General features: G+C 44.0%; 6 protein-coding genes across 7 annotated transcripts in view; 3 read left to right on the top strand and 3 right to left on the bottom strand.

Moving 5' to 3' along the window:
- LOC123185757 (phosphoinositide phosphatase SAC7) overlaps positions 1 to 10744 on the bottom strand; it is an 11237-nt gene extending 493 nt beyond the window's left edge. The window contains exons 1-18 of one of the 2 annotated variants that reach the window (XM_044597586.1): positions 10562 to 10744; positions 9152 to 9519; positions 8974 to 9065; positions 8703 to 8760; positions 8112 to 8168; positions 7974 to 8007; positions 4093 to 4173; positions 3825 to 3931; positions 3521 to 3607; positions 3292 to 3369; positions 2957 to 3027; positions 2780 to 2878; positions 2419 to 2518; positions 1603 to 1711; positions 1438 to 1510; positions 844 to 937; positions 343 to 426; positions 157 to 223 (exon numbers count right to left, since the gene is read on the bottom strand). In XM_044597586.1, the coding sequence (XP_044453521.1) occupies positions 157 to 223; positions 343 to 426; positions 844 to 937; positions 1438 to 1510; positions 1603 to 1711; positions 2419 to 2518; positions 2780 to 2878; positions 2957 to 3027; positions 3292 to 3369; positions 3521 to 3607; positions 3825 to 3931; positions 4093 to 4173; positions 7974 to 8007; positions 8112 to 8168; positions 8703 to 8760; positions 8974 to 9065; positions 9152 to 9508 (1648 nt within the window). In that variant the 5' untranslated portion in view covers positions 9509 to 9519; positions 10562 to 10744. Of the gene's footprint in view, positions 1 to 156; positions 224 to 342; positions 503 to 843; positions 938 to 1437; positions 1511 to 1602; positions 1712 to 2418; positions 2519 to 2779; positions 2879 to 2956; positions 3028 to 3291; positions 3370 to 3520; positions 3608 to 3824; positions 3932 to 4092; positions 4174 to 7973; positions 8008 to 8111; positions 8169 to 8702; positions 8761 to 8973; positions 9066 to 9151; positions 9520 to 10561 lie in introns of those variants that run through there. The other variant, XM_044597592.1, reaches the window with a different exon arrangement.
- Positions 10745 to 12074: 1330 nt separating this feature from the next.
- On the top strand, positions 12075 to 14800 carry LOC123185747 (uncharacterized). Its single transcript, XM_044597577.1, has 6 exons — positions 12075 to 12394; positions 12797 to 12883; positions 13220 to 13313; positions 13866 to 14160; positions 14250 to 14304; positions 14408 to 14800. The coding sequence occupies exons 1-6, from the start codon at positions 12299 to 12301 to the stop codon at positions 14483 to 14485; spliced, it is 705 nt and encodes a 234-aa protein (XP_044453512.1). The 5' UTR covers positions 12075 to 12298; the 3' UTR covers positions 14486 to 14800.
- Positions 14801 to 15187: 387 nt separating this feature from the next.
- On the bottom strand, positions 15188 to 18622 carry LOC123185737 (actin-97). The gene is made up of 5 exons (XM_044597570.1): positions 18201 to 18622; positions 17109 to 17182; positions 16599 to 16992; positions 15692 to 16305; positions 15188 to 15601 (listed from the first exon to the last, which is right to left on the bottom strand). The coding sequence occupies exons 2-5, from the start codon at positions 17166 to 17168 to the stop codon at positions 15536 to 15538; spliced, it is 1134 nt and encodes a 377-aa protein (XP_044453505.1). The 5' UTR covers positions 17169 to 17182; positions 18201 to 18622; the 3' UTR covers positions 15188 to 15535.
- Positions 18623 to 26189: 7567 nt separating this feature from the next.
- LOC123185726 (PH, RCC1 and FYVE domains-containing protein 1) lies at positions 26190 to 32606 on the top strand. Its single transcript, XM_044597560.1, has 5 exons — positions 26190 to 26762; positions 28241 to 30291; positions 30380 to 30526; positions 31017 to 31558; positions 31985 to 32606. Exons 2-5 carry the CDS (start codon positions 28387 to 28389, stop codon positions 32112 to 32114), a joined length of 2724 nt encoding a protein of 907 aa, XP_044453495.1. The 5' UTR covers positions 26190 to 26762; positions 28241 to 28386; the 3' UTR covers positions 32115 to 32606.
- A 1289-nt stretch (positions 32607 to 33895) lies between these two features.
- Positions 33896 to 35698, top strand: LOC123185715 (PH, RCC1 and FYVE domains-containing protein 1). Its single transcript, XM_044597549.1, has 3 exons — positions 33896 to 34102; positions 34482 to 34667; positions 35054 to 35698. The coding sequence occupies exons 2-3, from the start codon at positions 34483 to 34485 to the stop codon at positions 35178 to 35180; spliced, it is 312 nt and encodes a 103-aa protein (XP_044453484.1). The 5' UTR covers positions 33896 to 34102; position 34482; the 3' UTR covers positions 35181 to 35698.
- A 3466-nt stretch (positions 35699 to 39164) lies between these two features.
- LOC123189428 (disease resistance protein PIK6-NP-like) lies at positions 39165 to 45427 on the bottom strand. The gene is made up of 2 exons (XM_044602181.1): positions 45421 to 45427; positions 39165 to 40900 (listed from the first exon to the last, which is right to left on the bottom strand). The coding sequence occupies exons 1-2, from the start codon at positions 45425 to 45427 to the stop codon at positions 39384 to 39386; spliced, it is 1524 nt and encodes a 507-aa protein (XP_044458116.1). The 3' UTR covers positions 39165 to 39383.
- Between the last annotated feature and the right edge of the window lie 25192 nt (positions 45428 to 70619).

Genomic DNA, 70619 nt, shown 5'->3' with positions numbered 1-70619 from the left:
GTTACATGTCAATAAAGCACAACTTCTGGCTGAATACACCAAGGATGACAAAGACTGAATTGAACTTCTCCATATAGGTCCGCTTTGGTTTGTGGGATTTTCGTAATCATTGTCAATTCCAGAAAATATATCAAATTCAGAAGCCAGAAACTTTACCTTGTCGTAGAGACATAAGCATGAACATAGCAGCGCAAAAAATCAATGCAAAAGCAACACGGAAGGACTGCAAAGGAGAAAGCGTGCAAGTAAGATAACATTCGGTGCAAATGTTAGAACCAATCACTGCAAACTTGCAATGTCATACACAAAGAAGTATTGGCCAGTGAAACAGCTAATACCCACCTGCATAACTCCGGGTTTGCTTGGAAGCGCGGCGTCCCGACTAACTGATGATACGTAATGTCCTTGAAGAAGGTCCATGGCATCCTAGAAACAACACAACCGAAACAAACCTCTATCTGAGAAGGGCTGGAAGATGCAGGTCACAGATCGATCCACCTGCCTGATTTGTAATACATATTTTTCAATGTTTTTGTATAATATAAATTATTTTTTACAAGTATAAAAATATGATTATTTCTCACATTTTAACTCAACTATGGATATAGTTACTTGATTTACCATTAGCTAGCCTCTATATATACACCTTTATTATAGATGTAATAATGGTACAATACTTTGTAATTTTAGCTGATGAAAGACTTATACATTATTCTTTGTCAGATCTAAAACCTGCCCTCACTTGCCCAACCATCGATGGTGAACTCCAACCCAACCCCGCCATGTTGTGAACTTATTTTTCTATTCACTTAAGTTGCATGCATGCTAAGACAGCAAAAATACCTGCTTAGTACCATCTGCAAAGTTGTTGAAGTAGTATCTAGCAAGTGCATTCCACAGATCATTAAAAATTCCCTGAGTAGTCCGTTTCCCATACCTAATAGACAAAACCAAATCTATAAATGTGGACAACTTAAGAACAAGAAATAATGAAAACAGACAACATTCTTTTCCTTGTTAGATCAAACATGAAAAAGAGAGATATATGAACGTAAAGCTGAAAGGCCACAAAAGAGTGGGAAAAAAAAGATAATACAATGTCAAGATGCATCAGTATTACTTTCCAAATTAAGTGATCTTTTCAGTTTTACAGATCATTTTTCTCCAGATTGAACTGATGTCGGTTATGTTTAACAGTAGACATTCTGGAGGTGAAACAGGAGAAGAGATTTACTGCACCAGATGTTACAGCATCTTAAAACCTTGAATCGAATAAAAATAGCAGCTCGGTTGTGACTCAAGGTGGCCAGAATTACTAGTGTGCTTGAAATAGTAAACCCATTTGGGGAAATGAAAAGGGAGGAAATAAAGATGCTAACAGTTGTTACAAACACTTCAAAAAACAAGCGAATGCTGCATTCTCTTTATAGAGATTACCGGACAAAGTCTCCCTTCAGAGCAGGAGTGCCAGAGTACTGAGTGCTTATTGCATCTCCATGATTTGCCCACACTGCAAATGGTTACAGCAACATTGGTCAAAGACAAATACAGGGGAAATATAAGTAGGAACCATGGTTAGAGAATATCAAACATAATACTCACAAACTTTGTAATCTGCATCGAAAGCTGGGTAATTGCTGATTGTATCGTTACCACCAAAAACTCCTAGTTGTTGGAGCTGGCTTTCAAGAGTTTTTCTTCCAACCATGCTCTGTTTAAGCATTGTCGATGTTTTCAATGTTCATTATGCAGATCAAGATATAAGATCAGAGAAAATGCAATCTTTAATGATATGTTTAAGCAATGCTGGTGTGATGTAATTTGTTTATTTAATGAAAGAAGTTGGATCGCTTTCTCAAAAAAAATCAGGTCAAGATGGAAGGTAAGAGAAAATGCAATATCTAAAAAATGTCAATCCGATAATGGTTTGTCAGAGAAAGATGAGCTAACACACAAATACTTTGAGACTGATGTGGCCCATAAGATTTGCAATTGGATGCAAGTAAGGCACGTAATCTGGCTGCAACAGTACGATATTTTGTTCTAGCACAGACCATCATCAAACGAAACATATGGCTCAACCTAAACAAGCTAATCGATGTAGCTCATGCTAGTTTAAAATTTGCATATACGAAAAAATATAGTGTTTGTGGTTAGCTTAGATGAGCCCATTGATACATAATTAGACACCCTCTATAAAAATACCTAGAACAAGTTCAGTGTTAACTTCTGTATCTTCTAAAAATGCATCTAGGAGGTAACACTGAAAAAAAAAGGAGAATGAATAGGCCTTCCGCATCTAAATAGAATATCACACTATATAGATTCCAAATGAAGCAGAAACAACAAATGATAGTACAACAAGAGATTTTGTTAAAGAAGAAAAAAAACATGACTGCCTTGTACTAGAGTTTGTACCTGAGTTACATTAGTACGATCTAAGCAATCGACACAATTTGTTCTGACAGTGCCAGTCTGCCCCACCATTTTCTTGCCTTGATCATCCAAAAGGAAGTACCTATACCACAACATTAGTAATACCATGGAGATGGAAGCAATTATAAGAAAAATAAAGAACATAGTACGCTCATCATCATTAGTATTGCTTTCGTGTCAAATACATTGATCAAATATAACACTTTAGTAGCAAGGCAAAGAAATCCAGGTTAAACAACTTGTAAAACTAGAAACAGATAACAGGAGCAGGTGTAGTCGAAGAAAATTAACATCAAGCAGTAAAACATGTAAAAACTTCATTTCTTATCTCTGAGGGACATACTTATGCTTCTTAAGATAATCCTCAATTTGATCATACAACTGTGAAAGGCGCTCAAAATGAATATGACCACATATTTTATGGAAGTCAAAATGTATGAATCTGCAGTAAGTAGACAATGTAGCACAATTAGGAACAGACAACCACAATAGGAGAAATCTAAATTGTGGAAAATGTGACCTTATATCTTCAGTGAGAATAGGCTCAATCGATTTTGCATATCTTTCATACAGGCGGCCTTCACCACCAGTCTGAATATAGGGATACGAAAAGAGAGTAAATGCACATGGAAAACAGAGTAAGCTACTATCAGGACAACAAACACCCATACACTGAAATATAAATATGAAAGGCAAATCTGTAAACAAAGTTACAATGGTGGCGTGCCAAACAAATATGCGAGATTATTCCTAAATGAGGAATTCTGAATCTGCTATTGTAAAAGAGACACCCTTATGCTGGACCACCACCCAAAAAATTCTAGCACTTAGTGAGTCCAAGAGTTCATTACTTACTGTATTGACAAGATCAATACCCACGACAGCTCCATATTTCTTTTGTAAATCATGAAAGTGTCGCTCAAGCACACGAGCCTGCAGAACAGAGACGCAACACAAATTAGGATGAAAAAAAAGGTTTCGCCAAGGCTGCATTATAGTGCAAAAATCAACAATGTTTATTAGAATAATATCAATGCCCTGAAGGGAAGGAAAATAGAATAAAGATAGAATTGACAGAACTCACCGCCTCCTCCACTCTAACAATGTCAAAACTAGGTTTATATGTCAAATCAACTATCTGCTCCCACAAAAAAGGCATAGAACCTCGAACCTGCAATATATAGTAGTTTCATTGAGTTGTCCAAAAACATAAAAATAACACAGTAGTACCATCTGAACATGGTGAAGATCATTGTACCACTTAAGGACTTTTAGCACACAGACTAAAAGAAAGGAAACTAAAAGACCAAAAGAGAAGAGAAATCAAAAACATTTAATCAACTATTAGTCTAGCCAGTGATTTTCATATTGTTTATTTAGAAACCTACTTGTACATAGGATGCTGTATATCCTTTTGTTTGCATTATCTGCTCTGATTCAACAAAATTTGCTGCATAGCCCTCTGGATCAGCACCCCGTCTCCAACATCGTGTACCTTCAGTTAACAACATCCGCTTAATTTTTTAATTAACCAAAAGGTATTCAATTTCTAAAAACGGAAGGCCAAGTACAAATTGTTAAATACTGAAATTAGTTTAACTCAAAAATAGTGAAGAACTCATTATCAAACTTATTTTGATGCTTCAGAACTCTCACCTATCCTTCTTGTGCACCTGCGTGCAATCATGGTTACTACTACTTTATCTGATCCAACTTCTGCATGTATATTCTGAAAACCTGGCATTTAGTTAAGTTACAGTAACTCAAATTGATATAACTAATCCTAATCGAACAGGTAATTTAAGTCTAAACTAGCAATACTCCATCTGTTTTCAAAATAGATGACGTCCTAAAAAGCGTACAGTCTAACCACCAGTTAACAAATAAAATGGGAAATTTTGACCAATGCCACTATTCTCAAACCCAATTCAGCTTATGCCATCGTTTTTGTTTGCAAGCACGAATGCCACTATTCTGTTGGAGGCTATTTTATGTTTGCCACAACATCAGTTTTTTTCCCTGATTAACACAGCCAGCCCCCTTTGACTGGCCCCGCCTTTCAATTCTGTTGGACACATGGTAAATAGTAGCATAAGGCACATAAGTATACATGTGGTCAAGGTTTTAAAACTTTGACCACTAATATATATGCGGAAGTACATGGATTGAGCATGCAATGTTGTATTTGTCTTGCGAAATACTTTTATGTCATATGCCATTTTACTAAGTTTAACTCCGCCTATGTTGTCTCAACATAGCCGGTCCCAAGCCCGGGTAAAGGAGGAGGGTTGTGATAGGCTTGGCGAGCCAACGTAAAAACTCAGCCACTCTTATGGAGATGAAACCCAAAAGATTTTCGTTGGGGCGTAACCCTCTCAGCGACGCGCCACATCGGAACCCGGGTGTGGTGGAAAATGGGCAAGGGCCGGGCCGTCACCCCCCAAGTGGCGCGCCGTATCTTGATCCGGATACGGTGGCAAGTGAGCGAGGATCGGGTCGTCGCATCCTTAGTGGCGCGCTACATCGGCGCCCGGATGTAGTGGAAAATGAGCAAGGGTCTTCGCATTTGACTCGACGAGTGCGAAGGGTAAGGAAGCTAGCCGAGCCTAGGAGGATTCGCTTAGGTAGCTGGAACGTAGGGTCTCTGACAGGGAAGCTTCGGGAGCTAGTTGATGCAGCAGTGAGGAGAGGTGTTGATATCCTTTGCGTCCAAGAAACCAAATGGAGAGGACAAAAGGCGAAGGAGGTGGAGGATACCGGCTTAAAGCTGTGGTACACGGGGACGACTGCAAACAGAAATGGCGTAGGCATCTTGATCAACAAGAGCCTCAAGTATGGAGTGGTAGACGTCAGGAGACGTGGGGACCGGATTATCCTGGTCAAGCTGGTAGCTGAGGACTTGGTTCTCAATGTTATCAGCGCATATGCCCCGCAAGTAGGCCACAATGAAAACACCAAGAGGGAGTTCTGGGAAGGCTTGGAAGACATGGTTAGGAGTGTACCGATTGGTGAGAAGCTCTTCATAGGAGGAGACCTCAATGGCCACGTGGGTACATCTAACACAGGTTTTGAAGGGGCGCATGGGGGCTTTGGCTATGGCATCAGGAATCAAGAAGGAGAAGATGTCTTAAGCTTTGCTCTAGCCTACAACATGATTGTAGCTAACACCCTCTTTAGAAAGAGAGAATCACATCTGGTGACTTTTAGTAGTGGCCAACACTCTAGCCAGATTGATTTCATCCTCTCGAGAAGAGAAGATAGGCGTGCGTGCCTAGACTGTAAGGTGATACCTGGGGAGAGTGTTGTACCCCAGCATAAGCTGGTGGTTGCTGACTTCCGCTTTCGGATTCGTGTCCAGCGGGATAAGCGTGCCAAGGTCGCTAGAACGAAGTGGTGGAAGCTCAAGGGGGAGGTAGCTCAGGTGTTCAAGGAGAGGGTATTTAAGGAGGGCCCTTGGGAGGAAGGAGGGGATGCGGACAATGTGTGGATGAAGATGGCGACTTGCATTCGTAAGGTGGCCTCGGAGGAGTTTGGAGTGTCCAGGGGAAGGAGAAGCGAAGATAAGGATACCTGGTGGTGGAATGATGATGTCCAGAAGGCGCTTAAAGAGAAGAAAGATTGCTTCAGACGCCTATACCTGGATAGGAGTGCAGACAACATAGAGAAGTACAAGATGGCGAAGAAGGCCGCAAAGCGAGCTGTTGGTGAAGCAAGGGGTCGGGCATATGAGGACCTCTACCAACGGTTAGGCACGAAGGAAGGTGAAAGGGACATCTATAAGATGGCTAAGATCGGGGAGAGGAAGACGAGGGATATTGGCCAAGTCAAATGCATCAAGGACGGAGCAGGCCAACTCTTGGTGAAGGACGAAGAGATTAAGCATAGATGGCGGGAGTACTTCGACAAGCTGTTCAATGGGGAGAATGAGAGTTCTACCATTGAATTGAATGACTCCTTTGATGAGACCAGCATGCGTTTTGTGCGGCGCATCCAGGAGTCTGAGGTGAAGGAGGCTTTAAAAAGGATGAAAGGAGGCAAGGCGATGGGCCCTGATTGTATCCCCATTGAGGTGTGGAAAGGTCTCGGGGACATAGCGATAGTATGAGCCATACAATGAAGCTATGGGAGAGAGTCATTGAGCACCGCTTAAGAAGAATGACAAGCGTGACCAAAAATCAGTTTGGTTTCATGCCTGGGAGGTCGACCATGGAAGCCATTTTCTTGGTACGACAACTTATGGAGAGATATAGGGAGCATAAGAAGGACTTGCATATGGTGTTCATTGACTTGGAGAAGGCCTATGATAAGATACCGCGGAATGTCATGTGGTGGGCCTTGGAGAAACACAAAGTCCCAGCAAAGTACATTACCCTCATCAAGGACATGTACAATAATGTTGTGTCAAGTGTTCGAACAAGTGATGTCGACACCGATGACTTCCCGATTAAGATAGGACTGCATCAGGGGTCAGCTTTGAGCCCTTATCTTTTTGCATTGGTGATGGATGAGGTCACAAGGGGTATACAAGGAGATATCCCATGGTGTATGCTCTTTGCGGATGATGTGGTGCTAGTTGACGATAGTCGGACGGGGGTAAATAGGAAGTTAGAGTTATGGAGACAAACCTTGGAATCGAAAGGGTTTAGGCTTAGTAGAACTAAAACCGAGTACATGATGTGCGGTTTCAGTACTACTAGCTGTGAGGAGGAGGAGGTTAGCCTTGATGGCCAGGTGGTACCTCGGAAGGACACCTTTCGGTATTTGGGGTCAATGTTGCAGGAGGATGGGGGTATTGATGAAGATGTGAACCATCGAATCAAAGCCGGATGGATGAAGTGGCGCCAAGCTTCTGGCATTCTCTGTGACAAGAGAGTGCCACAAAAGCTAAAAGGCAAGTTCTACAGGACGGCGGTTCGGCCCGCAATGTTGTATGGCGCGGAGTGTTGGCCGACTAAAAGGCGACATGTTCAACAGTTAGGTGTGGCGGAGATGCGTATGTTGAGATGGATGTGTGGCCACACGAGGAAGGATCGAGTCCGGAATGATGATATACGAGATAGAGTTGGGGTAGCACCAATTGAGGAGAAGCTTGTCCAACATCGTTTGAGATGGTTTGGGCATATTCAGCGCAGGCCTCCAGAAGCTCCAGTGCATAGCGGACGGCTAACGCGTGCGGAGAATGTCAAGAGAGGGCGGGGTCGACCGATTTTGACATGGGAGGAGTCCGTTAAGAGAGACCTGAAGGATTGGAGTATCGACAAAGAGCTAGCTATGGACAGGGGTGCGTGGAAGCTTGCTATCCATGTGCCAGAGCCATGAGTTGGTTGCGAGATCTTATGGGTTTCACCTCTAGCCTACCCCAACTTGTTTGGGACTAAAGGCTTTGTTGTTGTTGTTGTTGTTGTTGTTGTTGCCATTTTACTAAGTTTGTAGGTATTATAAGTACAAAATCATAGTCAAACTCGTGTGTTGGAGATTGTGAGCATGGTATGATATTTTGGGTAGTGAGTTGGAGTATATCAATGAGCAAAGGATACTTCCTTGAATGACCGGTAATAAGTATTGGTCCAGCTGTCAAGGAAGAAAAAAAAAAGGAAATCAAAATACTTTACAAATATTGGATCTGATATTCTTAAAACTGGAAATTACAAAAACAAAACAAAACGTAATCTTACTTTGTTCTCAATGAGAGGCTCCAACAAGTAACCATTCCACATAAATCTACGTTCTGCCTGCAAAGAATGTAGTAAATTGGTCTGTGCAGAAGAGTTTGTATTCACACGTTGAAAGGAACATTTAGTAAAGGAAACCATTCGGAAAAATCGGCTCTGTACTACTACGAGCACACACTTTAGACATATACCATCAAAAGAAACATCATATACCAAAGCCAGCCATAGTTACATGCCACAATTACAGTTCATGTTGTTTTGTGCAAATTTGTATTACAGCTTACGTTTATGGTCATTAGTTTGTTCAGTCATTCAAACTTTTCTGTAGACATTAAAACAATGAATATTCTATACAGCTTAAGTGTAACTTACTGACCAAAGATGCAACAAGGAGAACATAGAAACTCCTACCTAGCATCACATGTACTACCTCCATCTCAAAATATAAGACGTTTTTGTAGGCTAGTTTAACCTACAAAAAAGTCTTACATTTTGAGACTGAGATAGTAGTAGATTACTCTCTACAATGGGAAAAGGATTGGATGTCCCATGTGTAAACAAGCTCCAGCATTACATGAGTAAAAGGCAACAAACCTGTCTCCAAAGTGGAAGTGCTTTGAACGTGTCCCCAAGATCATATACCCTCTGTAAACTGCAACAGAAGGGATAAAGGTAAGTGTCATTCAGACTTGCAATGACAAGTGAACTGAATTAAAATAAGACCATAGGATTAATTCTGGTATAGTTTAACTGGGAGAAAAATTGCCATCCATTTTGCTAGGCCAATTAATGTTTTCTTTGAAACTCCATGTACCATTAAACGACAAAATGCACGTAACAAAAAGGAATCATATACGATACCCACGTAAGTGTCAAGTTGGCCTCATAGGAGAAGTACAGGCCTATACTCCTCTCTGCAGCATCCAAGAGGTCTGAAAATTCGCTCTCCATCTTTTTCTGGTAACATCATTCTACAATCATTACATGCCATACACATGGAAACAGCATAACTGGGAACAAATTGACAATTGTCGGAGTCGGACCTGCTCGGCCGAAGATGCGGTAGTGCAGGGGAGAACTTTTAGTCCTGTAACTTTGAAAACAGCATGTCCCATGTAGGATCCGACGCAATCACGGTCAGTGATGACCAGACAACATGATCCAACTGCAAGCTTGAGCACTCCTACCACACCAAACACTATCCTAACTTTTGGGTTTGCCGAGGGGCCACGCGGTGGCAACTCTTGCACTAGGTTCATAGATCCATTGGTCCGGCTTACTGAGAGGAACAGGTCAGCAAGGCCATCGACCGGTTCAAATACATAACGGTCTGCAAACTCCCAAACCCTCAGCCTCGTGTGCAGTTTCGGTGATGGAGATGCATCCTTTGGCGGATCCATTGCAGGGTACCCTGAAGTATTATTAAGCATGGTGAATCTTTTGAACAGTAGAGATGTCACAGACTAATGCAGCACAGCAGCAGATATGTTCAGCTTAAGAAATGCGATGAGGACAATTATGCTAGAACGACAGTGATGCAAAAAGTGCAGAAAAAAGGAACTTCCTTTTCCACTCAAAGCTTGTCCCGTTCCAGATCCACCATACGATTACTCTTGGTTCAGGTTCAGAGTATGCCACCAAAAAGCTATCCTAGTTTCGCATTTGCTGTTTTGACCAGATTAGTAAGCGAATGCTGTGAAGGCCTACAGAGACGTAGCTACTCCCTATGTAACTTAATATAAGACGTTTTTTGACAGTGTCCTAGACTCTAAAAAAGTCTTATGAAAAGTTAGAGGAAGTACTTTAGTGTTTTAAACGCTCTTATATTTCTTTACAGAGGAAGTACTGTACAAGATAGCTTCCGCAATAACACTGGATTTCGTGTTTTTCCAGATCAGAAATTTCAACGAGTTTAACAGGCAAAAGTTATATCCTCTGCTTCATTACTGCCTCCGTAGTCTGCTAGCAGTAGTACTGTTACATGTTGGAAAGAAGAAGAAAAATCACATTGTGAGAAGATAAAAAGGCAGCAGCATTTATGCCAAACTATCTTCCTCCAGCCAGTGGGGGCGAGCCAAACAAAATGCAGCTCCTCCTCCCAGACTTAATGACTTGAACTAGTAGCGCGAACCCGGAAATGAAAAGGCAGCGGAGCATCCGGGACAACCCAAGAAGAAACCGTGCTGGATTACACGGTCTTCCAAGCGGCGGACGCGGGTCGGGAATTCCGTCGAACAAGTAAGGGGCATGAAAGACGGCCATGTCCCTGGGGTCACCAATGCCGGCCGGCCGGCACAATGTAGGAGTGTATCAATTCAGGAACACCGCAGATGCAGCGAATCGTCGGTCGGAGCGGCCAATCGTCGATGCCGAACGTAGGCGCACGCAGCGTACCGACCAAGGAACCCGGCTACCTTGCCCGACCCGAGAGAGACCTGGCATTGGATCGTTACCTGCGAGAGCCGAGCGAGGCGACGGGGACGATCAGAAGTGCCCGATCCGAGTCGCCGGCGCGCGCGGGGTGGCGGGGGCGGTGGTGGGTGTCTCGGGCGAGCGCTGGGGAGGGGAGGGGAGGGAGGAGAGGAGTCCGTGCGTCCTCGTCGCGGGGGAGGGTGGTGGGGTGGGAGGGGAGGGAGGGGAGTGCTTGGCGGGGGTGGGGGTGGGGGTGGGGGAGGAGTGGAGAGCCCGCCCGCCCGCACGTCGCGGCATGCATGGCCATGGCCATGGCGATCCGTCCATCCACCATCGACGCGCCGCCTGAATCGGCCGCCGGACCTCCGGGCCTCCGGTCTTTTCCGGTTTGCCTTGTCCGCTTTTTTTTCCGGTCTTTCAAAAATAACCGGTCTTTCGTAGTCGACGACCGAAATTATTTGGTTTCCTCGCTTCTCCATTAGCCGCTCTTCGTCTTTGCGGTGTGGTGCTTGCCTGTCTGGTCCTGATTAAATGGGCAAAATTTCATGCGACAGCTCATATTCATGCACATTACAATTCGGGAACAAAACCCACGCACGAAATGAAGGCTTTCGCGGAGCTATGTGACAGCAAAACAATGCTATGGCCCGCCCAAGCTTGGTGAAAACCAGCAAGGAGTGAGAGTAAAATTGACCTATGGAAATAAAAATCTCGGGACTTCTTTAGAATGCCCCGCCCAGATCTTAAATTGTAGCTTCGCCATTGCTCCGAGAGCTTAGGCACTCTCAGACGCCGGATACGCTTCTTCATGCATTTTGGGCCGTCTGATTTCACTTTCGGATGAGATCATCCGTTAACCAAAACACTGTATCAAGGGCACTTTTGTGGCCTTCCAATGTTATCGATGTGGCCACAAGGGGGCCTGGTGTATGCCTTCCGCGGTGAAATTATCATGCCACCGTCTGATATTTTCCTATGCCGCCGAGGTAAAAACTGAGATTTCCATGGATGGCCATGTGCATGTCAGCTGGATGTTGGCTCGGCGGTGGATGATGTGAGGGAGAACCCATGATGTTTCCCCCAATCAATTTCTTTCTCTCTTTCTAGCCTTCTCTCTTCCTTGTCTTCCCTGCACCGCAGCCCAGCGGGATCTAGGGCCAGCTCTCACATCATATCCTCAAGCTTCCCCTTCCCCTAGGCTCCAGCAGCCGGACTCTCTCCTCTCTACGCCATCCGGTCTACCGCCCAAACAAAGAGAAGAAAAAACCCTCGCGTCCCGATCCTCGCCTAGCCCGGGGCAAGACGCCCAACGGAACTTGATCAGAGAAGCGGAGGAGGAGAAGAGATGTTCTCGACGTCGCCGGAGGCATCCAGCGAGAGGGAGATAGCCCTAACTCGAGGGAATCCCTGTTTCTCGGGGGTTGAGCTATGTTGTGGAGAAGAATTAGGAAAAAAAAATCTTTGCATGTTTTTTAGGGGTATAATATAAAGAAAAAAATCTTTGCATGTGGTGTGCAACGTATATTCACTGCAGTAGGCCCACGCGACAGAAGGCCCAGGCTCGAGCGCCCAGAACCAATCCGCCATGCCTCATCAGAAAAAATAAACGCACCAATCCCCTCAGCGCAGAGCACGCCACCGCCTTGATCTACCTCTCCCGGCCATCTCCGGCGACGCCGACGGGATCCTGTCGGCTCACCCTACCCATTTCCCCAACTCACCTGGTCCACCGTCGCCGCCGCCAAATCCCCCACACTCTCCCGTCCTCTTCTCCCGGGATGCAAGCAGCTGCGAGGAGGGGCGTGGCGGCGGCGGCCGCCGCGTCGGCGTCGGCGTCCTTCCACTCCACCGCCGCGGCGCTCTCCAAATCCACGGTGCGCCCACCCTGACTAACCCCATCCATCTCTTCCTCCCACTTTCCTTTTGTCTGATGACGAATCAATTCGATCCACGCATCCCGTTCAGTTCTTGCCTCCTGATTCGAAATCCCATTAGGATTGCTAGATAGGATTGCCTCCTGTAAAAGAGGAATATTTACTGCGCAGGATCATCCTCACAGTCAGCTTAGGGTGTATAGTTTGTAGCAATGGAAGCACTATTGCGCTGTGCATTTTTTTCAGATCCACTTACACATTTCAGGTCTAGCTCAGTTTCTTAATTTCCGTAATCCCCCGGGCACTACATAGTACGTACTTGCTAAGTACAGTAGCATCTGGCGCGTATTCAGTTATTTGTGATGCGAGCTTGACGACGGTCCTGTAATTATTCTTGTGCAGCCTCGTATCCGGTTCAACGTCCGGGAAAAGCGCACCGACGCGAAGAATGCCCTCAAGAACGTTCTACTTAACGGCGGTCCCTCCCAGGTATCTGTAACCATTTTCCTTTGAAAAAAAGAAAATTACTTCCTGAATTATGAGCTCGTATGCGAATGACAGCGCCATACTGATTTATCTACCTGGGGAAAAAAATATAACATCCAATCTTATATACCAAACTATGAGGGTCTCTTTAACTGTGATGACTGGTGACATGTTAGTTCATTGTTTCACCGAGCGAACGGGAAAATCAGATGCGCGACAATGCCTAGAAAACTCAAAGTCATCGCTTCTTTTGTTTAATTTCTTTGAAAGCGTTGCCTTCCTTGTAAAAAACAATAGTAATGGATTAGACTTTGAAACTGGTCTGAAAATTGTCAACAGGAAAGATGTAATAAGCAAACGAGGCAGCAGAAAGCTGGTGGCAAATCGAAAGTCCGCTCCGGTCCTGGAAGTAATCCGTATAGCAAAGGCAGAGGTAGGTTTACTCTCGAGCCCTTTACCTTCCAATTGCTTGTTTTCACTGAAGACCAGTTTGCATCTTCTGTTTCCTAAAAGCATGTGAAAATCACAAATATGAGCCTGCCACTAAACTTCTTGAAGTGTCCATTGGTAGTGTGTGACAGATTGGACCATTGGTACTGTCCATTGGTCTCTTCTGAAATTCATTTTTCAACTCTTAGCCAGATTGTGATTTTCTGCGGTATGTTTGACTTGCTAAGGCCATCCTGTCATAAGCTTCAATTTGTAGTATCATACTCCCTCTGTACCACAATACTTGTCGCTGGGGGAAACCGGTACAAGTTCCCCCAGCAAAGTTTCCCCAGCGACAAGTATTGTGGTACAGAGAGAGTAGCATTTACTTTGATGCACATGAACTATTTAATATTCCTAATCCTAGCATGTTCAGTCTGTAACTCTTTTTGGACCATAACTTATATACCTTTAAATGTGTACACACCATTTGCTTTACGACCGTTTTCAGTATATTTGGTGGACGATAACAAGTGCACCATGATGTTTTCTATAGGTGGGATAGACTGGAGGAACTTTGATGGTGATGATTCTAGTGATAGCCCTTACGGGAGCTTTGGCGGCAAGACATCTTTTACGTGGTACTGGCCCGGGGAGGAGGATGATGATGACCTTCCTAATGGGTTCCAATGGAGGGAGGAGCCTCGACCGAACAAATCAAGGGAAAAAGTTTGGAACGAGAGTGATGTGGATGAGGAAGAGGCCCCTCGTCGTGACGATCTAAAAAGCCATAGAATATCCCTTGGCTTGCCAGTTTTGGGTCCCTTAAAGCTTGATCATATCAAGTCCGCGTAAGTCTTTGAGCATCTACATAGCATTTGCAAGAATTCTGGTAATCGGGCTCCTGATTGTCTTTTCTTTCTCGGTGTTATGTTTGCAGTTTTCGCGCGTCAGCTCTCAAGTGGCACCCGGACAAGCACCAAGGATCTTCACAGGTCAGTAGTGGCTTTCTTTGCAACCTCTGGCGCACTGGGTGCGAATGCTGAGCTAGAACCTGTGTAGGGGTGTTGATTCTCAAAAAAAGTGTGCATTTTTCAGGCTGAAGCAGAGGATAAGTTCAGGCGCTGCGTCGAAGCTTACAACGCCTTGTCTGGTGCTTTCAAACGGAGTAGCTAAGTAGCCGCCGGTCTGGTTCTTGACAAGCATGCAGGAATAAAGGGGAATTTTCCTTTCCGGGAACTAGGCAGCGTCGATGAAACTAGGGTTTCAAAACCAACGGAACAAGTATTTGGTGCTCAGATTCATCAGGGGTTTGAAGATGAGCCCCTAGCAGAAGAATAGGAAATGAGATAAACGCACACATAGTGGAGGGTTTGTTGCTTTGAACTAGGGAGCATTCATGTAATATATACAAAATTTGAACCAGAACTCAAATCATTTCAAAGCATCAGCTAATGCATGATGTTCCTAATAAAGGCAATGTTTTTCGTCCATAACATGTAATTCTTTGATGAAGTACATTTGTAATGCACATGTCCTGCTTTTGGCTTACTATTCAAATACTCCATCCATCCCTAAATATAAGTCTTTTTAGAGATTCCAATATAAACTACATACGGAGCAAATGAATGTAGACTCTAGAATATGTCTACATACATCTTTATGTAGTCTATATTGAAATCTCTAAAAAAGACTTATATTTAGGTACAGAGGGAGTAATATTTGCTTTTCACTTTGTCCATAGCATCAGGCAGCTGAACCTGAACATCAAAGTAATTGAAGCACTTTCAGATTAAAGGCCTTATGAACCAGTGATGAACGGTTGATAATCACATGGAAAATGGTCCATGGATGACCACTGTATAACACTTTGAGATCTTTAAAAAAATCCATAATTTACCATGATTCTTCCCTTAAGAGCAATAATAATAAGATAAAAAAATACATAGCAAAAACCATGAGCTATTACAGACAACTCCAACAACAAATCAAGCCAACCCAAGTTTGACAACTGATCTCACAAACACACTGACAATACACAAACATAGATATAGTGTACTTGCACTTGCACCATGGAGCCGCCACGTATATAGGTGGCATATCCCAAGAGTACTCACGTCACGTCTGGAAAAAAACATAGCTTGCAAATACGCAATACATTTCTAGAAGAATGAACCAAACATAACCCGAGACTAGATGATAACGGCGGCGGAGTGCTCCCGGAGATCAGAAGCACTTCCTGTGGACGATAGCCGGGCCAGACTCGTCGTACTCATCCTTGGATATCCACATCTGGTACAAACATAGCCAAATAGAACATATTTCAGATGTTGGTTCCGGTTCAGATGGGTTATAGAAGGTAGGGCTGAACAAGAAACGTACCTGTTGGAAAGTGCTGAGTGAGGCTAGGATGGACCCTCCGATCCAGACACTGTACTTCCTCTCAGGTGGGGCGACAACCTTGATCTTCATGCTGCTCGGAGCAAGCGCGGTGATCTCCTTGCTCATACGGTCAGCGATACCTGGGAACATAGTTGTGCCACCACTGAGCACAATGTTGCCGTACAGGTCCTTCCTGATATCCACGTCACACTTCATGATGGAGTTGTAGGTCGTCTCATGGATTCCAGAAGACTCCATGCCGATCATGGATGGCTGGAAGAGGACCTCAGGGCACCTGAACCTCTCTGCGCCAATCGTGATGACCTGACCATCAGGAAGCTCGTAGCTCTTCTCAACTGAGGAGCTGTTCTTGGCAGTCTCCAGCTCCTGTTCATAATCAAGGGCAACATACGCAAGCTTCTCCTTGATGTCCCTTACAATTTCCCGCTCGGCTGAGGTTGTGAAGGAGTAACCTCTCTCGGTGAGGATCTTCATGAGGGAGTCCGTGAGATCCCGACCAGCGAGATCCAAACGAAGAATGGCATGAGGAAGCGCGTATCCTTCGTAAATGGGCACGGTGTGGCTGACACCATCACCAGAGTCGAGAACGATACCTGCAAACAGAGAAAATTTTCAGCCACAACAAAGTAATCCTCTACATTATACTTCTCGATATACTACTTGCAATTGTTTTCCCTAATGCAATAGAGCAGTAAGAAATAAGAAGCAATCAATACTGCAGTATATCAAAATTATGCAAGCCACAGTAAGCATAATCATGGCTGAACAATTGAAGGTTCAAAATAATTCAATTAATCAGAAGGGTGCAGCATAATGTAACAGAATCATAAAGGCAAATTACTGTGCAAAGCATCACTGAACTATAAAAGTTGGAAACAGTCCATACCAGTAGTACGACCACTTGCATAGAGGGAAAGCACGGCCTGAATTGCGACGTACATGGCAGGAACATTGAAAGTCTCAAACATAATCTGGGTCATCTTCTCTCTGTTGGCTTTTGGGTTCAAAGGAGCCTCAGTGAGCAACACAGGGTGCTCCTCAGGTGCCACACGGAGCTCATTGTAGAAAGTGTGATGCCAGATTTTCTCCATGTCATCCCAGTTGCTTACGATACCGTGCTCAATCGGGTACTTGAGTGTGAGGATACCTCTCTTGGACTGCGCCTCATCACCAACATAAGCATCCTTCTGCCCCATCCCTACCATGACACCAGTGTGCCGTGGGCGACCAACTATGCTAGGGAAAACAGCCCTTGGTGCATCATCTCCAGCGAAACCAGCCTAGACGATAATAAACCACAAGAAAATGACGTGTTAACAGATGCAGGAGATGACATGTTAAAAGATGCAGGAGATGACATATCACATATGTAACAGTTTAGGGGAGAGTTTCTGACCTTGACCATTCCGGTTCCATTGTCGCAAACAAGGGGCTGGATGTCCTCACCGTCAGCCATTTCCTACAGAATATCTGCAAGAAGCACAAGAATGCTAAATAATTAATGACAAGCAATATTGTCACCCTAATACAGAGAAACACATGGCTTGCTGGAACTTTTATTTTTGATGGAACAGCTACAGGTGTGCTAAGTGTTACGAAAGAAAGACAGAAAGTTTATAAAGCTGACACTGAAAATAAAATAGACAAGAGCTTGGAAAGACACTTTTTTAATGCATTTTACACATTATTACTACTCCAGCACCAAAGAGGGCTAAGCTACAGTTTGCAGGCAATGCTAGTTTTTAATAATAAGAAAACATGTGATGGTTGGTGGTGTGACTTGAACCACGGCGTAAAACTAGGATTTCACACAAAGGCTACCTAACGATCAATCAGCACTGAGACCATGGCGTAAGCAGCACATGAGGTCAGGCCAAGTTGACGAATTTGAAATGAAAATACTTGAAAGCATACTTTGGCTGCACTTTCCTCTCTGCTGGTTTTTCTCACAGCCTCACAGGGGATCCTCAATGGACCGACAAGAAATTACTGAGAAAGGTGCTGGATAACCCTCGGATACATGCAGATTTATCAAAAATGGCATAGCCCTGATGAGGAGTACCCAAATCACAGGATGGTATCCGACGAGCGACCACGGGAGCAACGGGACAAACAGGGGAATGGACGAGCAACCGCGTACGGGAACCGGGAGCTGTCGCGGAGCAGCAAGGAACGAACGCACCCGCCGCGGATCTACGCTGGGGCGCGGGAACTGGTCGAGCTCCAGTCAAGAAGCGGCAGCCCGCCAACCCGGAGGCGGATCGCAGCGTCCACCAACGCGCGCACGCACGGAGACAAGAACCGGACGCAAGAAGACAGTGAAGTCCCCGAGTTTCCGCCGGATCTCCGCCCGGGACGCCCAGATCCGGCGCCGCGGGGCCGGATCTCGGGCCGGCCGGAGGCGCGCGCAAAGCAAGATCTAGCAAGGCTGCTACCAAGAGAGAGATACCGGCAGAGAGGGGGAGCGAGAGCGAGAGAGGTTGGTCACCGTGGAGAGCGAGCGAGCTCGGTCGGAGGAGGCCGAGGCGGGCGACGGGAGGAGGGGAGATGCGATCGGAGGAGGAGGGGGGAGGTGGTGGGGGAGGCGGTGGCTATAACTGCTGCCGCTCTGGACTGTCCTCCCTCCCTCCCTCCCTCTGCCGGTCTGGAAGTCTGGATCTCGCTCGCGCGCACACACACTGCTGTCGGCCTGCCTGCTGACGCGACGAGACAGCCAGCGGAGCCACAGGAAGAAAGCGTCTCCTCCTTTTCTTTTTCCTTCCCTTCTTTCTTCCTTCCTTCTTCTTTGAAATCTCAATGCAATGGAACTGGATTCGGCCTGTGTGTGTTCGGGACAGGATAGCCCAGCAGGTAAAAAAAGGAAAGCAATAGGAGGATTCCTTTGTGTCAAAAAAAAAACAATAGAAGGGTTTTCTGGGGTCGGAATTTTGAGAGAAGCGGAGTGTCTTATGCCTGCTCGGCGTATGGGATGCCTGTGCCCACCAAGCAGAGATTGGGGCCCGGCTAGAGGGCGCCGCCGCTTCTTCAATCACTGACGGCGAGGGGAAGCCGTGGAAGGTGCTTTTGGGAACACACGAGTTGCTGCAAAGAATAGGATGTTCCTTGTGGCCGCGGCCGTCCAAGCGCTCTATCCCCATGGAAGACGTGATAGCTCATCGGCATGTGTCAAACTCCAGATCGCACAGGCTATGCGTTGCACGGCACTCATGCATGGAGGCAATCGTTTTTACATTGTGTACTTAGGCTCTTGTGGATGGTGAGGTGGCGCAGCATCCGACTGCCACAACGGGGCCCCGGCGCAAAAGCGCTAGCTACTCTCGATGACGGATTCCTTACCACACATGCAGTTCATTAGAGTAGCGGCCACGTTAAGGGCTAGCTGGTCATCCAGGAGAAGAGCCATCCGTGAAGGAATATTTGAAAGTCCACAAGTTGCTCAGATGTTCATAGACAGATATATTTCAGAGAGCTGGAGACCCTTAGAGTCGAAGCCGACGCATAGCATTTTAGAAATGTTCTTTAGAAATGTTTATCATGTATTTCAAAGAGCTGGAGATCCTTAGAGATGTTGATCATGTATTTTAGAAATGTTTTTCAAGTATTTGAAAAAGGCCAATCAAGCACTTTAAAAAAATGTTAAATCTACATGGAAAAATGTTTCTCGTGTAGATGAAAAATATGTACAAAACATATAATATGTATATGGAAAAAAATGTTGATCATGTATTTAAGTTTTCTTAAACCTGTACAAAAATGTTCCTAATGTATACGAATAATGTACAACATACATCTATATCTATATCAATATAAAAAGACCCAAAAGGGCAGATCCAATTAATCTCAGCCATCAAACCATATCAATCCAATGATCTAAATTGCTCCAATGGTGAGCTCTCAACATGTTGAGTGTGCAATTGAAAATCAAGGCATAATGAAGAAGAAAAAGAAAACCGGTGAATAAATAGAAACAAAATAAAAAACGTAAGAACATACAAAGGAGAAAAAGAAGAAGAAAGCAAAGAAAAACCAACAAATAAAACTAGTGAGGAAACAAAGAAAAACCAAAAAATAAGAAAAAAAACAGAGAAAGCCTAATGAAGGAAATATGCCCTAGAGGCAATAATAAAGTTATTATTTATTTCCTTATTTCATGATAAATGTTTATTGTTCATGCTAGAATTGTATTAACCGGAAACATAATACATGTGTGAATACATAGACAAACAGAGTGTCACTAGTATGCCTCTACTTGACTAGCTCGTTAATCAAAGATGGTTATGTTTCCTAACCATGGACAAATAGTTGTTATTTGATTAACGGGATCACATCATTAGATGAATGATCTGATTGACATGACCCATTCCATTAGCTTAGCACCCGATCATTTAGTATGTTGCTATTGCTTTCTTCATGACTTATATATGTTCCTATGACTATGAGATTATGCAACTCCCGTTTGCCGGAGGAACACTTTGTGTGCTACCAAACGTCACAACGTAACTGGGTGATTATAAAGGAGCTCTACAGGTGTCTCCAAAGGTACATGTTGGGTTGGCGTATTTCGAGATCAAGATTTGTCACTTCGATTGTCGGAGAGGTATCTCTGGGCCCTCTCGGTAATGCACATCACTTAAGCCTTGCAAGCATTGCAGCTAATGAGTTAGTTGCGAGATGATGTATTACGGAACGAGTAAAGAGACTTGCTGGTAACGAGATTGAACTAGGTATTGGATACCGATGATCGAATCTCGGGCAAGTAACATACCAATGACAAAGGGAACAACGTATGTTGTTATGCGGTCTGACCGATAAAGATCTTCGTAGAATATGTAGGAGCCAATATGAGCATCTAGGTTCCGCTATTGGTTATTGACCGGAGACGTGTCTCGGTCATGTCTACATTGTTCTCGAACCCGTAGGGTCCGCACGCTTAAGGTTTCGATGACAGTTATATTATGAGTTTATGAGTTTTGATGTACCGAAGGAGCTCGGAGTCCCAGATGTGATCACGGACATGACGAGGAGTCTCGAAATGGTCGAGACATAAAGATTGATATATTGGACGGCTCTATTCGGACACCGGAAGTGTTCCGGATGATTTCGGAGAAAACCGGAGAGCCGGAGGGTGGTTACCGGACCCCCCCCCCCCCCGGGAGAAGTAATGGGCCATATGGGCCTTAGTGGTGAGAGAGAGGGGCAGCCAAAGGTGGGCCGCGCGCCTCCTCCCCCCTGGTCCGAATTGGACTAGGAGAGGGGGGGGGGGCGGCGCCCCCCTTTCCTTCTCCCTCCCCACTTCTTTCCCCCTCCTAGTAGGAGTCCTACTCCTACTAGGAGGAGGACTCCTCCTTGGCGCGCCATAGGGGCCGGCCGGCCTCCTCCTCTCTTGAACCTTTATATACGGAGGCAGGGGCACCCCGGAAACAACACAAGTTGATCCACGTGATCATATTTTTAGCCGTGTGCGGCGCCCCCTGCCACCATAGTCCTCGATAATATTGTAGCGGTGCTTAGGCGAAGCCCTGCGACAGTAGTACATCAAGATCGTCACCACACCGTCGTGCTGACGGAACTCTTCCCCGACACTTTGCTGGATCGAAGTCCGAGGATCGTCATCGAGCTGAACGTGTGCTAAAACTCGGAGGTGCCGTAGTTTCGGTGCTTGATCGGTCGGGCCGTGAAGACGTACGACTACATCAACCGCGTTGTCATAACGCTTCCGCTGTCGATCTACAAGGGTACGTAGATCACACTCTCCCCTCTCGTTGCTATGCATCACCATGATCTTGCGTGTGCGTAGGAAATTTTTTGAAATTACTATGTTCCCCAACATTGCTCAGCGGCTTCTCTTGTTTCTTTTTGTGTGCTCATTGTCGTCTTCCTTGATAGAATGGTCATGAGGTGGTGATTTGGTAGCTTGCCTAGTATGTGTCCCCAGCCAAGTGCATTCATCGGTCTTAATTATCTATTGAGGTGGGAGTGGACAGCTCATGCGGGTTTTCTTGACCTACGGCGAGCTTACAACTTGTGCAAGTTCGATCTTTTGGAGTTTTTCACTATTGTCTTCAAAACAGACAAGGTGCAAAAGATGGAGATGGAGACAAGCAATTTTGAAGGATTTTGATTGGTTTTGTTGAAGATTTTGTTTGCTTCTCTGTGTTTCAATTTCTTCGCTCAAACTCAATTTGTTTGATTAATGAAAAGTTTTTTTTGCCTCGGAAGCTTCTTAATATCAAGATAATTAACACAATTTTTATTTCTTACTTTGTTGTTTGTCTACCTGCCTGCTAACACAACTAGAAGAAGAAAGTGTTTCCTCCCTCCCTGTTTCTTTCCCAAATCATTATTCTTTGAGATATCAACGTGCATTCCCTCCCTCTAGTGGATTGGGCCGGAGAAAGAACAACCCATGTATATGTTCTAGTGTGGATACAAAACGACACGTCGATGGACTGCACCTACATGTTGGTCTTGGATAGATAGTCTTTTGTGCGCATCCAACATGGCCCAATGATGGGTTGCTTATAGGACAGGCTTCTCTCTCTCTCTGTGTGTGTGTGTGTGTGTGTATCTCTGAAGTGAGAGCTACAACAATAACAACAAAATCAAGTGAAATAACGAGAAAAACTCTACCGCTAGCGAGGTAGGTTCTCATTCGTCGAGTTTTCCATGTTGTTCCATGCCGATTTCCTCGCATACGGCGAACCTTAACCCACTTCTTGGCGTGTTGGGTGCGGTTCGAGTGTATAGACCGTCCTCTTGCCTGCGGAGGCGATGTTGTATAATGGAATAAGAGCCTCACCACACCATCCTGCCCTGCTGTGGCCGTCGATAGGAGAGCCCATGGCACTCTCATCCTGTAGATTGTCGGTTTTACATATGACAGATTGTTGTTTTGATGCTTCAATGTGTTGTGCCGGTGGTGGCAAAACTACTGGTGCAAAGATAGTTATTGTAGCCATGCTTGCCAACACAATTGTATGACTCTCCACTTAATCTTCCATGAAAAAGATTGTTGTGTTGTGCAATGCCCTCAACCCCCAGAGGAGAGGGCAAATGGTATGCATTACAAGATATTCATCCTTATAAACTTCTTGCGGTATGCTTATAAATTGTCAAGGTGCTGGCCAATGTGTGGTGATGGCACTCGCGTCTGATGGTTGTGGATGGTGCGTGGTTGCTCTTCAGGACGGTGGCTGGTATGCTTTCGGCTTTGTACTATATGTGTGCTCGTTTATCGAGCCTAAACCTATGCTTTCTTATAAAGCAGGGTCTTCAATGTCCTTTCCGCTAAAAAATGAAACAGAAAGCATACTAGTCATCTCAGTTTGCTCGCCCGGTTACTCTTAGTCAGTGAGGGTGCCTCAAGATACATGAAACGAGTAGGAGATAATGACGACAACATGTATATCGATGTAAAATGTATCGATATTCATTGTGACATCACTATCGGTGATAGAAACACATGTGGCACTAGGGGGTCACATGTGACGAATTAGGGGACACACGGCCTTGGTGAGGGCGACTAATATGTCCCATATTTTGGGTATTATTATCGTGGTGATTGTGTCATTGTTGAGATGTGTTGCAACCACACAAGACATTTGTGATTACGAAAAAAGTGAGAAAAATAACGAAAATCTGCTAATTGCGTACGTGGTAAGTAATTTTCACGACTCACAAACAATTTGAGTTGGAAACTTTATTTTTGGCGACTTTCTTTTTCTACTAGTTGGATGGTATGCGACAACTAAGATTATCTTGATCTTTTCCAACCTAAAAATCAAGCCCCATACCCCAACACCACATGCATGATTGATACTACACAACAAAGGCATGAAGCCACGCACGCACCAAATCTGGCATCACCATCACACCGCCATCCATCTGCATCGCACCTTCGGTTGAGCGACATGTCTACCCCTGTCCTCTTGCTGCTTGGAGGCTTCAAGGACGTACATGATGTGATGATCCGCCTACTTGCCAAGAATGATACATGGCCATCACATGCATGGGAGGCTACACATACATAGGCTCTTGGACCATGACGCAGCATCGAGTTTTTCAGCCCTTCTCTTGGCATTTCATGGCGGTGGAATCACATGCTTGCGTTGCGTGCATGGAAGCATGGGCCTCATGGGATTATTGCCCCCCTTGATTAGCTACACAAAGTAAGAGATAACCTGGCAGCTGATCTCTCTATCTTGTCGTCAATTGTGGATCACATGCGGCCTAACCAAGGAGATGCCAATTGCATGAATTGTCGTCAAGGAACACAAGGTAGTACTGAATGTGATCCACTTGTTCATCCGTCGAATTGATCGATCATAAGTATAGTAGTTAATCCGGGTGAAGAAAACTAGCGAATTTATATGGCCAAGAAAAGACACATTTCCTTCATACTTTTTAAATGGAAACACACAATCTTAGGATGCGCACGGCAGCTAAAATTTGACCGCTAATGTGTCCAAATGCTATTACTAACAAGGCTAGATTTGTCCAGTACAAAAGTTCTTAGTGAATTAGATTTTGAACATTTTATACTAAAGCACAATTAGAAAGTAATGGTCATTCGGAGAGAATTCCAAAATAAAAGGTTAACGAAATTCATAATAATGAACAGAAATATACGCCTTCCTCTATCTTAATCTTGTTGGCTATTTACTCCATTTCTCTTGCTTTCCAAATCAACATTAATTCCTTCGTATGCGTGCGGGCCTTTTTTTCCCGTGCTTCCAGAATCTTTCTGCATTAAATAAAAAATAATTATTAATCCTCTGCTTTCTCGCTTTTGTCTTGGTACCAGTGTTTCCAAGACGGGCCTTGTAAACCCGGATGGAGGGAGGATTTATTTGAGGGTCGATTGGAGGGAGAAGTATCATATCAGAAAATGCTCGGTTTCTTTTTCTCAAACCTCAAAAAACTTTTCCCTTCTCAAACCTAAAAACCGACCTCTTTTTGAAAGGAAGAAAAAAAAACATCAAATTCAAGATGATGGTGTTCCATACACATTTCAGACAAATTCAAGACATGTGTTCCATACATGTCCACACATGTTACACAGTGCACACCACTCCTCTTCAAATTCAAACTTATGGTGAGTCATGCCTCATATGTGAGCTCCACTCCAACACACTACCACACGTACCAGCAGCAGCACATTCAATGTTCACTGGCCACACATGAAGTTAGTGACAATTCAAGATGGTGGTGTTCCATACATATTTTCAGACAGATCTTGTGCCCCCTCTTGGATCATCCATCTTAAATGCATCGATCCAGGACAGCACACCCACACATGGATGCACAGCAAAGTGTTAATCCCCATTGATTGATTACATTTGCAGCAAATCTTATCTAATCTCAATTTTTAATTTGTTTTGTGTTAGTAGCAGTATATATTGTTTCATCGTTGCAGACATTCTCTTGCATCTATACGGGGGGGACAGGACAGGTGGTGCTTGCTGCCTCCAAGAAAAAGGCTTCTTATGGAAGCAGGGCCCTCCTGATCTCCTTGCTGGTTTTGGTACAACAATCTAGATTCCCATCTAGATGTTCATACCAATATACATATATATGGAGTACTAGCAAGTTGCTATGAGATTTTATACTGGTTTTTGCCCTGCATTTTCCAACCTAGATTCTAATAATTTAGTGTGAACATGTTCCCCATCCTGATCTTCTCAAAAGCAGCACCACCCATTCATTAATCCTGCCCAACCAAATGACCAAATCACCCCACTAACGCCAAAACACATGTATTGTAGCATTATCATCACATTCTGTTAAGTACTGTGGTATATTTCTCTTTGGATAAGTATATGAGATATTGTACATGAAAAAAGAAGAAACGGATAAATTAGGATTCGGCTAAAGTATGACAAAAACACAACCCACCAGATCCTCTATCAAGGCGCATTTTTATGCTACCTCCGATCAATAATAAGTGTCGCAGTTTTGAATTGGGGTTAGTTTAAGGCTGCGACACTTATTTTGGATCACAGGGAGTATGAATTATGATACTCATGTTTATCTATTTTCTTGCGCAGTTAATCTTTTTTTTTGTCTATTTCTACACATACTTTCAGACAATAGTCTACATAGTATATCGAAAAAGGCTTTCGTCCCGCTTTATATATAAAGCAACGATCAACGACAAACCAGGCCTGATAAAAACAACCAAATGACCAAATCACACACCTAAACCACTTTATCAACACATCAAATTTTCTGCAGAGATATGCGAGATAAAAAAAAAATTCTCTCGAGACAAAAGAAAACCACATTATCAACACACCGATCTTTTTTGGCGGCGATACTCATATGCGAAATAATTGATTTCTCTCTAGACAAAAAAGAGCACATAACCAGATGAGAAGAATGGTGGCAAGAACAAGGCCATCCATCCAGATCCCAATAGCAGCTAAACACATACCAGCACAGCAGTGGTGATTGTGATTAAAGAAAGCCACAAGGAACCAGCCAAAGCAGACCCAGCTGGTTGAGTTACTTTTCCACTGGCAATGGTGGCAGCATTGAGGAAGCATTGAGGTGGTTAACTACTAAGCAAGAAGAGAGGGGCTGGCTGGCTTAGAAAACAAGCGAGCTGAGGCAGAGTTAGTGGAGTGAGTGAAGAGTCCAAAGCAACAACACAAGAGGCGCATGTGCGCGCGTGTCTGCGTGGGTGGGGTGATGATGATGACGGCGACTAACTAGGCAGGCCACCGCCGCCGCCGCACCACCGCCGGGGGATCCGGAGCAGAGCGCCCACCCGAAAGGAGAAAGAAAGGGTCGGGACGAGGAGTGTGAGGGCGGTCACCCGTGTGTTTCAGTACTTCTTGTACTGGTCAGAGAGAGAGAGAGAGAGAGAGGGGAGAAAAGAGGGAGTGTGGTGGTAGCGCATCGACTCTCCAGTCGGCGTCGGCGTAGGGCGGCCGGCGAATCTGTTCCGTGTACGGCGGCGCTCCGGCTGGGCGGATCTAGGCGGAGGAGGGCGGCGGTTTCTTCTGCGGCGCGCAGGGCGAGGTTGCTTCGTCTTCCCCGCGGGGCTCCGGTGAGCAAATCTTTCGCCTTCTTGCACGAATTTGTGCTCTGTATGCGGATTTGAGGTTGGTTCTGGACCTTTGCTCTGCCGCAGCAAAGGTGGCTGTTTTCCCCCCGTTGGTAGTTCTTGAGAGTTTTCTGGTTGCTGATTCTTGGGATTCAGGTAGCCTGTGCCCCCTGATGCCGATTCGGTGTGGTAATGTAGGAGCAAATGATTTTGTTGGGTATAATGTTGGAGCAAAGATGTCCAATTGAGGATACAATCTGTCAGAAAATTAGGGGCACGGTTATTCCCAAGCCTGTGGGGGAGGCAGAGAACAGATACTTATGAAACTATATGGCTATGTAGGGGATTAGTTAGTGTTTAGCAATGATTCATGATACAGTATAAAATTTGATTTTATCCTGGAGGGAAAAAAGATTTGATTTTATCCTGTTTTGTTCTGATGTAGAATTGGGGTTCTCCCTCCTATTTTCAGAAAAAAAATGTTACTGTACCTGAAGTTATTGTCCTTTCCCCCCTGAAGGATCACAAAATACACTGAATACAGCAAACTTGTTCCCACATCGGGCGAAATACTAGTTCGGTTTTCTCAATATAGAACTTATCAGACCTGCCCTGCTTTTCTGTAATTTGGTATGGTACCATAGGAGCAAAAGATTTTGTTTTCTAGTGTAGGCTCCAATTGAGGATGCAACTTGAGGATTTTGTCAGAAATGTAGGGGTGATGTTACTCCCAAGCCTGTGGGGAAGGCAGAGAACAGATATTTGTGAAATTATGGTTCATGATGCAGTACAGATTTCGATTTTTATCCTGGAAAAGAAACGTGTGAACTATTCTATTCTGTTGTACAGTGGGGGTTCACCTAATTTTACAAAATGTCGCCTGAAGTTATTGTCCTTTTTCTCCTGAAGGATCAAAATTATACTGTATACCGCAAACTTATTCTGACATCCTGAGAATGTGAAATACTAGTTCGTTCTTCTCAATATAAGACTTAGGAAAGCTGCCCTGCTTTTCTGTAACACTAGTTCTGCTTTTCTGTAACACTGTGCATAAAGTTACCAGCAGAACTATTCTGTTCTGATGTACAATTGGGATTCTCCTAATTTTAGAAAATGTTACCTGAAGTTGTTGTCCTTTTTTTTCCATAAAGGATCACAATTACACTGAATACAGCGAACTTTTTCTGACATCCGGTGAAATACTAGTTCATTCCTTTCAGTAAAGGACTTTGCGAACCTGCCCTGCTTTTTGGTCCTTCCTGCCATCATGGTTACTATTATTTGCACGAGACGTAGTCTTGAATTCGTTACCTCCACTGGATATACATTGTACTGTCTGCTTTCCATGCCACTGTTATGTGGCATCACATAACCTGCTATCTGCACATACTTTGCTTCTTTCACTCTTTCATGAAGTTTTATTTTTGTTTTTAGTCGGCTTCCCTACAACGACTTCACAATTATCTGTTATTTACGTGCAGGTGTTTGAGATATCCACCTTATTCTAGCTTATAACTCCAGCAGCACTGTAATTCTAAACAATACTATCATGGCAGTTGTGAGCGTATGTGTACATTGATAGTATCCTCATCGCTTTGTAGTTACTTGGACATCAGATGTGACAAATATGTACACAAAGGGGCCACCATTGGATGTTCTTAGAGCAAGCATTTCTAGTGCCCCTAGCACATCTAGCCATGGTTCTGCACAAGATGACTGTGACTCCTTAGGTGATGTCTATGTGTGGGGTGAAGTTGTTTGTGACAACTCTGCACGAACCAGTTCCGACACTGTAATCAGATCAACTGGGAAGACTGATTTCCTCCTCCCAAAGCCGTTGGAGTCCAATTTAGTCCTTGATGTGTACCATGTGGATTGTGGGGTCAGGCATGCCTCATTGGTGACAAGAAATGGAGAAGTTTTTACATGGGGTGAAGATTCTGGAGGCCGCCTTGGCCATGGAACACGGGAAGATTCTGTGCACCCTCGTCTCGTCGAGTCTTTAGCAGCTTGCAACATAGATTTTGTTGCCTGTGGGGAGTTTCATACCTGTGCTGTGACGACAACCGGTGAGCTTTATACCTGGGGAGATGGAACTCACAATGTTGGACTTCTAGGACATGGCACTGATGTAGGACACTGGATACCCAGGAGGATTTCTGGACCACTGGAAGGTCTCCAAATTGCCTATGTTTCTTGTGGGACCTGGCATACAGCCTTGATCACATCAATGGGCCAACTGTTCACCTTTGGAGACGGTTCATTTGGGGTGTTAGGCCATGGAGATCTGAAGAGCATTTCGTGTCCAAGGGAGGTAGAGTCACTGTCAGGGCTGAAGACAATCGCAGTTGCATGCGGTGTGTGGCACACTGCAGCCATTGTAGAGGTTATTGTCACTCAGTCCAGCGCGACCGTGTCTGCTGGGAAGCTATTCACATGGGGAGACGGCGACAAGCACCGACTCGGTCACGGTGATAAGGAGGCACGGCTTAAGCCTACCTGTGTGGCTTCCCTTATTGATTATGATTTTTACAGGGTAGCATGTGGCCACAGTCTTACTGTAGGCTTGACAACTTCTGGCAAAGTGTGGACCATGGGCAATTCTGTTTATGGCCAGCTCGGGAATCTGAATTCAGATGGGAGGCCATGTTTGGTTGAAGATAAGATTGCAAGTGAACATGTTCTCCAGATCGCTTGTGGGTCCTACCATGTTGCGGTTTTGACAAGTAGAAGTGAAGTTTTTACGTGGGGCAAAGGAGCTAATGGGAGATTGGGCCATGGAGATATAGAGGACCGGAAGGTACCCACAACGGTCGAGGCATTGAGAGACAGAGCTGTTAGGCACATAGCCTGTGGTGCAAACTTCACTGCTGCCATATGCCTGCACAAATGGGTCTCTGGAGCCGATCAGTCCCAGTGCTCCTCGTGTCGGCAGCCATTCGGGTTTACTCGAAAGAGGCATAACTGCTACAACTGTGGACTTGTCCACTGTAATGCATGCACCTCACGGAAGGCGTTGAGAGCGGCATTGGCTCCGAGTCCCGGGAAGCTTCACCGCGTTTGTGATTCCTGCTACTCCAAGTTAAAGAATGCCTCTAGTTCAGCTAATAAGAAAGACCTTGCACCAGGTGAAAGCAATGGAGAAGCTAGAGTAGGAAAATCCATCCTTTCTAGTAATATGGACATGATTAGAAGTTTGGACAGTAAGGCAGCAAAACAGGGGAAGAAGACTGATGCACTGTCATTTCTCCGGAATCCTCAAGTTAGTTCGCTGCTGCAGCTGAGAGATATCGCTTTCTCCGGTGGCGCGGATCCCAACAGACCAGCGGTTCCGAGAGCAGCGCGAACACCAGCGGCCCGGTCAGTAACCAGTTCAAGAGCCGTTTCCCCTTTCTCTCGCAGGTCTAGCCCGCCACGTTCTACAACACCAGTTCCAACAACTCATGGTCTTTCTCTTTCCAAAAGTGCCACCGATAATCTGGTGAAAGCAAATGAGCTCTTAAGCCAGGAAGTTGAGAGGCTGCGTGCACAGGTATGTACTTCTTTTTCTTCAGCAGAAATTTGCTTGGGTGTTGATTACTGTGTGTCGCAAGAAATTTAGAGTACTCCTATATGTGTAGGTTGACAGCCTGAGAAATCGTTGTGACCATCATGAACTTGAACTGCATAAGTCAGCCAAGAAAGTACAAGAGGCCATGACACTGGTCGCAGAGGAGTCTGCGAAATCCAAAGCTGCAAAGGAAGTTATAAAATCTCTAACAGCACAGGTAATTTTCAATGCTGTAACCCTCTTGGTTTGTATCATGCTCTATTGGACCAACTGATCGTCGCAAACCATAATGCATTCCAATAGATGGTCATTTTTTATATAACTGTGCTTCTCCTACAATATGAAATCTTCCATCGCCGAGAAAAGTAGAGATGCATGATAGGCTTTTCACAGTATAGTTTTTGCATGAGTATTGGAGGTTCTTTTCAGCCGAATGCATCATCAAATTGGCCTTGTGATAGCTCATTGTAAGAAAAGAGAGTAAAATGATGCATTGTGATCAAATTCATTTCTTTCTTAAAAACTGCATGTGCGAACATAAACATAAAAGAAAGGAGATAAGCACCCCATCCAAATGTGCGCTTCCTGCTGTTTCTACATCTCAGATCTATCATCTGGGTTTCTTTCAAACAGAACAGGGTACCTCTTTTCACCAGAAATGTTTGTTAAATATGCATTATTGAGTGTTTTTTTTTCAAAATTTGTAGCTGAAGGACATGGCTGAGAGGTTACCACCAGAACATGGAGCTTATGATTTCAATGAAGCAAAGCTAGTACATGTTCCAAACGGGGTCGAGCCACATGTCGCTACCTACTCTAGCATGAATGGAAAAGTTCACCAAGCAAGGAATGAGTTGCTCAATGCACCTAGTCCAAACTCTGGACGGTCGCCGCATTCAAATGGAGGAATCTCAAATCAACACAAATTACTAGGCAATATTAGTGAAAATAGTGAAGGCAGCACTCACAGCCTTAGAATTACCAGTCCTCACGGATCGGATCGCCCTCACCGAAGAGCCCACAGCAATAGTGATGAGATGCTGTCTGCAAGTAGCAGAGGTGATGATAATGTCAGCATAGATGCTAGGTCCCTTCAAAATGGTGACGACAGCTACAAACCTCGAGGAACAATATCAATATCCAGCAACCAAGTACAGGCTGAGTGGATCGAGCAGTATGAACCAGGTGTTTACATAACTCTCACGACCCTCCGTGACGGGACTCGGGATCTGAAGAGGGTTCGCTTCAGGTATTTAAATTATTTCCTGTTATGTTTGCTTTCTTCTACCAAATTTGCTTTTCTTTTTTTTACACACAAACAACTCATGGAATATTGATGATTGCAATGCTAGTGGACACGATCTTACCGTCCAGACAGGAGAGAGCCTATAGTAAATGGCATTGGCCACACGTTCATATGTGACCAAATTGTAATTCTTATCAATATTCTAGAGCACATTTTTTCCCCACCATTTAACACTATCAGTAAATGAGAACTTCAGTTATCTTGTTCAGCAGGCCAATTATTACTTTTGCTTCAGTGCGTAGCTGTGAGTTGTGTTATACATTCTGCACTATGCTTCTGCTACACTGACTGACATGCCCACATTTCCTTGCAAAATCTTACTACTTACATTGACATCTTGTGCATCTCTGAAACATTTCTTGTTTGCAGCCGAAGGCGCTTTGGGGAGCATCAGGCTGAAAATTGGTGGAACGAAAACCGCGAGAAAGTGTACGAGAAGTACAACGTGAGGAGCTCTGAACGGGTCTCGTCAGCAGCCTCGACCCGGTCGGCCTATTAGCTTACCTGTGGATGACCTGTTGCACGCCGACACCTGTTTCTTCACACACAAACTGCAAGACCAATCAACATCAGCAAATTATTAGCAAAACTGTGGTCATACAAACTGGGCTGGAGACCGCCAAATTGCGATGGCCACTGCAATTTTTATCGTCTTTTCATGCTGTAATACCGATAGGATGATAAGTCAAGTTTTTGGTTGGTGTTGAATCCGCCTGAGGGTGTAGCATGGGCCCTGTCCCAGTGTAATGTACATACATGGACATGATCAAACAGGGCATGGTACCTTCACCATGTTATAGATCACACTAGCCATTGTAGCTAGGTGAAGTTTTTTTTTTCTCTTCCAGTTTTTTTACCTTTTCCTCAGTATGATTATTTTTTACAAAAGAACTTGTGTCCTGCAATTGTACTTGGATATATATCTTCCACAAATTAGGCCTCATTTGAATGGTTGCAAGTGGCCACACTAATTTTAAAGTCATTCTAGACAGTCTCTTAAGGTGCTACACACAATCAGTTGCCAAGATAGTCTCTCAATGTTATCTTTAGCATTCCATATGATTAGAGGTGGTAATAGAAATGAGAACATACATTCTGCTCTTAGGCTATAGCGAGTCTGGTATTTGTAAATAAATAAGACGTCTTATTTATATTTCAAACATTATAAAAAGTTGAGGTTAAATATAGTATCTCTTTTTTAGAAAGAGGCCAGCTTAACCTTTCTTTCTTTCTTAGAAAAAAGGGGGAGGGGAAAATCCGATAATTTGTTTTGGAGCTCAAGCTACATGGAGCTCCTTTTTTTTTGAAAAATTCGAAATTAATGTTTCAATGCTTAAACTTTTAGGAAAAAAATCCACAGTATAATACGGATGTACTCCCTCTGTACCGAAATACATGTCGCTGGAGTAGCAGTAAGTCAACTACTCCAGTGACATGTATTTCGGTACAGAGGGAGTATACTGCAGCTTACAGTTTTTCAGGGTCAAGTCTCTGACAAAAGACAAATCTCTGACATTGAAAATAGTGAACAGTGCATGTACTATTCATAAAACCAATGATTTTCACTTTTTAGCGTAGCTCATGAATCAATGTATTTTCTCATGAAACCTTACACAGGTGTAGTACACATCCATATGTCCATGTGCATTTTGTTTCGCATTTTTTGAAGCTTTGAAACATGTATTTTGAATGTTTCAAATAAAGGGTTCCATGAAGCCTGAGCATCAAAAGGCTGCATTCGAAAAAGATAAAATCATACAATACAATTCTAAGAAGGCTCACAATGGAAAGTTGATAATTAATTACCAACCGGAGAACTAAACTGAATAAAAAGGCTTAAAAGCGTCGTCTGAAACTCCAAATGTCCAACTAATAAAAAAAAGGAAGTTTTGGTTGCACGGGTCGAAAGTTGTGAAAACATGCTAACTCGTAAATTAAAGTTACGCATAGTTAAAAAAAGGCGCGCCTAAGCGAGCGCTTAAATGCGCCTAGGCTTTAGGCGATAGCAAAACGCCAAGCGCATAACCGCGCTTAATCTGCGCATAAGCATGCGTTTTGATAAAAAAAAAGCGCAAGGCGGTGGCAAAACGCATAATTAACGTCTAGCGCTCTTTTGAACTAGGGTGTTATGTATTACTCCCTCGATAGTGATCATATAAATCTTATACTCCTATTTCTTTACATAGGGAATACAATACTCTTCCGAAGTGATGGTTTTGGTAAAAAACGATAAGTTTGGTGGTTTTTGTAAAAAATGACAACCTAGCAAATGTGGTGGCTTTCTGTAAATTCCCCCCAAACCCTCACCCCCACTCGCTCGATCCCCTCTTTGCTCCACCCGTCGGCGGCGCCACCCCCACCTCCGATCCGGCGCCGCCACCCCCATCTTCTCCCAGATCCGGCGCCGCCGCGCCCTCTCCTCTCCTCCTTCTCCCAGATCCGGAGCAGCAGAGGTCGCCGGAGGAGCAGCAGCAGCGACGTCTCGAGGTACTCGACGAATCACCATTTCTGTCTGGTTCGCTTGGACCGCGCAATCTTTCTGAGTTGAACTGTCTGAAGTCCATCGGGACAATGGATTCCGCACATGTTTACATTGGGCCAAGATAAATGTTCTAGAGATGGTACAGATAGGCTCATGCAGATCAAAGATAGGCAAAGGCGCCTTCTTTCTGATGAGGTTCTCATCTCTTGCGTGAGGCAGGAGAAATTAGTTGAGCAGTATTGTATCGTGCACTGTGATGTGATGCCCTGCTTAGTTTCAGTGTTATTTTCCATGCCCAGCAAATTAACCTTCCTACAGTAGCGATGATGAGCCCTTGTGGCATGGTTTTCACCCAGTTTTCATCGTCATCGGCGGTACATGCAGAATGGATGGAACAGTGCATGCTCCAAGCGGCGCCGAGCCACGTGTTGCTGCCCACCCTAGCGTGAACGGCAACGGCACTGCCAGGCACTTGCATGATGAATGGCTGGAAGAGTATGAAGCAGGTGTTTTCATGAAGCTGAAGGATCTCGGCGACGGGACCCGGGAATTGACAAGGGTTCGGTTCAGGTGATTAAGCTATTTCCTGTCATGCTTCCCACTCCCAAGTTAGCTTTGTTATTTGCACATGCAAACAGCTCACTGAGTATTCATGATTGCAATATGGTAGTTGCTTGATTAGTTAGTGGTCTATAATTTACCGTCCCGCGAGTTCATATGCAGCAAGGGGTCTGACAGTTCATGTAGTTTCTAATCATATTTAGAGCACTTTCTTTTTCCACATTAGACACTATCGGAAAAGGAGAACTCCAGGTTATCTTGTTCACATTAAACACAGTTCCGTTTCAGTCTGTAGCTGAGCTTCTGCTCTACTGACAAGTGACAAGCCTATATTTCATTGCAAAATATTAATAGCGTTGACATCCTCCCTTCTTTGAAATATTTCTAATTTGCAGCAAAAGGCGGTTTGGGGAGCATCAGGCTGAGAATTGGTGGAAAGAGAACCGCGAGAAAGTTTATGACCGATATAATATAAGGACCTCCCAACGAGCGTCGTCAGCAGCTCTAACCCACTCGGCCTAATAACGTACCTTCCTGTTTCTTCACGCACAAACTGCAAGGCCAGCCATCAATGAGCAGCAGCAAATCGTGAACGAAACTAAGGGTTATGTCATATGTGTACTGGGGTGTAGACCCGCCATATGTGATCTTTATCGTCTCTTGATACTGTGATATTGAGACTGGTAAGTAAGGTTCGGTTGGTGCTTAATCACTATAGGCCGTAGCATGGGTCCTATCCTAGTGTAATGTACATAATGTAGTAGAACTGAACCCATTAGTTGTGAGGTTTATGTAGTCTATTTAACTGGTCAATTGGTCTTGTCAAAACCCAGCCCATTGATAATCTTGTTATGTGAAGCAAAAAGTACATCTATTGTCTTAAGCAGAGCCTAGTGGTGGAACCTGTCCACCCGGCAGAGCTTGACATGGGTAGGCTATTTGTCCAGCTGTAGATTACGTACCTGTTGACTGAGGTGCATGTGTGCATGTGGTGACTTTGTCAATCTCATGATCATGTATGAATGTGGTGATTTTCCGAATCTTTAGATTTGTCGCTTCAGTTGATAAGGCCCTGAAAACCCACTTGGTAGCTGGTGTGGCAATGCAGCCTAACATTTTGGGCTATGGGTTTCGACAGGGATAAATTGGGGCTAAACTAACAACCTGACTTGATTCGTAGCCTAACTAGCATGGTATGAAAATGACTTTCTTTCAAAAAAATTATGGAGGTGTACAGAAGCAAATCTCACAAGGATTTGATCTGACAGAGAGCTGTGCTGCTGTCCATGCTACCTTTAGTCCTTTACCATGCTATGTATCACACTAGCAATTGCTCTTGGGTGATGTTTTTCGGTTTACATTATTTTTATCCTTCTTTTAAGCGTGTTTCAGTGACCTCAGTCCTGTGGTGGTACCGGATATATATGCTCAACTTTTGATCAAACATGCAGAAATTTGACTTAAGATTTCAAGCAAATTTGTAACAGAGTACATAGAAAGATGAAACATGGAGCTGTATCTCAAGGCATGGTACCCTCTACCCTGTTTATGTATGGATCACAGTAGCCAGTGTAGGTCGTCTTTTCCATATAAGGTCACGCCCTCATTGTTTTTAGTTTTTGTCGCCGATTTCTACACATACTTTCTTTAGATGGATTTCTACACATACTGATGTTGAAGAAACAACATTCTTCTGTCACAATACAAGTTGTTTTGGACATTGACATGGCTTTCAAGGTTACACATTGGTCATTTACTTCTCTAAAGATACCTTTCTTTGAATGAAAAAAGGTGTATCTTGTTATTTGAAGCAACAATTATATCTATTGTCTTTAGCGGAGCTTAGTGGATAAGTTCCTTGTGGTGGAACCTGTACACCCGGCGGAGCTTGACGCAGGTAAGCTATTTGTCCAGCTGTAGACGACGCACCTGCTGACTATGAGGTGCATGTGTGTATGTGGTGACTGTCAATCTCAAGACCACGTATGAATGCGGTGAGTTTCTAAAACTTAGGATTTGTTGACTCAGTCGATAAGATCCTGAAAATTCACTTGGTAGCTGGTGTAAAAATGCAACCTAACATTTTGGGCTATGGGTTTCAACAGGGATAAAATTGGGGCTAATTAACAACCTAGACTTGATTTGTAGCATAATTAGCATGGTACGGAAATAGCTTTCTTTTTATCTTTGTATGGAGGTGTACCGAAGCAAATACTACAAGGATTTGATCAGACAAAGAGCTGTGCCGCAGGCCATGGTACCTTTATCATGTTGTATACATTAGCCATTGTAGTTGGGTGATATTTTTCTGTTTACATTATTGTTTATTCTTCTTCTTTTAAGCGTGTTTCGGTGACCTCAGTCCTGCAGCGGTACCTGGATATATATGCTCAACTTTTGATCAAACATGAATAAATTTGACTTGGGACTTCAAGTAGTCTGGAACCGAGGGGGTACATTTTAAGATGAACCATGGAGCTGTATCTCAAAGCATGTTACCATCTATCCTGTGTATGTATGGATCACAGTAGCTAGTGTAGGTCAATTTAGAAGGTCCAGGTGTTGTGATTTGCTATTTTCATATGAGATCAGACCCTCATTGTTTTCAGTTTGTGTCGCCGATTTCTACACATGCCGCTGTTGAAGAAACAACACTTCTTCTCTGTCGCAATACAAGTTGTTCTAAACATTGACATTGACATGACTTCCAAGGTTACACATTAGCCATTTATTTCTCTTAAGAACATATTTTCTTTGAATCAAAAGGGGTATACTCCGTGAATGGTGTATCAAGTCATAGTATTGTCAGTTTGATGTGTAGCTGATGGTGATTTCTCTCTGTAAATGATCATACCTTAATATGTTTGGCTGGCAAAGATTTCTAAGGTGGGTCATGAGCTAATTAATCAAGAGCCTATTGCTCTGATGATCATGTTATCTGAAGATTGAGATGTAATAATTGGAAGATATCACTACGATCTGGTTTCGTTGCTCAGTGGCATGACAAATAGATCCTGGAGTAGTTGAAAGTTAAGGTTAGGTAGCAGCAATAAAAAGAAAGAAAGAAACCTAGTATCAGCTAGAGAATAATTCTTACAGTTCCATCTTGTACAAGAGAATAACATACTTAGTTTGGTTCAGTGTATCAAGGATCAACACAGCTTCTTTCCTGGCAAAAACATTGGAATCAGTAATCTGCTACAAAAATAAGTATGGTTTATTCAAGGAGTACACTTGGCTGAACTCAACAGTGCACTTAACATTGCAATTTCAGGGGAAGCACAACCAATTAAACTGTACACATGTGCCATCCAATACAACACTGATCAAGGTTTTAAATTTACTTCTCTAAAGGTACATTTCTTTGAATGAAAAAAGGTCAGGCCCTCATTGTTTTCAGTTTTTGTCGCCGATTTGTACACATACTGATGTTGAAGAAACAACGTTCTTCTGTGACAATACAAGTCGTTTTAGACATTGACATGGCTTTCAAGGTGACACATTGCTCATTTACTTCTTTAAAGATACGTTTCTTTGAATGAGAAAAGGTGTATCAAGTGATAGACAGAGTATTGTCAGTTTGATATGTAAATGATGATGATTTTTCTCTATAAACGGTCAAACCTTAAGATATTTGGCTGACAAGATATCTATGGTGGGTCATTAGCTAATAAAGTCAGGAGCCTCTTGCTCCACTGCTTATGTTATCTGCAGATTGAGATGTAATAATTGGAAGATATTGCTACAATCTGGTTTTTGTTGCTCAGTTGGCATGGCAAATAAATCATGGAGTAGCTGAAAGTCAGTTATGCAGCAGTAACAATGAAAGAAAGAAAACTATCGGCTACACTGTACTTCTTAGAAGTTCAACACAGCTTCTTTACTGGTAAAAACATTGGATCAGTAATCTGCTACACAAATAAGCATGATTTATTCAAGGAGTACACTTGACTGAACTCAGCAGTACACTTTACATCGCAATTTCAGGACAAAGCACAACCAATTAAACTGTACAAGTGTGCCATCTAACACAACACTGAACAAGGATGTATATTAACAACCAGGCCTTAACCCGTCATTATTTAAACAGAAGAATAGCAAGAAGAAATTATGCAAGAATTATTCTCCAGTATCATGATCATCATGGTCATCCCTAGGACAATAAGAGAAGAAACCTATAAGATACAATATATGTTTCTATGAGTTCATTCCATCTTCAGAAAGATCATCAGGTCATAGTTCATTCCATCTTCAGAAAGAAGATCATCGTGTCATACTTTTCCATCTTCAGAAAGAAACCTATCAGCTAGAAAAATATTTTTCTGTGATCATCAGGTCAAAAGTTCATTCCATATTCAGAAAGAAGCATAACCAATTACATTTTACACATGTTCCATCCAACGGAACACATTGCAAGGTTGTAGATTAACATCCAGGCCTTAACCATTATTATTTTACAGCAACAAACTGCAAGATGAAAGGAAGAAATATTGTCCAGTAGCATCATAACTCGGGCATGGTCGAATGCGGACTTCATAGCTCATTGCATCTTCATGGGTTTCTTCAGGCTCCTAGTTACATGAATAATTAAACACATGTAAATTAATATCCATGCCTTAACCCATCCTTATTTTTTACAGGAAAAGTTGGAAGAGGAAACAAAGCAGGAAATATCTCCAGTAGCATGATTACCGAGTCACTCGCTGACAGTTCAGGCTTCATAGCTCATTCCATCTTTAGAATGGGTTTCTTTGGATTTCTAGCAAGCTGGGTCCGGAACTGCTCCTTGAGCCGTGCTTCCCTCTCTAACTCCGTTCCAGCACGGTCCATCTTGAAATGAACACTAAGCAAGACTTCCTTGATGCTCACGAGGATATCCAGCCCAAAGAACCCAATTCCACCTCTTTTACAAGCATCAGTTACCTTGAGCTGCTCGAGTTCGGGCATTGCTCCTTGGTCAAAGTTCACCGACTTGATCCCCCCTAAGCCTTCGACATCAAATGCCACAATGCTTCTGAAAGCATCCTTTTGGAAATGAAGCTCTCCACCCTTGAATGAACACCCCGACAATCGGAGAATGGATAGATTTGGTAGATGTCCCAGGACTTCCATAGCAACATCCTGCTCAACCTGGCTGGATGTTGTGAAGCTCAGCTTTAACTTCACAAGATTCTGAAGCTTCTTGATCCACACTGGCAATACGCCCAGGCGGCCCTCCAGTTTGAGGCTCCGGAGATTCTTCGGAGGCGAAGAAATGTCATCTAGGCATCCCTTGTCTGACTGCACTGACAATGACTCCAGGCGGCTAAGATTGGAAATGGCTGAACAAAACTTTACATTATTTTTCTCATTGATTCCCATCACTCCTAACTTGCGTAGCCCAGTGAGTCTTCCAATCTCCTGTATAACAACATCTCCACATGAAACATGTACACCCCTCACTGTGTGCAGGGATTTCAGTTTCCTGGTCCCTCCTGGCAACACAACACCACCATAATCTTTGTCCATCATGACACAAGGAGTTGCGGCGCGACAGCATAAAGAAGTGCATGCATCAAGCTGGTTAAAGCCATAAGTGTGCAACACATGCCTTGTACATAAATAATTTCCTTTTGTTGGAAATCCAGCATGGAGATGTTGTAGCTTCTGAAGCTTGATGATCGTTTGTGGTAGCATCACAATGGAGGTACCTCTGATATCTAGTGTCTCCAGTTGCCTCAAGTTACCTAATGTATCTGGCAGGTGACAGATAGATTCACATCCTCTTAGCGAAAGGTATCTTAGGTGAAGAAATTTCCCGATATGCTCAAGGTGATGATTAACTAGACCTGTCGTGTCTTCCAAGTCCAGCACTCGCAGAAGCCGCATCTTGTCAGAAAGGAAAAATGGCGCCCATTCTCCAAACACCGTTATTGAACGTACACGGGACATGTCCACTATGCTCTCGAATGCACTCTGATCTCTCTCCCAGTTGCTGCTTATAGAAAGGTGGCGTGCTGTGCCCTGGGTGTTTAAGCTGCAACCTTCCTCCAATCTAAGAACAAGATTTCCTTCCATCGACTTTGAGATGCCGATTTCACGTTTGAGATCATGGACTTGGCAGGAGCCAATCCTTTTTCCATCACAAATTGATCTTTGGGATGGCAAAAGCATGCTCCTGCTTATGAGGTCCATGAAGTAGCTCTCTGCTACTTCCTCTGTAGACTTGTTACGCACTACACCTCCTTCTGCGAAGGGCCTATCTTTTAATTTTATCTTCTACCTTATGTAAGAGTCATGGTGATCTTCACCTTTCCTTTTTACATTTTATCCTTTGGCAAGCACATTGTGTTGGAAAGATCCTGATATATATATATATATATATATATATATATATATATATATATATATATATATATATATATATATCCAATTGGATGTAAGTTATCATGAACTATTATTGTTGACATTACCCTTGAGGTAAAAGGTTGGGAGGCGAATCTATAAGCCCCTATCTTTCTCTGTGTCTGATTAAAACTTTGAACCCATAAATATCACGTGAGTGTTAGCAATTGTGAAAGATTAAATGATAGTTGAGTATGTGAAGTTTGCTAAACCAAAGCTCTGACATAGACCCTTCCTGAAAATAAGATGAATTGCAATTGTTTGATGACTGAGAATATAATTTGTTAGTTTCAAAAAAGTTTATGATCTATACTTTAACATGTGAATAGCTTGTTACTTGATCATGAAAAGTTTTACTGTTATGATATATAATGATGTTATAAAAAGTGATTGAAACTATCATTGATGAAACTTATGCACTTGCTAGCATTCACACTTCATAAATTATTTCTTTTATCATTTACCTACTCGAGGATGAGTGGGAATTAAGCTTGGGGATGCTGATACGTCTCCAACGTATCTATAATTTATGAAGTATTCATGCTATTATATTATCAATCTTGGATGTTTTATATGCATTTATATGATTTTTGGGACTAACCTATTAACCTAGTGCCCAGTGCCAGTTTCTGTTTTTTTCCTTGTTTTTGAGTTTTACAGAAAAGAAATATCAAACGGAGTCCAATTGACGTGCCAATTTTTGACGATTTTTTATGGACCAAACGAAGACCCTGGAGTAAAAGAGTTGGACCAGGAGAGTCCCGGGGTGTCCACGAGGGTGCCCCCCCCCAGGCGTGTGGTCCTGCCTCGTGGACGCCTCGGGCACCTCCTTGACGTGAGACCGACGCCAAAAATTCCTATAAATACAGAAACCTCGGAAAATTAACCTAGATCGGGAGTTCCGCCGCCAGAAGCCTCCGTAGCCACCGAAAACCAATCTAGGCCCTCTCTGGCACCCTGCCGGAGGGGGCCGTCATCACCGGAGGGCATGGAGGAGGATCCCGGAGGGGCCATCATCACCATGAAGGCCAAGGACCAGAGGGAGAACCTCTCCCCATCTAGGGGGGAGGCCATGGAGGAGGAAGCACAAGGGGGAGAACCTCTCCTCCTCTCTCTTGGTGGCACCGGAGTGCCAACGGGAGGGGAATCACCGCCGCGGTGATCGTCTTCATCATCATCACCCTCATCTCTTTTACGCGGTCCACTGTCCCGCACCCCGCAGTAATCCCTACTTGAACATGGTGCTTTATGCCACATATTATGATCCAATGATGTGTTTCCATCATATTATGTTTTGAGTAGATATCTTTTGTCTTTGGGTTGATTAATGATCTAGATTGGTATGAGTTGTATGTTTTACTTTGATGCTGTCCTATGGTGCCCTCCGTGTCGTGCAAGCGTGAGGGGTTCCCGCTGTAGGGTGTTGCAATACTTTCATGATTCGCTTATAGTGGGTTGGTGAGTGACTGAAACACAAACCCGAGTAAGGGGGTTGTTGCGTATGGAATAAAGAGGACTTGATGCTTTAATGCTATGGTTGAGTTTTACCTTAATGATCTTTAGTAGTTGCGGATGCTTGCTAGAGTTCCAATCATAATTGCATATGATCCAAGTAGAGAAAGTATGTTAGCTTATGCCTCTCCCTCATATGAAACTGCAATAGTGATTACCGGTCTTGTTAACGATTGCCTAGGATAATTCCGCACACCGATCCACCATTATTCCACACTCGCTATTTATAATATTTAGTAATATATTCTAACTTCATGATAACAACACCTACTTTTGTATTTTAGCTCTCCGATATCATGCAAAGTTATCCACTTCATACCCACAACATAGTTTTATTTCTCATTGCTAGTTGGAAGCAAACGTTCAGTGTACGTAGAGTCGTATCAGTGGCAGATAGGGCTTGAGAGAATATTGATCTTACCTTTAGCTCCTTGTGGGTTCGACACTCCATACTTAGCACTTCCACCTTTGGGAATTGCTACGATGATTCCTTGCACTTGGGGATTATCAATATGTGGGTGGGCCGATGCTAGGGTGATGTTATTACTTGAACAAGCAACCCTCTTATGATTACCCCCTCTCGCAAGCATCCGCAACTACGAAATAAGAATTAAGATAAGACTAACCATATTATGAAACATATGGATCCAAATCAGCCACTTATGAAATGACTCATAAATTAGGGTTTAATCTTCTATCACTCTCGCAACCCATCATGTACTAATTACACCCCAATGCCTTCCCCTAGGCCCAAACATGGTGAAGTGTCATGAGGAAGAATTCAACATACATATCATCAAAATATTGAGCAAATACGAACTTCACATGATTACTTATAACAAAACTTCTCCCATGTACTCAAGAACAACAGTAACCACTCACAAATCATATTCATGTTCAAGATCAGAGGGGTATTGTACACGATTCAGGATCTAAACATATAATCTTCCACCAAGTAAACCAACTAGCATCAACTACAAGATGTAATCAACACTACTAGCAACACACAGGTACCAATCTGAGGTTTTGAGACAAATGTTGAATACAAGAGATGAACTAGGGTTTGAGGTGAGATGGTGTTGGTGAAGATGTTGATGAAGATTGGTACTCCCATGATGAGAGGGTCATTGATGAAAGAACATGCGGTGCCCCCATGTTTGGTTTTGGTAATTGATGACAATCTCTATGGACTAATGGTTGCCTTGAGTTATATTTGAATGTTTTTGTCTATAGGCTTTTCTTGGAGTACATGTGTTGGTTTCAAGGAGAGTTTGTGTCGACCAAGGTTCTATTCAAGGAATTACCTAAAGAGTGGTCTTATGAGAGGTTGATCAAGACTAAGTCAAAGAGTGAATCAAGTTGACCAACCCACAAAGCGTAGAAGATGTACCGAGAGGGATCAAGTGATCCCATGGTATGGTAAGCATTGTCAATTATGCTTTGTGTACTAACCCATGGTCTTCGTGAGGGTTCTTTGTGGGGTTAGGTTGCGGTGTGCAAGTTCAAGTGGAGCATCACAAAGAGATCAAATGCTTGAAGCTTGCCGTCCTTTGTGGTGACAATGGACTTGTGAAGATGTGCGGAAGAGTGGCTCACCCATAGTTGGAGTATGGGGGAGCAATCAACTAGTCTTCATCAAGTCAACACAATCAAGAAAGGTTGCGGCGTGCAAGTTCAAGTGGAGCATCACGAAGAGATCAAATGCTTGAAGCTTGCCGTCCTTTGTGGTGACAATGGATTTGTGAAGATGTGCGGAAGAGTGGCTCACCCATAGTGGAGTATGGGGGAGCAATCAACTAGTCTTCATCGAGTCAACCCAATCAAGAAAGGTGGTCCAACTTGAGGGAGTCAAGATCGTCATCATCTAGCTCAAGTGGACCATGTACAAGGCAAAGGTTTGCCCTTGATAGGTTTTCTATTTTACCGGTCTCATGATGGTAGTTGGGAGACCGGGTTATAGGATCGATTGCCGTACTATCAAGGGGGGCTCTCGATGAGTAGCTTGATCGTATCGTTTGCTGAGAGCTCAAACCATTGCATCATTGCATCATCTTTCTTGGTTCTTGTTTGGTTCTCTTTGAGAGTCTTAGAGCTTATGGTCATGTTGATGACAAGCTCGAGTTCATCGAAAACGGAGTTCACATGCTTCTTCTATGATGTTTTCGATGTTGGAGGTTTTGCCGGTTCTTCTCGATTGGAGGTTTCACTCCTCTATTTGTTGGCATACCTCCCCTGCCTCTTCTTACTATAACCAGTCGCTGTTTTGATGCTACTCGTCGTCTTGTTTCCAACAAGCTTGAGTTTGCTCGATTCGGAGCTCATATGCAGAAGTTATGGCAGTTCTGGTTTTCTTGAGTGTGGTTTTTGTCGGGGTCCCAGCGGTAGGACCGTGGTACCCAGCGGTAGTACCGCTGAGGAGTCACAAGCGGTAGTACCGCTCCACAGCGGTAGTACCGCTGTGGCTCCACAGCAGTAGTACCGCTGGGGGCCCGGCACCTCCGCCTGGTCCTCAGCTCTTGCCCCAGCGGTAGTACTGCACCCCCTGCGGTACTACGGCTGAAGGGTCACAAGCGGTAGTACCGCTCCACAGCAGTACTACCGCCCTTGACCCCCCTGCCGTAGTACCGCTGGGCAGTCTGGCTCCTACCGCCTCGATTCGAGAGGTCTTTTTCTCGTGTCGGGTTTTGCGGCACTAGTCACGGTTGTAGTGGCGGTAGTACCGTTCCTGGAGCGGTAGTACCGCCCTACCACCGTGGTAGTACCGCTTAACCCAGCGGTAGTACCGCTGTCTCCTGCAGTACTACCGCCCCAAGGTTCATGTTTTTCTCTCTCGTTGGGGTGTTTTGACCATGCTAAGCGGTAGTACCGCTCATGTGCGGGCTGAGAACATAACGGTTGGATTCGGGAGGCCCTATAAAAGGGGGTCTTCTTCCCCATTGAACCTTATCCTTTGAGCTCGTGTTCTTCCCCCATTGTTGACCTTCTTCGAGCTTGTTAACTCTCAATCCCTCCATGGATTCTTGCTAGTTTTTGAGGGAAAAGAGAGAGGAGATTTAGATCCACATTTCCACCAATCACTTTCTCCTCTATGTGAGGGGAACCCCTTGGATCTAGATCTTGGAGTTCTTGGTGTTCTCTTTCTTGTTCTTCCTCTCATTTTCCTCCCTAGCATTAGTTGCTTCGGTGGGATTTGAGAGAGAAGGACTTGGGCACTCCGTGTGCCCTTGCCATTGCATTTGGTGCATCGGTTTGAGTTCTCCACGTGATACGTGGAAGTTACAAGTTGAGAAGCTTATTACTCTTGGGTGCTTGGTACCCTTGAGCTTGTTCCTCTTGGGTGCTTGGGTGCCCTAGACGGTTGTTGGTGTTCGGAGCTAAATCATTGTGGTGCAAAGCTCCGGGCAAGCAACGGGGTCTCCAATTAGGTTGTGGAGATCGCCCCGAGCAATTTGACGGGTACCGGTGACCGCCCCCAAGGGTTGCCAAAGTGTACGGGTTCGGTGACCGCCCCCAAGGGTTGCCATTTGTACGGGTTCGGTGACCGCCCTCAAGGGTCCCTTAGTGGAATCACGGCATCTTGCATTGTGCGAGAGCGTGAGGAGATTACGGTGGCCCCAGTGGCTTCTTGGGGAGCATTGTGCCTCCACACTGCTCCAAATGGAGATTAGCATCCGCAAGGGTGTGAACTTCGGGATACATCGTCGTCTCCTCGTGCCTCGGTTATCTCTTACCCGAGCCCTTTACTTATGCACTTTACTTTGTGATAGCCATATTGTTCCTTGTCATATATCTTGCTATCTCATAGTTGCTTATCTTGCTTAGCATAAGTTGTTGGTGCACATAGGTGAGCCTAGTTGTTTTAGGTTTTATGCTTGGCAAATTAACTGCTAGGTTTATTCCGCATTTGTTCAAGCCTAAACCATAATTATTTTAAAGCGCCTATTCACCCCCCTCTAGGCGACATCCACGATCTTTCAATTGATGATGTAGATGGCTTCGATTTCCCCCTCCCGGAGGGAAGTATCCCCGGTGGAATCGCTCCGCCGGAGAGCAAAAGTGCTCCTGCCCAGGTTCCGCCTCAAGGCAGTGGCGCTTCGTCCCAGCAGTCATCTTCTAATTTTTTTCTAGGGAAAATAGCTTCATATGTGAGAATGGGGGCCGCGGAGGCCTGCTGGTTGAGCCACAAGCTCACATGGCGTGCCCCGAGGGGGGCCACCTAAGCTTGTGACTCACTGGTAGGGCCCCTCCTGGTATTTCTTCCGCAACTATTTTTTTATTAGTTCCAAAATAATTCTCCTTAGATTTCCAGGCCCATTGGAACTCTGGAGAATAGCTATCTCTGTTGTAGCTTTTTAGGTCTAGAATTCTAGTTGCCGGCAATCCGTCTTCATATAGATCTTGCATATTAAGAGAGAAAGGGCATTAGAATTGCATCATAAAGTGAAATAATACTAAAAACATTATAAATAACAGTAGGAAAACATAATGAAAAATGTACGTATCATAGCACTGGGCCCGTCCACACGCTGCTACTAGTTAACAGTAGCATGGCCTCTCTACCTCGCGCTACTACTAAGCATATGCCTATAGGCTTTTCCCTAGTAGTGTGCATCAATAACTTGTTCATCTTGGGTGTTCGGGCACCCTTGACGGAAAAGGTCACCGCGGACCCACATTCCATTGTGGTGATGCTTCGTGGTGCTGTTGGTGAAGGAAATATGCCCTAGAGGCAATAATAAAGTTATTATTTATTTCCTTATATCATGATAAATGTCTATTATTCATGCTAGAATTGTATTAACCGGAAACATAATACATGTGTGAATACATAGACCAACAGAGTGTCACTAGTATGCCTCTACTTGACTAGCTCGTTAATCAAAGATGGTTATGTTTCCTAACCATGAACAAAGAGTTGTTATTTGATTAACGAGGTCACATCATTAGTTGAATGATCTGATTGACATGACCCATCCCATTAGCTTAGCACCCGATCGTTTAGTATGTTGCTATTGCTTTCTTCATGACTTATACATGTTCCTATAACTATGAGATTATGCAACTCCCGTTTACCGGAGGAACACTTTGGGTACTACCAAACGTCACAACGTAACTGGGTGATTATAAAGGAGTACTACAGGTGTCTCCAATGGTAGATGTTGGGTTGGCGTATTTCGAGATTAGGGTTTGTCACTCCGATTGTCGGAGAGGTATCTCTGGGCCCTCTCGGTAATGCACATCACATAAGCCTTGCAAGCACTGCAACTAATATGTTAGTTGTGAGATGATGTATTACGGAACGAGTAAAGAGACTTGCCGGTAACGAGATTGAACTAGGTATTGGATACCGACGATCGAATCTCGGGCAAGTAACATACCGATGACAAAGGGAACAACGTATGTTGTTATGCGGTCTGACCGATAAAGATCTTCGTAGAATATGTAGGAGCCAATATGGGCATCCAGGTCCCGCTATTGGTTATTGACCGGAGACGTGTCTCGGTCATGTCTACATTGTTCTCGAACCGTAGGGTCCGCACGCTTAACGTTACGATGACAGTTATTATGAGTTTATGCATTTTGATGTACCGAAGGTTGTTCGGAGTCCCGGATGAGATCACGGACATGACGAGGAGTCTCGAAATGGTCGAGACGTAAAGATTGATATATTGGAAGCCTATGTTTGGACATAGGAAGTGTTCCGGGTGAAATCGGGATTTTACCGGAATACCGGGAGGGTTACCGGAACCCCCCGGGAGACTAATGGGCCTATTGGGCCTTAGTGGAAAAAGAGAAAAGGGACAAGCCCAAGCTGGCCGGCGCCCCCCTTTCCCAAGTCCTAGTAGGACTAGGAAGGGGCCGGCCCCCCCTCTCTCTCCTTTCCCCCCGGGAGTCCTAATTGGATTAGGATTGGAGGGAGGAGTCCTACTCCCGGTGGGAGTAGGACTCCCCTGCGCCTCCTCTCCCTGGCCGGCCGGCTCCCCTCCTCCAACCTTTATATACGGGGGCAGGGGGCACCCCAAGACACACAAGTTGATCCTTGAGATCGTTCCTTAGCCGTGTGCGGTGCCCCCTGCCACCAAATTCCACCTCGATCATACCGTTGTAGTGCTTAGGCGAAGCCCTGCGTCGGTAGTACATCAAGATCGTCATCACGCCGTCGTGCTGACGGAACTCTTCCTCGACGCTTTGCTGGATCGGAGCCCGAGGATCGTCATCGAGCTGAACGTGTGCTAAGAACTCGGAGGTGCCGGAGTAACGGTGCTTGGATCGGTCGGATCGGGAAGAAGACGTACGACTACTTCCTCTACGTTGTGTGATCGCTTCCGCAGTCGGTCTGCGTTGGTACGTAGACAACACTCTCCCCTCTCGTTGCTGTGCATCACCATGATCTTGCGTGTGCGTAGGAAATTTTTTGAAATTACTGCGTTCCCCAACAGTGGCATCCGAGCCTAGGTTTTATGGTTTGATGTTATATGCACGAGTAGAACACAAGTGAGTTGTGGGCGATACAAGTCATACTGCCTACCAGCATGTCATACTTTGGTTCGGCGGTATTGTTGGGTGAGACGATCCGGACCAACCTTACGCGTACTCTTACGCGAGACCGGTTCCCTCGACGTGCTTTGCACATAGATGGCTTGCGGAAGACTGTCTCTCCAACTTTAGTTGAACCAAGTGTGACTACGCCCGGTCCTTGAGAAGGTTAAAACGGAGTCTATTTGACGAACTATCGTTGTGGTTTTGATGCGTAGGTGAGATGTGTTCTTACTTAAGCCCGTAGCAGCCACGTAAAACTTGCAACAACAAAGTAGAGGACGTCTAACTTGTTTTTGCAGGGCATGTTGTGATGTGATATGGTCAAGGCATGATGCTGATTTTATTGTATGAGATGATCATGTTTTGTAACCGAGTTATCGGCAACTGGCAGGAGCCATATGGTTGTCGCTTTATTGTATGCAATGCAATCGCGATGTAATGCTTTACTTTATTACTAAGCGGTAGTGATAGTCGTGGAAGCATAAGATTGGCGAGACGACAACGATGCTACGATGGAGATCAAGGTGTCGCGCCGGTGACGATGGTGATCATGACGGTGCTTCGGAGATGGAGATCACAAGCACAAGATGATGATGGCCATATCATATCACTTATATTGATTGCATGTGATGTTTATCCTTTTATGCATCTTATCTTGCTTTGATTGACGGTAGCATTATAAGATGATCTCTCACTAAATTATCAAGAAGTGTTCTCCCTGAGTATGCACCGTTGCCAAAGTTCGTCGTGCCCAGACACCACGTGATGATCGGGTGTGATAAGCTCTACGTCCAAATACAACGGGTGCAAAACCAGTTTGCACACGCAGAATACTCAGGTTATACTTGACGAGCCAAGCATATACAGATATGGCCTCGGAACACGGAGACCGAAAGGTCGAGCGTGAATCATATAGTAGATATGATCAACATAACGATGTTCACCATTGAAAACTACTCCATCTCACGTGATGATCGGTTATGGTTTAGTTGATTTGGATCACGTGATCACTTAGAGGATTAGAGGGATGTCTATCTAAGTGGGAGTTCCTAAGTAATTTGATTAACTGAACTTAAACTTATCATGAACTTAGTACCTGATAGTATCTTGCTTGTTTATGTTGATTGTAGATAGATGGCTCGTGCTGTTGTTCCGTTGAATTTTAATGCGTTCCTTGAGAAAGCAAAGTTGAAAGATGATGGTAGCAATTACACGGACTGGGTCCGTAACCTGAGGATTATCCTCATTGCTGCACAGAAGAATTACGTCCTGGAAGCACCGCTGGGTGACAGGCCTGCTGCTGGAGCAACGCCAGATGTTATGAACGTCTGGCAGAGCAAAGCTGATGACTACTCGATAGTTCAGTGTGCCATGCTTTACGGCTTAGAATCGGGACTTCAACGACGTTTTGAACGTCATGGAGCATATGAGATGTTCCAGGAGTTGAAGTTAATATTTCAAGCAAATGCCCGAATTGAGAGATATGAAGTCTCCAATAAGTTCTATAGCTGCAAGATGGAGGAGAACAGTTCTGTCAGTGAGCATATACTCAAAATGTCTGGGTATAATAATCACTTGATTCAGATGGGAGTTAATCTTCCAGATGATTGCGTCATTGACAGAATTCTCCAATCACTGCCACCAAGCTACAAGAGCTTCGTGATGAACTATAATATGCAAGGGATGAACAAGACTATTCCCGAGCTCTTCGCAATGCTGAAAGCTGCGGAGGTAGAAATCAAGAAGGAGCATCAAGTGTTGATGGTTAGCAAGACCACTAGTTTCAAGAAAAAGGGCAAAGGGAAGAAGAAGGGGAAACTTCAAGAAGAACAGCAAGCAAGTTGCTGCTCAGGAGAAGAAACCCAAGTCTGGACCTAAGCCTGAAACTGAGTGCTTCTACTGCAAGCAGACTGGTCACTGGAAGCGGAACTGCCCCAAGTATTTGGCGGATAAGAAGGATGGCAAAGTGAGCAAAGGTATATGTGATATACATGTTATTGATGTGTACCTTACTAGAGCTCGCAGTAGCACCTGGGTATTTGATACTGGTTCTGTTGCTAATATTTGCAACTCGAAACAGGGACTACGGAATAAGCGGACACTAGCAAAGGACGAGGTGACGATGCGCGTGGGAAACGGTTCCAAAGTCGATGTGATCGCGGTCGGCACGCTACCTCTACATCTACCTTCGGGATTAATATTAGACCTAAATAATTGTTATTTGGTGCCAGCGTTGAGCATGAACATTATATCTGGATCTTGTTTAATGCGAGACGGTTATTCATTTAAATCAGAGAATAATGGTTGTTCTATTTATATGAGTAATATCTTTTATGGTCATGCACCTTTGAAGAGTGGTCTATTCTTGTTGAATCTCGAAGATAGTGATACACATATTCATAATGTAGAAGCCAAAAGATGCAAAGTTAATAATGATAGTGCAACTTATTTGTGGCACTGCCGTTTAGGTCATATCGGTGTAAAGCGCATGAAGAAACTCCATACTGATGGGCTTTTGGAACCACTTGATTATGAATCACTTGGTACTTGCGAACCGTGCCTCATAGGCAAGATGACTAAAACACCGTTCTCCGGTACTATGGAGAGAGCAACAGATTTATTGGAAATCATACATACCGATGTATGTGGTCCGATGAATATTGAGGCTCGTGGCGGATATCGTTATTTTCTCACCTTCACAGATGATTTAAGCAGATATGGGTATATCTACTTAATGAAACATAAGTCTGAAACATTTGAAAAGTTCAAAGAATTTCAGAGTGAAGTTGAAAATCATCGTAACAAAAAAAATAAAGTTTCTATGATCTGATCGAGGAGGAGAATATTTGAGTTAGGAGTTTGGTGTACATTTGAAAAATTGTGGAATAGTTTCGCAACTCACGCCACCCGGAACACCACAGCGTAATGGTGTGTCCGAACGTCGTAATCGTACTTTACTAGATATGGTGCGATCTATGATGTCTCTTACTGATTTACCGCTATCGTTTTGGGGTTATGCTTTAGAGACGGCCGCATTCATGTTAAAATAGGGCACCATCAAAATCCGTTGAGACGACACCTTATGAACTATGGTTAGGCAAGAAACCAAAGTTGTCGTTTCTTAAAGTTTGGGGCTGCGATGCTTATGTGAAAAAGCTTCAACCTGATAAGCTCGAACCCAAATCGGAGAAATGTGTCTTCATAGGATATCCAAAGGAAACTATTGGATACACCTTCTATCACAGATCCGAAGGCAAGACTTTTGTTGCTAAATTCGGAAACTTTCTAGAGAAGGAGTTTCTCTCGAAAGAAGTGAGTGGGAGGAAAGTAGAACTTGACGAGGTAACTGTACCTGCTCCCTTATTGGAAAATAGTACATCACAGAAAACTGTTTCTGCGACACCTATACCAATCAGTGAGGAAGCTAATGATGATGATCATGAAGCTTCAGAACAAGATACTACTGAACCACGTAGATCAACCAGAGTGAGATCCGCACCAGAGTGGTACGGTAATCCAGTTCTGGAAGTCATGATGCTAGATCATGATGAACCTACGAACTATGAAGAAGCGATGGTGAGCCCAGATTCCGCAAAGTGGCTTGAGGCCATGAAATCTGAGATGGGATCCATGTATGAAAACAAAGTATGGACTTTGGTTGACTTGCCCGATGATCGGCAAGCAATTGAGAATAAATGGATCTTCAAGAAAAAGACTGACGCTGACGGTAATATTACTGTCTATAAAGCTCGACTTGTCGCGAAAGGTTTTCGACAAGTTCAAGGGGTTGACTACGATGAGACCTTCTCACCCGTAGCGATGCTTAAGTCCGTCAGAATTATGTTAGCAATTGCCGCATTTTATGATTATAAAATATGGCAGATGGATGTCAAAACTGCATTCCTGAATGGATTTCTGGAAGAAGAGTTGTATATGATACAACCAGAAGGTTTTGTCGATCCAAAAGGAGCTAACAAAGTATGCAAACTCCAGCGATCCATTTATGGACTGGTGCAAGCATCTCGGAGTTGGAATAAACGCTTTGATAGTGTGATCAAAGCATTTGGCTTTATACAGACTTTTGGAGAAGCCTGTATTTACAAGAAAGTGAGTGGGAGCTCTGTAGCATTTCTGATATTATATGTGGATGACATATTGCTAATTGGAAATGATATAGAATTTCTGGATAGCATAAAGGGATACTTGAATAAAAGTTTTTCGATGAAAGACCTCGGGGAAGCTGCATACATATTAGGCATAAAATCTATAGAGATAGATCAAGACGCTTAATTGGACTTTCACAAAGCACATACCTGGACAAGATTTTGAAGAAATTCAAAATGGATCAAGCAAAGAAAGGGTTCTTGCCTGTGTTACAAGGTATGAAATTGAGTAAGACTCAATGCCCGACCACTGCAGAAGATAGAGAGAAAATGAAAGATGTTCCCTATGAAGGAAATATGCCCTAGAGGCAATAATAAAGTTATTATTTATTTCCTTATATCATGATAAATGTTTATTATTCATGCTAGAATTGTATTAACCGGAAACATAATACATGTGTGAATATATAGACCAACAGATTGTCACTAGTATGCCTCTACTTGACTAGCTCGTTAATCAAAGATGGTTATGTTTCCTAACCATGAACAAGGAGTTGTTATTTGATTAACGAGGTCACATCATTAGTTGAATGATCTGATTGACATGACCCATTCCATTAGCTTAGCACCCGATCGTTTAGTATGTTGCTATTGCTTTCTTCATGACTTATACATGTTCCTATAACTATGAGATTATGCAACTCCCGTTTACCGGAGGAACACTTTGGGTACTACCAAACGTCACAACGTAACTGGGTGATTATAAAGGAGTACTACAGGTGTCTCCAATGGTAGATGTTGGGTTGGCGTATTTCGAGATTAGGGTTTGTCACTCCGATTGTCGGAGAGGTATCTCTGGGCCCTCTCGGTAATGCACATCACATAAGCCTTGCAAGCACTGCAACTAATATGTTAGTTGTGAGATGATGTATTACGGAACGAGTAAAGAGACTTGCCGGTAACGAGATTGAACTAGGTATTGGATACCGACGATCGAATCTCGGGCAAGTAACATACCGATGACAAAGGGAACAACGTATGTTGTTATGCGGTCTGACCGATAAAGATCTTCGTAGAATATGTAGGAGCCAATATGGGCATCCAGGTCCCGCTATTGGTTATTGACCGGAGACGTGTCTCGGTCATGTCTACATTGTTCTCGAACCGTAGGGTCCGCACGCTTAACGTTACGATGACAGTTATTATGAGTTTATGCATTTTGATGTACCGAAGGTTGTTCGGAGTCCCGGATGAGATCACGGACATGACGAGGAGTCTCGAAATGGTCGAGACGTAAAGATTGATATATTGGAAGCCTATGTTTGGACATCGGAAGTGTTCCGGGTGAAATCGGGATTTTACCGGAATACCGGGAGGGTTACCGGAACCCCCCGGGAGACTAATGGGCCTATTGGGCCTTAGTGGAAAAGAGAAAAGGGAAGCCCACAGCTGGCCGGCGCCCCCCCCTTCCCCAAGTCCTAGTAGGACTAGGAAAGGGGCCGGCCCCCCTCTCTCTCCTTTCCCCCCTGGGAGTCCTAGTTGGATAGGATTGGGGGGAGGAGTCCTACTCCCGGTGGGAGTAGGACTCCCCTGCGCCTCCTCTCCCTTGGCCGGCCAGCCCCCCTCCTCCAACCTTTATATACGGGGGCAGGGGGCACCCCAAGACACACAACTTGATCCTTGAGATCGTTCCTTAGCCGTGTGCGGTGCCCCCTGCCACCAAATTCCACCTCGATCATACCGTTGTAGTGCTTAGGCGAAGCCCTGCGTCGGTAGTACATCAAGATCGTCACCACGCCGTCGTGCTGACGGAACTCTTCCTCGACGCTTTGCTGGATCGGAGCCCGAGGATCGTCATCGAGCTGAACGTGTGCTAAGAACTCGGAGGTGCCGGAGTAACGGTGCTTGGATCGGTCGGATCGGGAAGAAGACGTACGACTACTTCCTCTACGTTGTGTGATCGCTTCCGCAGTCGGTCTGCGTTGGTACGTAGACAACACTCTCCCCTCTCGTTGCTGTGCATCACCATGATCTTGCGTGTGCGTAGGAAAATTTTCGAAATTACTACGTTCCCCAACAGTGGCATCCGAGCCTAGGTTTTATGGTTTGATGTTATATGCACGAGTAGAACACAAGTGAGTTGTGGGCGATACAAGTCATACTGCCTACCAGCATGTCATACTTTGGTTCGGCGGTATTGTTGGTTGAGACGATCCGGACCAACCTTACGCGTACTCTTACGCGAGACCGGTTCCCTCGACGTGCTTTGCACATAGATGGCTTGCGGAAGACTGTCTCTCCAACTTTAGTTGAACCAAGTGTGACTACGCCCGGTCCTTGAGAAGGTTAAAACGGAGTCTATTTGACGAACTATCGTTGTGGTTTTGATGCGTAGGTGAGATGAGTTCTTACTTAAGCCCGTAGCAGCCACGTAAAACTTGCAACAACAAAGTAGAGGACGTCTAACTTGTTTTTGCAGGGTATGTTGTGATGTGATATGGTCAAGGCATGATGCTGATTTTATTGTATGAGATGATCATGTTTTGTAACCGAGTTATCGGCAACTGGCAGGAGCCATATGGTTGTCGCTTTATTGTATGCAATGCAATCGCGATGTAATGCTTTACTTATTACTAAGCGGTAGTGATAGTCGTGGAAGCATAAGATTGGCGAGACGACAACGATGCTACGATGGAGATCAAGGTGTCGCGCCGGTGACGATGGTGATCATGACGGTGCTTCGGAGATGGAGATCACAAGCACAAGATGATGATGGCCATATCATATCACTTATATTGATTGCATGTGATGTTTATCCTTTTATGCATCTTATCTTGCTTTGATTGACGGTAGCATTATAAGATGATCTCTCACTAAATTATCAAGAAGTGTTCTCCCTGAGTATGCACCGTTGCCAAAGTTCGTCGTGCCCAGACACCACGTGATGATCGGGTGTGATAAGCTCTACGTCCATCTACAACGGGTGCAAGCCAGTTTTGCACACGCAGAATACTCAGGTTATACTTGACGAGCCTAGCATATGCAGATATGGCCTCGGAACACAGAGACCGAAAGGTCGAGCGTGAATCATATAGTAGATATGATCAACATGACGATGTTCACCATTGAAAACTACTCCATCTCACGTGATGATCGGTTATGGTTTAGTTGATTTGGATCACGTGATCACTTAGAGGATTAGAGGGATGTCTATCTAAGTGGGAGTTCCTAAGTAATTTGATTAACTGAACTTAAACTTATCATGAACTTAGTACCTGATAGTATCTTGCTTGTTTATGTTGCTTGTAGATAGATGGCTCGTGCTATTGTTCCGTTGAATTTTAATGCGTTCCTTGAGAAAGCAAAGTTGAAAGATGATGGTAGCAATTACACGGACTGGGTCCGTAACCTGAGGATTATCCTCATTGCTGCACAGAAGAATTACGTCCTTGATGCACCGCTAGGTGACAGACCTGCTGCTGGAGCAGACGCCAGATGTTATGAACGTCTGGCTAGCTCAAAGCTGATGACTACTCGATAGTTCAGTGTGCCATGCTTTACGGCTTAGAATCGGGACTTCAACGACGTTTTGAACGTCATGGAGCATATGAGATGTTCCAGGAGTTGAAGTTAATATTTCAAGCAAATACCCGAGTTGAGAGACATGAAGTCTCCAACAAGTTCTATAGCTAAAAGATGGAGGAGAATCGCTCAACTAGTGAGCATGTGCTCAGATTGTCTGGGTACTACAATCGCTTGAATCAAGTGGGAGTTAATCTTCCAGATAAGATAGTGATTGACAGAATTCTCTAGTCACCATCACCAAGTTAGTAGAACTTCGTGATGAACTATAATATGCAAGGGATAACGGAAACAACTCCCAAGCTCTTCGTGATGCTGAAATCAACGAAGGTAGAAATCAAGAAAAACATCAAGTGTTGATGGTTGACAAGACCACTAGTTTCAAGAAAAGGGCAAAGGGAAGAAGGGGAACTTCAAGAAGAACGGCAAGCAAGTTGCTGCTCAAGTGAAGAAGCCCAAGTCTGATCCTAAGCCTGAGACTAAGTGCTTCTACTGCAAAGGGACTGGTCACTGGAAGCGGAACTACCCCAAGTGATTGGCGGATAAGAAGGATGGCAAAGTGAACATAAGTATATTTGATATACATGTTATTGATGTGTACTTTACTAGTGTTTATAGCAAACCCTCAGTATTTGATACTAGTTCAGTTGCTAAGAGTAGTAACTCGAAACGGGAGTTGCAGAATAAACAGAGACTAGTTAAGGGTGAAGTGACGATGTGTGTTGGAAGTGGTTCCAAGATTGATATGATCATCATCGCACACTCCCTATAATTTCGGGATTAGTGTTGAACCTAAATAAGTGTTATTTGGTGTTTGCGTTGAACATGAATATGATTTGATCATGTTTATTGTAATACGGTTATTCATTTAAGTAAGAGAATAAATTGTTGTTCTGTTTACATGAATAAAACCTATATGGTTACACACCCAATGAAAATAGTTCATTGGATCTCGATCTTAATAATACACATATTCATAATATTGAAACCAAAAGATGCAAAGTTAATAATGATAGTGCAACTTATTTGTGGCACTGCTGTTTAGGTCATATTGGTATAAAGCACATGAAGAAACTCCATGCTGATGGGCTTTTTGAATCACTTGATTATGAATCACTTGATGCTTGCGAACCATGCCTTTTGGGCAAGATGACTAAAACACCATTCTCCGGAACAATGGAGCGAGAAAAGATTTGTTGAAAATCATACATACTGATGTATGTGGTCCGATGAATATTGAGGCTCGCGACAGGTATCATTATATTCTGATCTTCACAAATGATTTGAGAAGATATGAGTATATCTACTTGATGAAACATAAGTATGAAACATTTGAAAAGTTCAAAGAATTTCAGAGTGAAGTGAAAAACATCGTGACAAGAAAATAAAAGTTTCTACGATCTGATCGCAGAGACAAATATTTGAGTTACGAGTTTGGTCTTCAGTTAAAACAATGTGAAATAGTTTCACTACTCACGCCACCTGGAACACCACATCATAATGGTGTGTCCGAACGTCATAACCGTACTTTATTGGATATAGTGCAATCTATGATGTCTCTTACCGATTTACCACTATTGTTTTTGGGGTCATGCATTAGAGACAGCTGCATTCACGTTAAAAAGGGGCACCATCTATATCCGTCGAGACGACGCCTTATGAACTATGGTTTGGCAAGAAACCAAAGTTGTCGTTTCTTAAAGTTTGGGGTTGCGAGGCTTATATGAAAAGTTTCATCCTGATAAGCTCAAAACTCAAATCGGAGAAGTGCATCTTCATAGAAACTATTGGATACACCTTCTATCACAGATCCGAAGGCAAGACTTTTGTTGCTAAATTCGGAAACTTTCTGGAGAAGGAGTTTCTCTCGAAAGAAGTGAGTGGGAGGAAAGTAGAACTTGACGAGGTAACTGTACCTGCTCCCATATTGGAAAGTAGTACATCACAGAAAAATGTTTCTGTGACACCTACACCAATTAGTGAGGAAGCTAATGATGATGATCATGAAACTTCAGGACAAGATACTACTGAACCCCGTAGATCAACCAGAGTGAGATCCGCACCAGAGTGATACGGTAATCCAGTTCTGGAAGTCATGCTACTAGATCATGATGAACCTATGAACTATGAAGAAGCGATGGTGAGCCCAGATTCCGCAAAGTGGCTTGAAGCCATGAAATCTGAGATATGATCCATGTATGAGAACAAAGTTTGGACTTTGGTTGACTTGCCCGATGATCGGCAAGCAATTGAGAATAAATGGATCTTCAAGAGGAAGACAGACACTGATAGTAGTGTTACTATCCACAAAGCTAGAATTGTCGCAAAAGGTTTTCGACAAGTTCAAGGTGTTGACTACGATGAGATTTTCTCACTTGTATCTATGCTTAAGTCTGTCCGAATCATGTTAGTAATTGCCGCATTTTATGAAATCTGGCAAACGGATAAACAAAACTGCATTCCTTAATGGATTTATTAAAGAAGAGTTGTATATGATGCAACCAGAAGGTTTTGTCAATCCAAAAGGTGCTAACAAAATGTGCAAGCACCAGCGATCCATCTATGGACTGGTGCAAGCATCTCGGAGTTGGAATATACGCTTTGATGAGTTAATCAAAGCATATAGTTTTATACAGACTTGCGGTGAAGCCTGTATTTACGAGAAAGTGAGTGGGAGCACTACAGCATTTCTGATAAGTATATGTGAATGACATATTGTTGATCGAAAATAATGTAGAATTATTCTGTACAGCATAAAAGGAGTGTTTGAAAGGAGTTTTTCAAAGAAAGACTTCGGTAAAGCTGCTTACATATTGAGCTTCAAGATCTATAGAGATAGATCAAGACGCTTGATAAGTTTTTCAATAAGTACATACCTTGACAAGATTTTGAAGTAGTTCAAAATGGAACAGTCAAAGAAAAAGTTTCTTGCCTGTGTTACAAGGTGTGAAGTTGAGTAAAGACTCAAAGCCCGACCACGGCAGAAGATAGAAAGAGAATGAAAGTCATTCCCTATGCCTCATTCATAGGTTCTATAAAGTATGCCATGCTGTGTACCGGATCTATTGTATACCCTGCACTGATTTGGCAAGGGAGTACAATAGTGATCTAGGAGTAGATCACTGGACAGCGGTCAGAATTATCCTTAGTGAAATAAGGATATGTTTCTCGTATATGGAGGTGACAAAGAGCTCACCGTAAGAGGTTACGTTGATGCAAGCTTGGACACTGATCCGGACGATTCTAAATCGCAAACCGGATACGTGTTTACTTTAAACGGTGGAGCTGTCAGTTGGTGCAGTTCTAAACAAAGCGTCGTAGCGGGATCTACATGTGAAGCGGAGTACATAGCTGCTTCGGAAGCAGCAAACGAAGGAGTCTGGATGAAGGAGTTCATATCCGATCTAGGTGTCATACCTAGTGCATCGGGTCCAATGAAAATCTTCTGTGACAATACTGGTGCAATTGCCTTGGCAAAGGAATCCAGATTTCACAAGAGGACCAAACACATCAAGAGACGCTTCAACTCCATCCGGGATTTAGTCCAGGTGGGAGACATAGAGATTTGCAAGATACATACGGATCTGAATGTTGCAGACCCGTTGACTAAGCCTCTTCCACGAGCAAAACATGATCAGCACCAAGGCTCCATTGGGTGTTAATCACATAGATATGTGAACTAGATTACTGACTCTAGTAAACCCTTTGAGTATTGGTCACATGACGATGTGAACTATGGGTGTTAATCACATGGTGATGTGAACTATTGCTGTTAAATCACATAGCGATGTGAACTAGATTATTGACTCTAGTGCAAGTGGGAGACTGAAGGAAATATGCCCTAGAGGCAATAATAAAGTTATTATTTATTTCCTTATATCATGATAAATGTTTATTATTCATGCTAGAATTGTATTAACCGGAAACATAATACATGTGTGAATACATAGACCAACAGAGTGTCACTAGTATGCCTCTACTTGACTAGCTCGTTAATCAAAGATGGTTATGTTTCCTAACCATGAACAAAGAGTTGTTGTTTGATTAACGAGGTCACATCATTAGTTGAATGATCTGATTGACATGACCCATTCCATTAGCTTAGCACCCGATCGTTTAGTATGTTGCTATTGCTTTCTTCATGACTTATACATGTTCCTATAACTATGAGATTATGCAACTCCCGTTTACCGGAGGAACACTTTGGGTACTACCAAACGTCACAACGTAACTGGGTGATTATAAAGGAGTACTACAGGTGTCTCCAATGGTAGATGTTGGGTTGGCGTATTTCGAGATTAGGGTTTGTCACTCCGATTGTCGGAGAGGTATCTCTGGGCCCTCTCGGTAATGCACATCACATAAGCCTTGCAAGCATGCAACTAATATGTTAGTTGTGAGATGATGTATTACGGAACGAGTAAAGAGACTTGCCGGTAACGAGATTGAACTAGGTATTGGATACCGACGATCGAATCTCGGGCAAGTAACATACCGATGACAAAGGGAACAACGTATGTTGTTATGCGGTCTGACCGATAAAGATCTTCGTAGAATATGTAGGAGCCAATATGGGCATCCAGGTCCCGCTATTGGTTATTGACCGGAGACGTGTCTCGGTCATGTCTACATTGTTCTCGAACCGTAGGGTCCGCACGCTTAACGTTACGATGACAGTTATTATGAGTTTATGCATTTTGATGTACCGAAGGTTGTTCGGAGTCCCGGATGAGATCACGGACATGACGAGGAGTCTCGAAATGGTCGAGACGTAAAGATTGATATATTGGAAGCCTATGTTTGGACATCGGAAGTGTTCCGGGTGAAATCGGGATTTTACCGGAATACCGGGAGGGTTACCGGAACCCCCCGGGAGACTAATGGGCCTATTGGGCCTTAGTGGAAAAGAGAAAAGGGAAGCCCACAGCTGGCCGGCGCCCCCCCTTCCCAAGTCCTATTAGGACTAGGATAAGGGGCCGGCCCCCCTTCTCTCTCTTTTCCCCCCCGGGAGTCCTAATTGGATTAGGATTGGGGGGAGGAGTCCTACTCCCGGTGGGAGTAGGACTCCCCTGCGCCTCCCTCCCTTGGCCGGCCGGCCCCCCTCCTCCAACCTTTATATACGGGGGCAGGGGGCACCCCAAGACACACAACTTGATCCTTGAGATCGTTCCTTAGCCGTGTGCGGTGCCCCCTGCCACCAAATTCCACCTCGATCATACCGTTGTAGTGCTTAGGCGAAGCCCTGCGTCGGTAGTACATCAAGATCGTCACCACGCCGTCGTGCTGACGGAACTCCTCCTCGAAGCTTTGCTGGATCGGAGCCCGGGGATCGTCATCGAGCTGAACGTGTGCTAAGAACTCGGAGGTGCCGGAGTAACGGTGCTTGGATCGGTCGGATCGGGAAGAAGACGTACGACTACTTCCTCTATGTTGTGTGATCGCTTCCGCAGTCGGTCTGCGTTGGTACGTAGACAACACTCTCCCCTCTCGTTGTTGTGCATCACCATGATCTTGCGTGTGCGTAGGAAAATTTTCGAAATTACTACGTTCCCCAACAGAAAGACCTCGGGGAAGCTGCTTACATATTAGGCATAAAGATCTATAGAGATAGATCAAGACGCTTAATTGGACTTTCACAAAGCACATACCTTGACAAGATTTTGAAGAAGTTCAAAATGGATCAAGCAAAGAAAGGGTTCTTGCCTGTGTTACAAGGTATGAAATTGAGTAAGACTCAATGCCCGACCACTGCAGAAGATAGAGAGAAAATGAAAGATGTTCCCTATGCTTCAGCCATAGGCTCTATCATGTATGCAATGCTGTGTACCAGACCAGATGTGTGCCTTGCTATAAGTTTAGCAGGGAGGTACCAAAGTAATCCAGGAATGGATCACTGGACAGCAGTCAAGAACATCCTGAAATACCTGAAAAGGACTAAGGATATGTTTCTCGTATATGGAGGTGACAAAGAGCTCACCGTAAGAGGTTACGTTGATGCAAGCTTTGACACTGATCCGGACGATTCTAAATCGCAAACCGGATACGTGTTTACTTTAAACGGTGGAGCTGTCAGTTGGTGCAGTTCTAAACAAAGCGTCGTAGCGGAATCTACATGTGAAGCGGAGTACATAGCTGCTTCGGAAGCAGCAAACGAAGGAGTCTGGATGAAGGAGTTCATATCCGATCTAGGTGTCATACCTAGTGCATCGGGTCCAATGAAAATCTTCTGTGACAATACTGGTGCAATTGCCTTGGCAAAGGAATCCAGATTTCACAAGAGGACCAAACACATCAAGAGACGCTTCAACTCCATCCGGGATTTAGTCCAGGTGGGAGACATAGAGATTTGCAAGATACATACGGATCTGAATGTTGCAGACCCGTTGACTAAGCCTCTTCCACGAGCAAAACATGATCAGCACCAAGGCTCCATGGGTGTTAGAATCATTACTGTGTAATCTAGATTATTGACTCTAGTGCAAGTGGGAGACTGAAGGAAATATGCCCTAGAGGCAATAATAAAGTTATTATTTATTTCCTTATATCATGATAAATGTTTATTATTCATGCTAGAATTGTATTAACCGGAAACATAATACATGTGTGAATACATAGACCAACAGAGTGTCACTAGTATGCCTCTACTTGACTAGCTCGTTAATCAAAGATGGTTATGTTTCCTAACCATGAACAAAGAGTTGTTATTTGATTAACGAGGTCACATCATTAGTTGAATGATCTGATTGACATGACCCATTCCATTAGCTTAGCACCCGATCGTTTAGTATGTTGCTATTGCTTTCTTCATGACTTATACATGTTCCTATAACTATGAGATTATGCAACTCCCGTTTACCGGAGGAACACTTTGGGTACTACCAAACGTCACAACGTAACTGGGTGATTATAAAGGAGTACTACAGGTGTCTCCAATGGTAGATGTTGGGTTGGCGTATTTCGAGATTAGGGTTTGTCACTCCGATTGTCGGAGAGGTATCTCTGGGCCCTCTCGGTAATGCACATCACATAAGCCTTGCAAGCACTGCAACTAATATGTTAGTTGTGAGATGATGTATTACGGAACGAGTAAAGAGACTTGCCGGTAACGAGATTGAACTAGGTATTGGATACCGACGATCGAATCTCGGGCAAGTAACATACCGATGACAAAGGGAACAACGTATGTTGTTATGCGGTCTGACCGATAAAGATCTTCGTAGAATATGTAGGAGCCAATATGGGCATCCAGGTCCCGCTATTGGTTATTGACCGGAGACGTGTCTCGGTCATGTCTACATTGTTCTCGAACCGTAGGGTCCGCACGCTTAACGTTACGATGACAGTTATTATGAGTTTATGCATTTTGATGTACCGAAGGTTGTTCGGAGTCCCGGATGAGATCACGGACATGACGAGGAGTCTCGAAATGGTCGAGACGTAAAGATTGATATATTGGAAGCCTATGTTTGGACATCGGAAGTGTTCCGGGTGAAATCGGGATTTTACCGGAATACCGGGAGGGTTACCGGAACCCCCCGGGAGACTAATGGGCCTATTGGGCCTTAGTGGAAAAAGAGAAAAGGGACAAGCCCAAGCTGGCCGGCGCCCCCCCCCTTTCCCCAAGTCCTAGTAGGACTAGGATAGGGGCCGGCCCCCCTTCTCTCTCCTTTCCCCCCGGGAGTCCTAATAGGATTAGGATTGGAGGGAGGAGTCCTACTCCCGGTGGGAGTAGGACTCCCCTGCGCCTCCTCTCCCTGGCCGGCCGGCTCCCCCTCCTCCAACCTTTATATACGGGGGCAGGGGGCACCCCAAGACACACAAGTTGATCCTTGAGATCGTTCCTTAGCCGTGTGCGGTGCCCCCTGCCACCAAATTCCACCTCGATCGTACTGTTACAGTGCTTAGGCGAAGCCATGCGTCGGTAGTACATCAAGATCGTCATCACGCCGTCGTGCTGACGGAACTCTTCCTCGACGCTTTGCTGGATCGGAGCCCGAGGAACGTCATCGAGCTGAACGTGTGCTAAGAACTCGGAGGTGCCGGAGTAACGGTGCTTGGATCGGTCGGATCGGGAAGAAGACGTACGACTACTTCCTCTATGTTGTGTGATCGCTCCCGCAGTCGATCTGCGTTGGTACGTAGACAACACTCTCCCCTCTCGTTGCTGTGCATCACCATGATCTTGCATGTGCGTAGGAAAAGTTTCGAAATTACTGCGTTCCCCAACAGTTGGAGCCTCCAATTTAGTTGTAGAGATTGCCCAAACCTTGTTTGTAAAGGTCTCGGTTGTCACCTTCAAGGGCACCGCTAGTGGATTCACGACACCTTGCATTATGTGAGGGCATTAGTGAAGGAAATATGCCCTAGAGGCAATAATAAAGTTATTATTTATTTTCTTATATCATGATAAATGTTTATTATTCATGCTAGAATTGTATTAACCGGAAACATAATACATGTGTGAATACATAGACAAACAGAGTGTCACTAGTATGCCTCTACTTGACTAGCTCGTTAATCAAAGATGGTTATGTTTCCTAACCATGGACAAAAGAGTTGTTATTTGATTAACGAGGTCACATCATTAGTTGAATGATCTGATTGACATGACCCATTCCATTAGCTTAGCACACGATCGTTTAGTATGTTGCTATTGCTTTCTTCATGACTTATACATGTTCCTATGACTATGAGATTATGCAACTCCCGTTTGCCGGAGGAACACTTTGGGTGCTACCAAACGTCACAACGTAACTGGGTGATTATAAAGGAGTACTACAGGTGTCTCCAAAGGTAGATGTTGGGTTGGCGTATTTCGAGATTAGGATTTGTCACTCCGATTGTCGGAGAGGTATCTCTCGGCCCTCTCGGTAATGCACATCACTTAAGCCATGCAAGCATTGCAACTAATGAGTTAGTTGTGGGATGATGTATTACGGAACGAGTAAAGAGACTTGCCAGTAACGAGATTGAACTAGGTATTGGATACCGACGATCGAATCTCGGGCAAGTAACATACCGATGACAAAGGGAACAACGTATGTTGTTATGCGGTCTGACCGATAAAGATCTTTGTAGAATATGTAGGAGCCAATATGGGCATCCAGGTCCCGCTATTGGTTATTGACCGGAGACGTGTCTCGGTCATGTCTACATTGTTCTCGAACCGTAGGGTCCGCACGCTTAACGTTACGATGACAGTTATTATGAGTTTATGCATTTTGATGTACTGAAGGTAGTTCGGAGTCTCGGATGTGATCACGGACATGACGAGGAGTCTCGAAATGGTCGAGACATAAAGATTGATATATTGGAAGCCTATGTTTGGACATCGGAAGTGTTCCGGGTGAAATCGGGATTTTACAGGATTACCGGGAGGGTTACCGGAACCCCCCGGGAGCCAAATGGGCCAACATGGGCCTTAGTGGAAAGGTGAGAGGGCAGCCCACATAGGGCTGCGCCTCCCCCCTCTCCCTAGTCCTATTAGGACTAGGAGATGGGCCGGCCACCTCTCTCTTCTCTTCCCCTTTGGGGAATCCTATTAGGAATAGGATTGGAGGGGGGAGTCCTACTCCCGGTAGGAGTAGGACTCCTCCTGCGCCTCCCTCCTTTGGCCGGCCAGCCTCCCCCTCCATCCTTTATATACGGGGGCAGGGGACACCCCAAGACACACAAGTTGATCCTTGAGATCGTTCCTTAGCCGTGTGCGGTGCCCCCTGCCACCAAATTCCACCTCGATCATATCGTTGTAGTGCTTAGGCGAAGCCCTACGTCGGTAGTACATCAAGATCGTCACCACGCCGTTGTGCTGACGGAACTCTTCCTCGACGCTTTGCTGGATCGGAGCCCGAGGATCGTCATCGAGCTGAACGTGTGCTAAGAACTCGGAGGTGCCGGAGTAACGGTGCTTGGATCGGTCGGATCGGGAAGAAGACGTACGACTACTTCCTCTATGTTGTGTCAACGCTTCCGTTGCGATCTACAAGGGTACGTAGATCAGACTCTCCCCCTCGTTGCTATGCATCACCATGATCTTGCGTGTGCGTAGGAAATTTTTTGAAATTACTACGTTCCCCAACAGTGGCATCCGAGCCTTGGTTTTTATGGTTTGATGTTATTTGCACGAGTAGAACACAAGTGAGTTGTGGGCGATACAAGTCATACTGCCTACCAGCATGTCATACTTTGGTTCGGCGGTATTGTTGGACGAGACGATCCGGACCAACCTTACGCGTACTCTTACGCGAGACCGGTTCCCTCGACGTGCTTTGCACATAGATGGCTTGCGGAAGACTGTCTCTCCAACTTTAGTTGAACCAAGTGTGGCTACGCCCGGTCCTTGAGAAGGTTAAAACGGAGTCTATTTGACGAACTATCGTTGTGGTTTTGATGCGTAGGTGAGATGAATTCTTACTTAAGCCCGTAGCAGCCACGTAAAACTTGCAACAACAAAGTAGAGGACGTCTAACTTGTTTTTGCAGGGATGTTGTGATGTGATATGGTCAAGGCATGATGCTGATTTTATTGTATGAGATGATCATGTTTTGTAACCAAGTTATCGGCAACTGGCAGGAGCCATATGGTTGTCGCTTTATTGTATGCAATGCAATCGCGATGTGATGCTTAACTTTATTACTAAGCGGTAGTGATAGTCGTGGAAGCATAAGATTGGCGAGACGACAACGATGCTACGATGGAGATCAAGGTGTCGCGCCGGTGACGATGGTGATCATGACGGTGCTTCGGAGATGGAGATCACAAGCACACGATGATGATGGCCATATCATATCACTTATATTGATTGCATGTGATGTTTATCTTTTATGCATCTTATCTTGCTTTGATTGACGGTAGCATTATAAGATGATCTCTCACTAAATTATCAAGAAGTGTTCTCCCTGAGTATGCACCGTTGCCAAAGTTCGTCGTGCCCAGACACGACGTGATGATCGGGTGTGATAAGCTCTACGTCCAAATACAACGGGTGCAAAACAGTTGCACACGCAGAATACTCAGGTTATACTTGACGAGCCAAGCATATACAGATATGGCCTCGGAACACGGAGACCGAAAGGTCGAGCGTGAATCATATAGTAGATATGATCAACATAATGATGTTCACCATTGAAAACTACTCCATCTCACGTGATGATCGGTTATGGTTTAGTTGATTTGGATCACGTGATCACTTAGAGGATTAGAGGGATATCTATCTAAGTGGGAGTTCTTAAGTAATATGATTAATTGAACTTAAATTTATCATGAACTTAGTCCTGCTAGTATTTTGCAAATTATGTTATAGATCAATAGCTCCCGTTGTTGCTTCCCTGTGTTTATTTTGATATGTTCCTAGAGAAAATTATGTTCAAAGATGTTAGTAGCAATGATGCGGATTGGATCCGTGATCTGAGGTTTATCCTCATTGCTGCACAGAAGAATTATGTCCTTGATGCACCGCTAGGTGACAGACCTATTGCAGGAGCAGATGCAGACGTTATGAACGTTTGGCTGGCTCAATATGATGACTACTTGATAGTTTAGTGCACCATGCTTAATGGCTTAGAATCGGGATTTCAAAGACGTTTTGAACGTCATGGACCATATGAGATGTTCCAGGAGTTGAAGTTAATATTTCAAGCAAATACCCGAGTTGAGAGATATGAAGTCTCCAACAAGTTCTATAGCTAAAAGATGGAGGAGAATCGCTCAACTAGTGAGCATGTGCTCAGATTGTCTGGGTACTACAATCGCTTGAATCAAGTGGGAGTTAATCTTCCAGATAAGATAGTGATTGACAGAATTCTCTAGTCACCATCACCAAGTTAGCAGAACTTCGTGATGAACTATAATATGCAAGGGATAACGGAAACAACTCCCAAGCTCTTCGTGATGCTGAAATCAACGAAGGTAGAAATCAAGAAAAACATCAACTGTTGATGGTTGACAAGACCACTAGTTTCAAGAAAAGGGCAGAGGGAAGAAGGGGAACTTCAAGAAGAATGGCAAGCAAGTTGCTTCTCAAGTGAAGAAGCCCAAGTCTGATCCTGAGCCTAAGAATAAGTGCTTCTACTGCAAAGGGACTGGTCACTGGAAGCGGAACTACCCCAAGTGATTGGCGGATAAGAAGGATGGCAAAGTGCACATAAGGATATTTGATATACATGTTATTGATGTGTACTTTACTAGTGTTTATAGCAACCCCTTAGTATTTGATGCTAGTTCAGTTGTTAAGAGTAGTAACTCGAAATGGGAGTTGCAGAATGAACAGAGACTAGTTAAGGGTGAAGTGACGATGTGTGTTGGAAGTGGTTCCAAGATTGATATGATCATCATCGCACACTCCCTATACTTTCGGGATTAGTGTTGAACCTAAATAAGTGTTATTTGGTGTTTGCGTTGAGCATGAATATGATTTGATCATGTTTATTATAATACGGTTATTTATTTAAGTAAAAGAATAAATTGTTGTTCTGTTTACATGAATAAAACCTTATATGGTTACACACCCAATGAAAATAGTTCATTGGATCTCAATCTTAATAATACACATATTCATAATATTGAAACCAAAAGATGCGAAGTTAATAATGATAGTGCAACTTATTTGTGGCACTGCCGTTTAGGTCATATTGGTGTAAAGCGCATGAAGAAACTCCATGCTGATGGGATTTTGGAATCACTTGATTATGAATCACTTGATGCTTGCAAACCATGCCTTATGGGCAAGATGACTAAACGCCGTTCTCCGGAACAATGAAGCAAGCAACATATTTGTTAAAAATCATACATACTGATGTATGTGGTCCGATGAATATTAAGGCTTGCAGCAGGTATCATTATTTTCTGACCTTCACAGATGATTTGAGCAGATATGTGGATATCTACTTGATGAAACATAAGTCTGAAATATTTGAACAGTTCAAAGAATTTCAGAGTGAAGTGGAAAACCATCGCGACAAGAAAATAAAAGTTTCTACGATATGATCGCAGAGGTAAAATGTTTGAGTTACGAGTTTGGTCTTCAGTTAAAACAATGTGAAATAGTTTCACTACTCACGCCACCTGGAACACCACAGCATAATGGTGTGTCCGAACGTCATAACCATACTTTATTGGATATAGTGCAATCTATGATGTTTCTTACCGATTTACCACTATCGTTTTGGGGTTATGCATTAGAGACAGCTGCATTCACGTTAAATAGGGCACCATCTAAATCCGTTGAGACGACACCGTGTGAACTATGGTTTGGCAAGAAACCTAAGATGTCGTTTCTTAAAGTTTGGGGTTGCGATGCTTATATGAAAAAGTTTCATCCTGATAAGCTCAAACTCAAATCGGAGAAGTGCGTCTTCATAGGATATCCAAAGGAAACTATTGGATACACCTTCTATCACAGATCCGAAGGCAAGACTTTTGTTGCTAAAATTCGGAAACTTTCTGGAGAAGGAGTTTCTCTCGAAAGAAGTGAGTGGGAGGAAAGTAGAACTTGAAGAGGTAACTGTACCTGCTCCCTTATTGGAAAGTAGTACATCACAGAAAACTGTTTCTGTGACACCTACACCAGTTAGTGAGGAAGCTAATGATGATGATCATGAAACTTCAGAACAAGATACTACTGAACCTCGTAGATCAACCAGAGTAAGATCCGCGCCAGAGTGGTACGGTAATCCTTTTCTGGAAGTCATGCTACTAGATCATGATGAACCTACGAACTATGAGGAAGCGATGATGAGCCCAGATTCCGCGAAATGGTTTGAGGCCATGAAATCTGAGATATGATCCATGTATGAGAACAAAGTATGGACTTTGATGGATTTGCCCGATGATCGGCAAACCA

This window comes from Triticum aestivum, chromosome 1A (genome assembly GCF_018294505.1).
Source record: "Triticum aestivum cultivar Chinese Spring chromosome 1A, IWGSC CS RefSeq v2.1, whole genome shotgun sequence".
In the NCBI taxonomy this organism is placed as follows: Eukaryota; Viridiplantae; Streptophyta; class Magnoliopsida; order Poales; family Poaceae; genus Triticum; species Triticum aestivum.
The sequence above is the reverse complement of the archived record's forward strand: the minus strand, read 5'-3'. Positions and strand labels throughout refer to the sequence as shown.

Bases quoted from the DNA above. Each gene is read 5' to 3' on its own strand.
- LOC123185747 (XM_044597577.1), top strand. From the start codon at position 12,299: ATGCAAGCAGCTGCGAGGAGGGGCGTGGCGGCGGCGGCCGCCGCGTCG. The intron at 12,395-12,796 runs GTGCGCCCACCC...ATTCTTGTGCAG, and splicing joins CGGCGCTCTCCAAATCCACG to CCTCGTATCCGGTTCAACGT. The intron at 14,305-14,407 runs GTCAGTAGTGGC...TGCATTTTTCAG, and splicing joins AGCACCAAGGATCTTCACAG to GCTGAAGCAGAGGATAAGTT.
- LOC123185737 (XM_044597570.1), bottom strand. From the start codon at position 17,168: ATGGCTGACGGTGAGGACATCCAGCCCCTTGTTTGCGACAATGGAACC. The intron at 16,306-16,598 runs GTATGGACTGTT...CTCTGTTTGCAG, and splicing joins TGCAAGTGGTCGTACTACTG to GTATCGTTCTCGACTCTGGT. The intron at 15,602-15,691 runs GTACGTTTCTTG...TGTTTGTACCAG, and splicing joins CACTCAGCACTTTCCAACAG to ATGTGGATATCCAAGGATGA.
- LOC123185726 (XM_044597560.1), top strand. From the start codon at position 28,387: ATGTACACAAAGGGGCCACCATTGGATGTTCTTAGAGCAAGCATTTCT. The intron at 30,292-30,379 runs GTATGTACTTCT...CTATATGTGTAG, and splicing joins TTGAGAGGCTGCGTGCACAG to GTTGACAGCCTGAGAAATCG. The intron at 30,527-31,016 runs GTAATTTTCAAT...CAAAATTTGTAG, and splicing joins TAAAATCTCTAACAGCACAG to CTGAAGGACATGGCTGAGAG.
- LOC123185715 (XM_044597549.1), top strand. From the start codon at position 34,483: ATGGATGGAACAGTGCATGCTCCAAGCGGCGCCGAGCCACGTGTTGCT. The intron at 34,668-35,053 runs GTGATTAAGCTA...TCTAATTTGCAG, and splicing joins TTGACAAGGGTTCGGTTCAG to CAAAAGGCGGTTTGGGGAGC.